The 72,089-nt window shown below is 45.1% G+C and overlaps 1 pseudogene; it reads left to right on the top strand.

Moving 5' to 3' along the window:
* Nucleotides 1-13,586: 13,586 nt before the first annotated feature.
* Nucleotides 13,587-52,239, top strand: LOC115100346 (annotated as a pseudogene).
* Nucleotides 52,240-72,089: the final 19,850 nt, after the last annotated feature.

Below are 72,089 nucleotides of genomic sequence, written 5' to 3'. Positions count from 1 at the left end.
GGTTCATGTAGCCTGGTTTGGCTTCTGTTGGAAACAGGATGCTGGGCTTGATGGACCCTTGGTCTGACCCAGCATGGCAATTTCTTATGTTCTTATGATACAAATGTGGAATACAAATTCCATAATTATAATTATGTCTCACTCTAGGGATAGTGAGCCATTGGACTGCTGCTGTGTTGAGGTTGCCTACGCTGGGGTAGATTTAATAATTCTATGCGCACGCGTACTTTTCTCGCACCAGGCGCGAACAAAAGTATGCCGGATTTTATAAGATACGCGCGTAGCTGTGCGTATCTTATAAAATCCGGGGTCGGCGCGCGCAAGGTGGTGCACATTTGTGCAACTTGCGCGTGCCGAGCCCTGCGCGCGCTGCCCGTTCCCTCTGAGGCCGCTCCAAAATCGGGCAGGCTGCCACGCGCCGTGTTCTGGTCAGGGGGCTGGTCTGGGGGCAGCGGCCACGCCCCTGGAATGCCCCCAGGCCGAAACCATGCCCGTGGCACCGCCCCCGGATGACATGCCATCCGCGTCACACCTCCGAACACGCCCACCCCAAGAAAGACCCGGGACCTTCGCGCGTCCTGGGGCTTTGCCCGCGCCGGAAGCCTATGCAATATTGGCTCGGTGCGTGCAGGGGGGTTTTAAAAGGGTTATGTACGTACCTTATGCGCATAACACTTTTAAAATCCGGCCCTTTGTGTAGAAACATACCAGGCCCCAGCAGGCAGTAGCGGATATGCCAACAGATTTGGGACTTGAGGCAGGCAGCTTCACCTGTACCAGTCACCTCCCCCTCAGGTTGAGCCTTTTGCAGGACTTGAAGGAGGGAGGTGGAGGACAAGACTGTTGGGGAACTGTAGAGTCAAATTCCAGGCAGGGATCAGGGCTGGAAGAGGTCAGAGTCAGAGTCCACGCAGAGGTCAGAGCTGGCAGAGATAATAAAGCGTCAAGTCGCTCCAAGTCAGTAACAGAAGATCAGTCCAAGGGTGGCTGACTGGAGGGAAAGGTAGGGGGTAGGACCGAAGTACTAGGCAGGGTGGCGAGCAGGTGGACTGGACAAGTTATGGAGAGACAGGACACATCAATGGAAGGATGGATAAGGTAGGAACACAATGAGGGAATGACATCTAGTGCTGGATGATCTATTGTTTAGGTATCAATGAGCTATAGAGTTGGCCCGAAATAACATGGGCCAGTGATATCATCATAGTGTGCTGCTAAGGTTTTCCCACTATGAGCCCTTTATATAAATTGTGATTGCACACGCCTAAGGAGACACACTGCCAACAATGGCATGCAGCAATGCAGGGTTCCAGGGCTTCATGGGTCGCAACTGAGTGAGGAGGTGGTAAGGAGGCACTGGCTGCTGCATGGCTATCAAGTCCAGTGGAACATTACAGTACCACACTTCCCAGGCTCCTAAGCTTGGATTTATGGGAAAGAGGTGATGAAATCTCTTGGTAAACTGTGGAGCCTGAACATTGCGGTCTGGCCTCCATGTTCTTTCTTCTGGGCCATACCCCTTCCAGGATATTATATTGGATGCTAAATGAATATGTGGAAGATTGTACTATCTGTCGTGCACTTCACATCGGGATCTGCGGGTACCATCAAGGGCATAGGGGTTTTTCTCAATTTCCAAGTGAGTGCCAATCGTTTTAAAAGAGACACATGAAATGAGTTGTATAATCATAAGGTGGGGGTAATTTCAATTGATATATGACCAGCCCTGGTGTGAATTTCCTTGAGGGTGACTTCGGCCTAAGATTCTTGGTGCAGAGCCAGACTTAAGAACATAAGAACATAAGAAAATGCCATACTGAGTCAGACCAAGGGTCCATCAAGCCCAGCATCCTGTTTCCAATCCAGGCCATAAGAACCTGGCAAGTACCCAAAAACTAAGTCTATTCCATGTTACCATTGCTAATGTCAGTGGCTATTCTCTAAGTGAACTTAATAGCAGGTAATGGACTTCTCCTCCAAGAACTTATCCAATCCTTTTTTAAACACAGCTATACTAACTGCACTGACCACATCCTCTGGTAACAAATTCCAGAGTTTAATTGTACGTTGAGTAAAAAAGAACTTTCTCTAATTAGTTTTAAATGTGCCCCTTGCTAACTTCATGGAGTGCCCCCTAGTCTTTCTGCTATCTGAAAGAATAAATAACTGATTCACATCTACCCGTTCTAGACCTCTCATGATTTTAAACATCTCTATCATATCCCCCCTCAGTCGTCTCTTCTCCAAGCTGAAAAGTCCTAACCTCTTTAGTCTTTCCTCATAGGGGAGCTGTTCCATTCCCCTTATCATTTTGGTAGCCTTTCTCTGTACCTTCTCCATCGCAATTATATCTTTTTTGAGATGCGGCGACCAGAATTGTACACAGTATTCAAGGTGCGGTCTCACCATGGAGCAATACAGAGGCATTATGACATTTTCCGTTTTATTCACCATTCCCTTTCTAATAATTCCCAACATTCTGTTTGCTTTTTTGACTGCCGCAGCACACTGAACCGATGATTTCAATGTGTTATCCATTATGACACCTAGATCTCTTTCTTGGGTTGTAGCACCTAATATGGAAGTCAACATTGTGTAATTATAGCATGGGTTATTTTTCCCTATATGCATCACCTTGCACTTATCCACATTAAATTTCATCTGCCATTTGGATGCCCAATTTTCCAGTCTCAGAAGGTCTTCCTGCAATTTATCACAATCTGCTTGTGATTTAACTACTCTGAACAATTTTGTGTCATCTGCAAATTTGATTATCTCACTCGTCGTATTTCTTTCCAGAACATTTATAAATATATTGAAAAGTAAGGGTCCCAATACAGATCCCTGAGGCACTCCACTGTCCACTCCCTTCCACTGAGAAAATTAATCCTACTCTCTGTTTCCTGTCTTTTAGCCAGTTTGTAATCCACGAAAGGACATCGCCACCTATCCCATGACTTTTTACTTTTCCTAGAAGCCTCTCATGAGGAACTTTGACAAACGTCTTCTGAAAATCCAAGTTTACTATATCTACCGGTTCACCTTTATCCACATGTTTATTAACTCCTTCAAAAAAGTGAAGCAGATTTGTGAGGCAAGACTTGCCCTGGGTAAAGCCATGCTGACTTTGTTCCATTAAACCATGTCTTTCTATATGTTCTGTGATTTTGATGTTTAGAACACTTTCCACTATTTTTCCTGGCACTGAAGTCAGGCTAACCGGTCTGTAGTTTCCCAGATCACCCCTGGAGCCCTTTTTAAATATTGGGGTTACATTTGCTATCCTCCAGTCTTCAGGTACAATGGATGATTTTAATGATAAGTTACAAATTTTTACTAATAGGTCTGAAATTTCATTTTTTAGTTCCTTCAGAACTCTGGGGTGTATACCATCCGGTCCGGGTGATTTACTACTCTTCAGTTTGTCAATCAGGCCTACCACATCTTCTAGGTTCACCGTGATTTGATTCAGTCCATCTGAATCATTACCCATGAAAACCTTCTCCATTACGGGTACCTCCCCAACATCCTCTTCAATAAACACCGAAGCAAAGAAATCATTTAATCTTTCCGCGATGGCCTTATCGTCTCTAAGTGCCCCTTTGACCCCTCGATTATCTAACGGTCCAACTGACTCCCTCACAGGCTTTCTGCTTCGGATATATTTTAAAATGTTTTTACTGTGAGTTTTTGCCTCTACAGCCAACTTCTTTTCAAATTCTCTCTTAGCCTGTCTTATCAATGTCTTACATTTAACTTGCCAATGTTTATGCTTTATCCTATTTTCTTCTGTTGGATCCTTCTTCCAATTTTTGAATGAAGATCTTTTGGCTAAAATAGCTTCTTTCATCTCCCCTTTTAACCATGCCGGTAATCGTTTTGCCTTCTTTCCACCTTTCTTAATGTGTGGAATACATCTGGACTGTGCTTCTACAATGGTATTTTTTAACAATGACCACACCTCTTGGACATTTTTTACTTTTGTAGCTGCTCCTTTCAGTTTTTTTCTAACAATTTTTCTCATTTTATCAAAGTTTCCCTTTTGAAAGTTTAGCACGAGACCTGTGGATTTGCACACTGTTCCTCTTCCAGTCATTAAATCAAATTTGATCATATTATGATCACTATTGCCAAGCGGCCCCACCACCGTTACCTCTCTCACCATGTCCTGTGCTCCACTGAGAATTAGATCTAAAATTGCTCCCTCTCTCGTCGGTTCCTGAACCAATTGCTCCATAAAGCTATCATTTATTCCATCCAGGAACATTATCTCTCTAGTGTGACCCGATGATACATTTATCCAGTCATTACTGGAGTAATTGAAGTCTCCCATTATTACCGCACTACCAATTTGGTTAGCTTCCCTAATTTCTCTTAGCATTTCACTGTCCGTCTCACCATCTTGACCAGGTGGACGGTAGTACACCCCTATCACCATAGTCCTCCCAGACACACAAGGGAATTCTACCCATAAAGATTCAATTTTGTATTTAGTCTCATGCAGGATGTTTATCCTGTTGGACTCTATGCCATCCCGGACATAAAGCGCCACGCCTCCTCCCGAGTGCTCTTCTCTGTCATTGCGATATAATTTGTACCCCGGTATAGCACTGTCCCATTGGTTATCCTCTTTCCACCATGTCTCTGAGATGCCAATTAAGTCTATGTCATCATTCACTGCTATACATTCTAATTCTCCCATCTTACTTCTTAGACTTCTGGCATTAGCATACAAACATTTCAAAGTTTGTTTTTTGTTTGTATTTTCATTCTGCTTTTTAATTGATAGGGATAAGTTTGAATTTTTTAGCTCAGGTGAGTTTTTAGTTACAGGCACTTGGACTGCTTTTCTAATTATTGGAACCTCACTGTCGGGATGCCCTAATTCTAACGCATCATTAGTATCCTTTAAGGATACCTCTCTCCGAACCAAGTAAGACTGTCGGCTTTCCCCTTTGTTCTAGTTTAAAAGCTGCTCTATCTCCTTTTTAAAGGTTAGCGCCAGCAGTCTGGTTCCACCCTGGTTAAGGTGGAGCCCATCTCTTCGGAAGAGACTCCCCCTTCCCCAAAAGGTTCCCCAGTTCCTAACAAAACTGAATCCCTCTTCCTTGCACCATCGTCTCATCCACGCATTGAGACTCCAGAGCTCTGCCTGCCTCTGGTGACATGCGTGTGGAACAGGGAGCATTTCAGAGAATGCTACCCTGGAGGTTCTGGATTTAAGCTTTCTACCTAAGAGCCTAAATTTGGCTTCCTGGTTTGAACAATGGGCTTGACGACACTTTTTGTCAGCCTCCCTTTTATACTTCTCCACAGCTTTACTCAGGAGTACATGAGTCTTGGCCCATACCTCGCAGAAAGCTTGAGAGGTTTGTTCCACTGTGGAATTTCATGTGGAAAATTGTACAGGCAAGGGGACCTGGAGAAAGCTAGGGAGAAAGGTGAAGTTCCCAAAGACTCACTTGTGTGGTTATTATAACAGAGCTCTTCCCAGGGTGGTAGAGAGGCCCAATCATCTTTTCATTCATTGACATATACACAAAGAAATGCTTTTACAATTTGGTTGTCTTTCAGTTTGCCCATTGGATTGGGGAGGGTAAACGGACAAGAAGTCCAAGGTTATATTCAATTTCTTGCACAGGTTTTGCCAGAATTTAAAAGTGAACTGGATGCCTCTATCACTCAAAATATGCTCTGGTAGAACATACAGGTGAAAAAAGTTCTCAAACAAGTGACAAGCCAGTGAAGTTGTTGTGGACATGAAGTGAGCCATCTTAGAGAAATGGTCTACAGTGACCCAAATAGTTGTCGCACCTTGGGGGAAGATCTGTGATTACATCCATTGAAATGTGAGACCTTGGTTTGTCAGGAATTGGAAGAGACTGGAGAAGTCCCCAAAGGCATGAATGAGCTGGCTTGTTACAGTGCAGTTCACATAGCACCATAGGTCCTGGGTCAGTTGCAGCCACCAGAATATCATGACATCAGATTCAAGGCTCTGTGAATACCTGGGTGTTCAGTGAGTTTGCAATTGTGAGTCCATTGAATAACCTTTTCCCTCAGTCATCTGAAGATCACTGTTTTGTCACTGGTACAGTGAAGACAGTGGTGGTGGTAATTTTAGCAGGGTCAACAATGGGTTGCAGATCTCCCAGGGTGCCTGTTATAATTTCAGCTGCTATGCAGTCTCATCGTACCCTGACCATGATGCCTCTCCACCAACAGATGTTTCCTCGGAGCTTCATTCCATGCTATCCATGTCAACTTCTCACTACTCATCCTGTGGTGCAGCCTCCATGCCACCAGATGTCCTTAGTATGGCTGCTCTCCAGTCTTGCCAAGTTCTACCTCCTTGCACCACACCCAAGCCTCAGTCCTACACAACCTTCTCTGTTCCCTGCCTTCGCATCACGTCTGCTTTGCCTCATGGCCTCTGGGTCTTCTGACCTTAGCCTTGCCTTGTTTTGCCTCATGGTCTCCAGGCCTTCTGACCTTAGCCTTGTCTTGGATTGTGGCCTCCAGGCTATTGTGCTGGCGGAGGACCCTTGGCCCAAGGTGGGTTTGATGCTACCCATAGGGTAGCATCAAACCCACCCATGGGTCCCCATCATCGGGAGGTGGAGCTGACTAGGAGACGGAGGCCAACTGGAGCTTCGCCAATACCAGCCCTTGTTCCCCGCAGGTTGAGCCCTTGGGTGCCGGGGCCGGTTGGTCCAGCGAGACAAGGAAGGGACCAAGGTTACAGGTCAGGATCAGGAACCAGGAACGATGGGCAACGAGCACACGAACAAATTGGGAGACCTGTTGCCAAGGCAAGGAACTAGTGGCGGGGCCTTGCCTTAAATAGCAGGGCCCAATGATGTCATCATCTGGGGCTGCAGGCTAGTTTCCCGCCATGGTCCCTTTAAAGGTATGAGAGGCGCACGCGTGCCTAAGCCAAGGCTCACAGGAGGCCGGACAACGGCGTCTCCCTGCGACCCATGTGGGGAGACCCGCCGGGTGCTGAGGGGGTCCGCGGAGGAGTCAGGAACAGCTGAGGAGGCAGTAAGTGCTCGGAGGTGCAGGCAGCAGAGACACATGAAAGGAATTATGAATTCCTAATGTTGGTGGTAACCTGAGCTGGATTGTAACCAACCTGATACGCTGGGTAATAGAGAATGGGCCAATAAACCTTGGTGCAAACCTCTGTGAAGGAAGATTAAGTAGAATGTAAAGAGCTTGGAAAGCATCTGCTGTAGTCTGAGCTGTAGTCTGAGCTGCCGGCAAGGTCATTGACAGTGGATTTGGCAATGGTAGCCAAGGTTGTCTGCTGTACACAATGGAGAAAGGAGAAACTCCGGTGGCTGCTGCAATGTGGGAGTTGAGGGAAAATTCTGCCCAGGGTAATAATTCCGCCCTGATCATTCATGTAAGCGCGTAGGAAGTTCTTAAGTGAGTGGTTTGTGCACTCAGCCTGGCCATTGCCCTGAGGGTGGTAAGCTCTAGTCAAATTAATGGTAATTCCAAACTTCTTACATAGAGAGCGCCAGTAACGGCAACAAACTGGGGACCCCTGTCCGAGACAATATCCGTGGGCAGACCATGAAGGCGAAAGACATGCTGAAAGAAGAGATGTGCTAGTTCCGGGGCTGATGGTAAGGCAGGCAGAGGACAAAATGAGCCATTTTGGAGAATCGGTCTATGATGACCCAGATGACCGTATTCCCCTTGGACAGTGGGAGGTCCACCACAATGTCTGTGGATAAGAGTCAAGTCCGGGCTTGTAAGTAAGCAAGAGCCTAAGAAAGGCCAAGTCCAAAGTAGTCAGCTGGAGGAGGGTCAGGTTCAAGCTGAAGTCAGGGCAGGTGGCTGGAGACAAGGTCAGGTCCAAGCAAGGGTCTAAACCAGGGAATTTGTCCAGAGCGTGGTCAGGAACAAGCGGAGGTCAAAGCCAAGGAATCCGTCCAAAGGGTTGGTCAGGAAGCTGGAACTGGAGCACAAGGACTGGAACAGGAACACAGGACTGGAACTAGGTCAGGTACAGAAACAGGAACACGAACGAGCAGCAACTCAGCACACAACAGGAAGCGTGGAGACCTGTTGCCAAGGCAAAGATCGAATTGTGGAGCCTGCCTTAAATAGTAAGGCTTGGAGACGTCATCAAGCGGGGCCGTGGGAAGGTTTCCCACTGCAGCCCATTTAAAGACAGAGAAGGTGCGCATGCGCCTAATGTGGACAGACTGGAATTAGGTGATGGCGGCATCTCCCCTCGACACACATGGGGATACCCGACTGGGACCAGAGGAGTCCATGGAGCTGCCGGAGGAACCTGGGAACGTAGCAGGAGCGCAAGCTCGTAGGTGACTGCCTACCGCTGCCAAAGAGGAAGGGCCAGATCCATAACCTGGGCGTTGAGGGTGAGTAGGGCCTGCCGCAGCCAGGAAACATAACACATTGCATAACATACAACATAAGGGCAGTCTGGTAATCACATGAGCATGCTGGAGACCTGCTGATGCTAGGCTTACCATTGAAGTAATTCCATTGAGAAATTTTCCTAGCAATACTATCTGCTTCAACAGAGTAGGGGGACAGGAAATGAAACCCGAATGACTAAGAAAGAGCCCAGACTATGGTCTGTGAATCAAATTCAAAATTAAGATTGCTGGGCAGACTAGATGGGCCATATGGTATTTTTCTGCCATCAATTCTATGTTTCTGTGTTTCTATGTTTCTATTACATTCAGGTATTATTCCCCCTTCTGATGATGTCTATTCATAAATTCCATTAGAAAAACCCACTTTTTGAGCCCAAAATATGATACATTCCTTCCTCTTTGGTCCTTAATGGGAAACTAATGAATGTTATAAATAAATAAAAAATGTATTTCATTTGAAGCAAACAAAATGAATTTAGGGAGTATAGAAATCAAATGAACAAACCAAGATCACATTTTTTTTCAGTGTATACCCCTATCAAGCAATGGTGGCTGAGCTGGTACTGGGGATGATGAGAGTGAGGACTTTTAAATACTGAGAACTTTAATACATTAAGGCATCTAGACTAAAGAAACAATGGAAGATATACATAGACTGGTATTTAGGCTCTGAGGTCTCTTTCATTTACTTTTTTGAAAGACTGAAGTCTTGTGTGGGATAATGCCAAGTTACTAATAATATGTTTCTCTCTTTAATTACGGTATGTTTCTGGACATAATCAGTTTTTGGCAGAACTGTTGTATAATGTGAAATGAAGCTCTGAGCTTATTGTGATGCCCTGTGTTCCTGCCCGAAGTAAGGCAAGTGTTGTAATTTCTCATTAAAAATTCAGTAAACATAAAGCTAAAAACAACACATAGAACATTCTCCTGAGTCTCTCCCCATAATAGCCCTTGTGATATTCTTCCGTTGCCTCCCAGACAATGGCAAGTACCAATTTGAAATTCTATTTTGATCTACTTAAACCACATCTATTTGGGAGTCTGAAGGCTGTAATTACCCCATCTGATGATTTACCTTACAGTCCAGAGAAAAGAATAAAGGACACATCTTAATCCTCCTTTGAGATGTACTGAAAATAAGATTATACTTGAGGGAATAAACAGAACACTGGTCAATATTATTACATCCAAAAGGAGGAGGTGACAGAAAGCAGAATTGTTAGCATAACTAGGAATTTTTTCAGGTAATGTGGCATTAAACATAAGAACATAAGAAGCTGCCATACTGGATCAGACCGCGGGTCCATCAAGCCCAGCATCCTGTTTCCAACAGTGGACAATCCAAGTCACAAGTACCTGGCAAGTACCAAACATTAAATAGATCCTATGTTACTAATACCAGTAATAAGCAGTGGCTATTCCCTAAGTCAACTTCATTAATAGCAGTTTATAGACTTCTCCTCCAGGAATTTATCCAAACCTTTTTTAAACCTAGCTGTACTAACTGCACTAACTACATCCTTCTGGCAACAAATTCCAGAGCTTAATTGTGCATTGAATGAAAAATAATTTTCTCCAATTTGTTTTAAATGTGCTATTTGCTAACTTCATGGAGTGCCCCCTAGTCCTTGTATTATCTAAAAGAGTAAATAACTGATTCACATTTACCCATTCAAGTCCTTTCATGATTTTATAGACTACTAACATATCCCCCCCTCAGCTGTCTCCTCTCTAAACTGAACAGCCCTAACCTTTTTAGCTTTTCCTCAGAGGGGAGCCATTCCATAACCTTTATCATTTTGGTCGCACTTCTCTGTACATTTTCCAGTGCAGCTATATGTTGCACTTGGGGGTGGACCCTTGTCCTGGAGCAGTGGAGAATGGCTTCCTGGTAGGGACCAGGAAGTACCTGCCCCCAGGGAGTGGAGCACTAGAGGAGACAGAGGCTAGGATGAGCTTCACCACTGGAAGCCCGAAGGGACCCTGGCCGCTTGGACTTAGGTGGGCCTCGCAGGGTCTCCTGGAAATATGATAGACAGGTGTGCCCACAGACAGGAGAGGAGCGCGATCAAGTTCGAGACTGGAGGTCAGATGGAGCAAGGAGGACCAGAACAGCGTAGGCGATGACAAGGCTAGGAACAGAGCCAGAATCTTGAGACAAGGTCAATCAGGCAGAGGTCAGAATCAGAGGGTCAGTCTGAGGAGTGGTCAACAAGCAGGGGTCAGGTTCTGGAGGTCAGATGAGGTCACAGGCTGGCTGAGGTCAGAAGGCAGGCAGCAGGCAGAGTAGTCAAGGAGCAAGCTGAGGTCAGAAGGCAGGCAGCAGGCAGGAGGGTAAAGGAGCAAGCCGAGGTCAGTACCAGTGAGACAGTCTGGAAGTACTACCTGGGGAGACGACAGACGAACACAGGAACAAGAGGACACTGGAACGGAAGGATGTAGGAACAAGGCTGGAACATAAGGATCCTGGATTGAGACTGGAACAAGGCTCAGAATGCAGTGACAATCTAGCACAAAACTAACCCGATTGCCAAGGCAAGGAAGTGCAGGTAGGTACTTCCTTATATCAGGGAATCAATCAGGGAGCGCCACAGAGCTAGGACCCACCCCTGGCCCTACAAGAGGCCGGGCGGTCTGCACGCGCACCCGTAGGGATGCGGCCAACGCCATCAAGGATGCCGAACTCAGACATGAGGCCTGGTGGGCAGTGGAAGGCCCAGCGACCGCTGCTGTGTGACGCAGAGGCCTGGAAGAGCTCGCAGCTGCTGCTAGAGAGGCCGACCTGGGACCTGCCGTGGAACCAGAGAGGTGAGCAGGCCCGTGCACGGGCCAGACGCAGACGGGGTACGTAACAGTACCTCCCATTCTAGGTCTCCCTCTACACTGCCGTGGCTTGTCAGGGTGAGTCCTATGAAAGGTTTTCAGGAGTTCCTTATCAAGGATATTGTGGGAAGGTTCCCACGAATTCTCCTCGGCCCTATAACCCTCCCAGGCTAGGAGGTACTTCCATTTCTCTCGACGCCGACGGACGTCGAGGACCTCTCTTACCTGAAGGGATGAATCAGGTTTTGTAGAGACCCATGGAGGAGAGGGAACTCTACGTGAGGGCTAGGAGAGGACTAATGGCTTCAATAGAGACACATGAAATGTGTTATGGATACCCATCGCATAAAGTAGCTGGAGTTGATACGATACAGCTCCTACTCTTCAGATTACAGGAAATGGCCCAATGTATTTAGGAGCCAAGCGGTGAGAGGGAAGTCTCAGGCGTATGTGTTGAGTGCTTAGCCACACCTTCTGGCCAGGGCGGAAGAGTGGAACAGGACGTCTATGGGCATCCGAAGTACGCTTGGAGCATTCTGCGGCCTGGGAAAGGTGCTCTTTTATTTGGTTCCACACTTGACGAATGGTGTGAGCCATGGATTGCGCCGCTGGAGAAGAAACAGTCAGAGGAACTGGAAGAGGCAGCTGAGGTTGCCGTCCAAATACTACGGAGAAAGGAGATACATCGGTGGCCGCAGCGACATGGGTATTGTGCGACAGCTCAACCCAGGGAAGAAGATCAGACCGGTTACCCTGTTGATCATTTACATAGGAGTGGAGGAATGTCTTCAAAGTGCGATTGGTCCGTTCAGCTTGACCACTGGCCTGTGGATGATAGGCCGATATGAAATTTAGGGCAATATTAAACTTCTTACATAGGGAATGCCAATATTTGGTGGCAAACTGTGGTCCCCGGTCAGATATATTCTCCTTGGGGAGTCCATGGAGGCAAAAAATGTTTTTCAAAAAGAACTTGGCTAATTCTGGGGCCAACGGAAGGCCCGTCAAGGGGATAAAGTGACCCATCTTCGAAAAACGGTCAATGATGACCCAAATTATGATATTGTTCTGGGATTGAGGCAAGTCTGTAATAAAGTCCATTGAGATGCTGAACCATGGCTCAGTAGGTGCTGGAAGTGGTTGGAGTAAGCCCCAAGGCTTCCCAGTAGGCGGTTTCTGTTGGGCACAGATGGGACATGAGTCCACATAGTTTCAGGAGTCTTGCACTATGTTGAGCCACCAATAGTGTCTTTGTAACATCTCTAGGGTCCTGGTGCAACCCGGGTGTCCTGCCAATTTGGAATCATGAGCTCATTTCAGAACTCGTTCACGTAATCTACGTGGAATGACGGTTTTTCCAGTAGGAACTGTAGTGTTCACAGCAAGGGATACGCAGGCGGGATCTATGATGAAGCTAGGGACTTCAGGAATATCTTCAGTTTCAAATGATCTTCACAGTGCGTCAGCACGGAGGTTCTTGGAACCTGGGCGGAAACATAGAACAAAGTTGAACCGTTCAAAGAAGAGTGCCCATCGGGCTTGTCGGGGATTCAGGAGTTAAGCCTCTTTAAGGTGCTCAAGGTTCTTATGGTCAGTGAAGATGGTAAACTTGTGTTGTGCCCCTTCCAACCAGGGGCACCACTCTTGGAGTGCCAACTTGACTGTGAGGAGTTCTCGGTCACCAACGGTTTAACGGTGTTCTGTAGGAGAGAACTTATGTGAGTAGAAAGAGCAAGGTATCAATTTACCCTTGGGAGAAAACTGGCTCAAGACAGCTCCTGCGCCAATTGCAGAGGCATCAACTTCAATGACAAATGGAAGTCTTGGGCCCAGATGCTGAAGGCAAGGGCCAGAACAGAAAGCCTCCTTAATCGTCTAAAAGGCAGCTTGTGCTTTAGGTGTCCATACCCCTTTCCTGGTCATGGCGGTAAGTGGGGCAACTATAGTATAATAATTGGCAATGAAGCTCTGGTAATAATTGGTAAAGCCAAGGAAACATTGTAGGGCCCGTAGACCTACTGGCTGGGGCCAGTCGCGGATCCCTTGGACTTTCTCTGGATCCATAGAGAAACCTCAATCGGATATGATATACCCTAAGAAAGGTAAGCAATTACGCTCGAAAAGGCATTTTTCCAACTTGGCATACAGATGATTCTCTCTCAGACGTTGAAGGATGATCCGAACATGATCTCGATGAGATTCAAGGTCTTTGGAAAAGATTAGGATGTCGTCGAGATATTCAACTACGAAGGAGTACAAGAGGTCTCGGAGAATTTCGTTCATAAGGCGTTGAAAGACCGCTGGGGCATTGCATAGCTCAAAGGGCATCACAGTATATTCGTAATGACCATCCCTCGTGTTGAATGTGGTTTTCCAGATATCTTCAGGTTGGATGTGTACCAGATTGTACGTACCTCTCAGATCCAACTTGGTGAAGATCCGTGCCCCTTCAAGGTGGTTGAACAGCTCACTGATGGGGCAGGGGATATCGGTCTTTGCGGGTTATGGCATTGAGCCCTCTGTAGTCAATACAAGGGCATAGACTGCCATCTTTTTTTTAACGAAGAAGAACCCCGCTCCAGCAGGGGAATCAGGTCGAATGAACCCTTTCTCTAGGTTCTCTTTAATATACTCAGACATAGCTTGGGTCTCGGGTTGAGGCAGTGGGTAAGTTCTGTCTTTGGGAGGTGTTGTGCCCAGCAGAAGTTCAATAGGGCAATTGAACTTGTGTAAGGGAGGCAAGGTATCCGCTTTCTGCTTCAAGAAGACATCTTTGAAGTCAGAGTACTGCGGAGGCAAACCAGGTAAGGTAACAGACTTCAGAACAGGAACTACTGGAGATACTGAATGTAAACAGGTCTTCTGGCATTTGGAGCCCCACTGCACCAACTGCAGGGAATGCCAATTGAACTGGGGTTTGTGGGCCTGGAGCCAGGGCACCCCTAGCATAACTGGATGTGTTCATCATTTTAATACATAGAAGGATATCTCCTCCTCATGGAGAGTGCCCATGGTAAGACGAACTGCCACCGGAAGGTGCCCTGGAAGGTGTTCTCCTTGGATGGAGGCGATGCGAAGGCTCACCTCTAATGGCTGAAGAGGAATGTTCAGTGCTTGACAATGTCATCCATAATGAAGCTGCCACTTGCTCCAGTATCGACAAGAGCAGTGGTGGTGAAGGTGTGGGCCTTGATGCCCAGAGAAACGGGAAGCAAGGGTTGAGGGCCAGTAACAGTAGCACCTAAGCTCAGGATCCCCACCGGGCTCAGGCGTTGCAGTTTCCCGGATAAACCGGGCAGAACTGCAGATGATGTCCAGAAGTGCCACAGTAAAGACAAAGGCTCTCCTTCTGCCGACGGAGATCTTCGGTCGGCGACAATCGCCCATGGTTCACCTCCATAGGTTCCACCACGGAAAAGGGTGGTGGTGCTGAAGTCTTAGCTGGAGGGCTAGGAACACGCATGGGACGTGGTGTAGGAGAGCAGGGAGCCTTTACTTCTAGGCGCTTTTGCCGGCGGCAATGGTCAATCTTCCCGGCAAGGGAAATCAGGTCCTCTAGAGACGTGGGAGTCTCACGGATGGAGAGCTCATGTTTGAGAGCACAGGAGAGTCCATCTAGGAAGATGGCTTGCAGACAATCTTCTTGCCACCCAAACTCAGTGGCCAGAGTCCTAAACTCCACCGTATACTCGGAGAGGGTCCATGATCCTTGGCGAAGGTGGAGTAGGTCATGGCTGGCTACAGCCTGGTGGTCTGGGTCTCCGAAGGTCTGCTTGAAGAGAGCGATTAATTTAGATAACTTAGAAAGTATGGGATCAGAGCGTTCCCATAAGGGAGAGGCCCATGCAAGAGCCTTCCCTTCCAGGTGAGATAGGAGAAGGTCACCTTGGTGATTTCCTTCAGGAACGACGAGGGTTGCAGTGCAAATTGCATGAAGCACTGATTAAGGAAGCCGCGACAGAAGCGTGGATCCCCATTGTATCGAGGAGGTGCAGGAAGTGCCAACGATGCTTTGGGATTGGCCAAAGCTGTATCTCGTAGCTGGGAACGAAGCTCTTCCACCGAACAAGCCAGCGATTCCAAAGCTTGGTGATATTGTTTGACTGTGGCGGCCAAATCTGGTAGGGCCCTGGAGGTGGGAGACTCCGCCGAGTCCATGGCCTTAGCAACCTGTTGCACTCGGGGGGAGGGGGACCCTTGTCCTGGAGCAGTAGAGAATGGCTCCCTGGTAGGGACCAGGAAGTACCTGCCCCCAGGGGGCGGAGCACTGGTGGAGACAGAGGCTAGGATGAACTTCACCACTGGAAGCCCACAGTCCCCCTCGGGTGGAGCCCATAGGGTCCCGGGCCACTTGGACTTAGGTGGACCTCGCAGGGTCTCCTGGAGATGTGATAGACAGGCATGCCCACAGACAAGAAAGGAGCGCAATCAAGTTCAAGACTGGAGGTCAGATGGAGCAAGGAGGACCAGAACAGAGTAAGTGATGACAAGGCTAGGAACAGAGCCAGAATGTTGAGACGAGGTCAATCAGGCAGAGGTCAGAATCCGAGAGTCAGTCTGAGGAGTGGTCAACAAGCAGAGGTCAGTTCCGGAGGTCAGACGAGGTCACAGGCAGGCCGAGATCAGAAGGCAGGCAGCAGGCAGAGTAGTCAACTGAGGTCAGACGGCAGGCAGGAGGTCAAGGAGCAAGCCGAGGTCAGTACCAGTGAGACAGTCCGGAGGTACTACCTGTGGAGACGACAGACGAACACAGGAACAAGAGGACACTGGAATGGAAGGATGCAGGAACAAGGCTGGAGCAGAAGGATCCTGGATCAAGACTGGAACAAGACTGGAATAAGGCTCAGAACGCAGTGACAATCTATTTTATTTATTTAAAAACGTTTTTATACCATCGTTTAGTAATACACCATCACAACAATTAGGCATGTATATCAGTTTGGTTTGTACATTTATCTAGGAGGGGTGCCAATCAGTTTTTCGGTTACATGTTTCAAAAATCTATTCTGTATGGAAAGTGGATTGGAACTTCCATTTATATGATTCATTGGATAATCATATACGTTTTATACTGTCTCTCTTAAATTAATAATTATGATAAAAATTGTAAAGAAAGCAATTACGCTATTAGGTGACTTTCAGCTATGAGTAGGTGTTCTTACTCATTAACGTCATTGTGAAAAGCTTTTTTGAAGAACCAAGTATTCAGACTCTTTTTGAAGCGTTTTAAATCTTTCATCAATCTTATTTTGAGTGGCATTGTATTCCATAATATTGGACCCGCTAAGGATAGAGCTCTCTCTCTAACTTGGGTCAGTTTTGCTGTTTTGACCGAGGGTATGGTTAGTAGAGCTTTATTGGCTGATCTGAGATTTCTCTGGGGGACATGTAATCGCAGTGCGGTGTTTAGCCAGTCAGCATTTTCGTCATTGATTAGTTTATCAATTGTGCATAGCGTTTTAAATTGCACTCTTTGTTCTATTGGCAGCCAGTGTAATTCGGCAAGTGATATGACCCCTTCTGTTTTTATCAGTAAGTATTCTGGCAGCCGAGTTCTGTAGTATTTGTAGTGGTCTGAGTGTTGGATAAGGTAATCCTAGGAAAAGTGTGTTACAATAGTCCGTGCTAGCGAAAATTAGTGCTTGTAGTACTGTTCGAAAGTGTGCTTGAGTTAATAAGGGTTTTAGTCTCCTAAGGACCATTAATTTGACGTAGCCTTCTCTAACTTTTAGTGATATGTGTTGCTTAAGGCTGAGTTCCGTGTCAATTATTACTCCTAGGTTACGAGCTTTCTCCTTTAATTCCACTGTCTTGTCATTTTTAAGTTTGATAGGATTCTGAATTATTTAAATGTTTTTTCGTTCAAAATGTATAAATTCAGTTTTTTCAATATTAATTACTAGTTCCATTTGGTTTAGTAGTTGTCTTATATCTAGGTACAGCATTGCTAAGTTTAATGTCTTTTCAACTGTTTCTTCTACCGGTAGAATTAGCTGAATGTCATCAGCATATATGTAATGTATGATACCTAGTCCCACCAGTAGGTGGCAAAGGGGCAGCATGTAGATGTTAAATAGTGTCGCAGAAAGTGCTGAACCCTGGGGGACCCCTGTCTTTAGTTCGATTTTGTCTGATATTGTGTTTTTTATCTGTACCTGAAAGGATCTGTTATGCAGGTAAGATTTGAACCATTCAATTGGTTTGTTTTGTAATCCTATTTCTTCTAACCTTTTTAGTAGTATGTCATGGTTTACTGTGTCAAATGCTGCTGACAGATCTAGTAATATCATGATGTAGTGTTTTCCGCTGTTGAATCCGCATAGTACATTATCTGTTAGATTAGTAATGTTTCGGTACTATAGTGTTTTCTGAAGGCATGTTGCGAGGGGTAGAGTATGTTATTGTTGTCAAGATGTTCTGCTAGTTGCTTTTGTACCGCTTTTTCTATTAATTTATAGGGATGTGAATCGTTTTTTGACGATTTAAAATATCGTCCGATATATTTTAAATCATCAAAAATCGTTAGAGGCGATATTTAATAGGAATTCCCCCGATTTATCATCAAAAATCGTAAATCAGGGGAAGGGGGAGGGGAAGGGGGAGGGCGGGAAAACCGGCACACTAAAACAACCCTAAAACCCACCCCAACCCTTTAAAATAAATCCCCCACCCTCCCGAACCCCCCCAAAATGCCTTAAATTACCTGGGGTCCAGTGGGGGGGGGGGGGGTGTCCCGGTGTGATCTTTTACTCTCGGGCCTCCGGTACGTTGTAGAAATGGCGCCGGCGCTACCTTTGCCCTGTCAGGGCAAAGGTAGCGCCGGCGCCATTTTGTTTTTTGTCCCCCGACGTCAGGAGCATAGGAGATCGCTCCCGGACCCCTGCTGGACCCCCAGGGACTTTTGGCCAGCTTGGGGGGGCCTCCTGACGCCATTTTTTACGGCAAAACGATTCGAGTGCAGGAGGTCGTTCCCGGACCCCCGCTGGACTTTTGGCAAGTCTTGTGGGGGTCAGGAGGCCCCCCCAAGCTGGCCAAAAGTCCCTGGGGTCCAGCGGGGGTCCGGGAGCGATCTCCTACGCTCCTGACGTTGGGGGACAAAAAACAAAATGGCGCCGGCGCTACCTTTGCCCTGTCAGGGGCAAAGGTAGCGCCGGCGCCATTTCTACAACGCACCGGAGGCCCGAGAGTAAAAGATCACACCGGGACCCCCCTTCTGGACCCCAGGTAATTTAAGGCATTTTGGGGGGTTCGGGAGGGTGGGGGATTTATTTTAAAGGGTCGGGGTGGGTTTTAGGGATGTTTTAGTGTGCCGGTTTTCCCGCCCTCCCCCGATTTACGATTTACACGATATTTAAAAAAACAAAACCACGACGATCCGATTCCCTCCCCCCCCCCCCCCAGCCGAAATCGATCGTTAAGACGATCGATCACATGATTCACATCTCTATTAATTTAGCAAGCATAGGTAAGTTTGAAACAGGTCTATAGTTACGTAGGATATTTGGGTCACTGTTTTTCTTTTTCAGTATTGGTTTTATTATTGCGCCTTTAAGTGAGTCTGGCATTACTCCTTCGCTAAGTGATAGGTTAATTATTTTGGCTATTGTGTTGGAAGTTATATCAGCTAGTTTTTTTTATATCCATGGTGGGGATGGTGTCAATTTTATGTGGGGCGGGATTCAGATTTTTTTATCATGGATTCCACCGATCTGGGATACCTCATCAAATGTGGACCATTGTGTCACGTCTCGTTTGAGCATTTTGATTTCCAGTTTTGTTAGTATCGGAATCTTCGCTTTAAGGTTTGTGATTTTGTCTGAGAAATAGTGTACTATATCGTTGCATTTATTCTCTTGTGGGGTTTGGGGAGCCTCTGTTTTATCATTAGTCAGATTTTTCACTATGTTAAATAGCGTTCTTGGGTTGTTTGCGAATTTTTCCATTTTTGAACTAAAAAATAGTTGTTTTGTGTCAAGAATTACTTTTTTATAATAGGCTAGTTGTTTTCTAAATTTGGTTAAGTTTTCTGCTGATTTGTCTTTTTTCCACTTTTTTTCTTTTTTTCTCAGATTTTGTTTGATTTCTTTTAACTTCTCATTAAACCATGGGTTTTTTTGTTTGGGCTCAAGGATTTGCATTGTTCTTGTGGGGTTTATTTCATCTGCCAATATATTTGTGTTAGTCAGCCATTCTGTTGTTGCGAATGTTATGAATCCTCCTGTAGCGGTGCTATGGGAGGCTCCTCACCTCTTCCTGGAGGCTGCTCCGAAGCCGGGGTCTCACCTACAAACTATACAGGATTTGCTCCAGGGCCTGGGAGGCTTCAATGTCCTTGGGGCCTGCCTGAGGCTTGCTTGCGTCTGCATGGACTTCCTGGTTTGGGCCACGCCCTTCTCCCTAGGGGCCGGCCCGCAGCACTTCTCCTCAGTTATAGGGCCAGCTAGGTGTGGCCCATCCAAACTCCTCCCAGGGAGTTGCCTGTCTTCAGCCCTATAAAAGGACTTCAACTTTCAGTCAGCTTTGCCTTCGCAATGAGCCAGTTGTCTGAGCCAGTCATCTGAGGAGCTTCTCCTTCCTCTTGGACTCCATGTTCCTGCTCTTGCTTGGTGTTCCAGTACTCCAAGGGATCCCTCTTCGTTTTGTCTCTGATGTCCTGATGTCCCTGACGTCCTCCGTCTCTGCCCTCCGGATGTTCCTGAAGGCCTGATGTCCTTGATGGCTAGAGTTCCCTATGTTCCTAATCTTCCTGATGTCTGTTCCTGCAACGTTCCAGCTCCCTGAGTCCTCCAGGTGACCATCCTGAGGGTAAATCCGTTCCGTCCGGTTCTTGTTTCCGGTCACTGGAGCCTCTGCCAGCTGGATTCCTTTCCTGTGCTTGTCCCGCTCTCTGCGTGGTCCGTGACCAGTCTTCTTAGGCTGTGTAGGGCGTGCAGTGGGACAGGGTGGTCCGCGACCAGCCCATTGGGTCCGCTCGTGAAGGTGGGCTGTGTAGGGCGCCCTGAGAGACAGTGCCAATGTCTACCTTCTCAGCCCTCGACTGTGATGTCTTCGCATCAGCCCTCATCTGTGAAACCCTCGTCTCAGCCTTCAAGCTTCAGCCCTTGTCCGCCTTAGTCTCTTGTCCAGCTGCCACCTGTCCTACTCCCTGCAGCAGGTCCGAAAGGGCTGGGAGTAGTCGGAGGACCACTCAGAGACCAACCTTGCATGGTTGGCCCCATCCAGGCATGCAGGTCGGCAGGGGTCTGGTCAGCTTCAACCCTAAACGAGGTCTGTCTTACCGCAAAAGGCACACATCATCACCCCCAGCGCTCCCAGCCAGTGGAGCGCAACAGCGGATACACAGTCTTTGTGGTCAAAGTGTGTTAGTGTTTCTTCTAGTTTATTTTTTAGTATTTCAGTGTTAAACTGTGGACAATATTTAATTCTAGAGGTTCTTTTTTCTGTATTTCTTTCAGCTTTATACATTTAATAGTGGACTGAATTAAGAAATGGTCTGACCATGGAATTTGACTATATTTAGTGTTCATGTGTTCCAGGAAGCTGTGGTTGATGTATGCATGTATGTAAGGTCAAGTGCGTGTCCTGCCAAGGCAAGCTAGTGCAGGCATGGACTTCCTTATATCAGGGAGCACTGCGGAGCTAGGACCCACCCCTGGCCCTACAAGAGGTCGGCAGTCCACGTGCATGCACATTGGGCCATGGCCAACGCCATGGAGGACGCCGAACTCTTACGTGAGGCCTGGTGCGCAGTGGAAGGCCCGGCGACTGCCACTGCAGGACGCCAAGGCCTGGAAGAGCTCGCAGCTGCTGCTAGGGAGGCCGACCCGGGAACTGCTGTGGAACCAAAGAGGTGAGCAGACCCGTGTGTGGGCCAGACGTGGATGGGGTGCGTAACACTATATCTTTTTTGAGATGCGGTGACCAGAATTGTACCAGGTATTCAAGGTACAGTTTCACCATGGAACGATAGACATTATTTATTTATTTATTTTAATTTTTTCTATACCGGCATTCGTGAAAATATCACATCAAGCCGGTTTACAATAAACAATGGGTGATAACCGGAACAGAGAACGAAATAATATGAACTATAAATAATATAGATGCAGTTACAATAAACAGGGAGACGTACAACTAGGAGCAAGAAGAAGACAAGATAGAAACTTTAACAAAGTGTATAAACCTGTAGAATGGAGGAATTTCCAAAAATGGATGTTTGAGAATTACAATGAATTGTTCCGTACAAGTATGTAGTTTAACAATAAAGGCGAAATCATAAGTAATGAAGATTCTGGATGATAATAATGCTTAGGGGTAGGATACCAGGATGGTTATAATAATAAAATATGTTGATTGGAGGTTGAAAATCGGATAGAATAGTTTTTAATCTGCGTCTGGGAAGGCTTGTTTGAAAAGCCATGTTTTAAGTCTTTTTCTGAAAGTCAGTAAGCAGGGTTCCTGTCTAAGTTCCGTTGGTATGGAGTTCCAAAGCATGGGTCCTGCTGTGGAGAAAGCCCTATCTCTGTAAGTTATGTGGAGGGAAGTTTTGGAAGGCGGTACTTGTAGTGACTCTTTGTAGTACTCTCTTATGGGTCTGGAGGAAGTATGTTTTATGAAAGGGATTTGTAGGTTGAGAGGGGCGATTTGTTGGATGGATTTGTAGATTATGGTGATTGACTTATAAAGAATTCTGAAATGAATTGGTAGCCAGTGTAATTCTTTAAGGATTGGGGAAATGTGCTCTCTTCTCTTTGTATTAGTTAGGATTCTGGCTGCAGTATTTTGAACCATTTGTAGTGGTTTGGTGTGTGCTGATGGGGTACCTAATAATAAAGAATTGCAATAGTCTAACTTGGAGAAGATTATTGCTTGTAGGATAGTCCTGTAGTCATGGTTGTGGAACAGTGGTCTTATTCTTTTTAGAACATGCAGTTTATGAAAGCAGTCTTTAGTAGTTTGGTTTATGAAAGCTTTTAAATTAAGTCTATTATCGATGATTGCGCCCAAATCTCTTACTTTGTTGTTTGTAAATTAGTTTGAGGAATTGTGGGTGTGTGGCAGATCTCAGAGGATATGAGAAGGAGTTCCGTTTTTGAGGAATTTAGGATTAAATTCATACTGGAAAGGAGGGAGTTGATTTCTTGTAGACAATAATCCCAAAGCTCGAGGGTTTTTTTAATGGATTCTTTGATTGGTATTACAATTTGGATATCGTCGGCATACAGGTAGTGTTTAAGGTTCAAATTGGTTAAAAGCTGGCAGAGAGGGAGGAGGTAGATGTTAAAGAGGGTAGGTGAGAGGGATGAACCCTGGGGAACTCCTTGTGATGAAGGGTAGCGTTTAGATTCTTTGCTGTGTATTTTTACCTTGAAGCCTCTATTTTTTAAGAATGAGTGGTATGATATCCTTTGTTTTATTCACCATTCCCTTCCAAATAATTCCTAACATTCTGTCTGCTTTTTTGACCTTTGCAGTAAACCAAGCTGATTTCAATGTCTTATCCACTATGACACCTAGATCTTTTTCCTGTGTGTTATCTCCTAATATGGAACTTAGCATCATGTATCTACAGCATGGGTAAATGTTTCATATGTATTTCACCTTGGCAGATTAAATTTAATATTGACAAATGCATTTGGATTCCCAATCTTCTAGGCACACAAGGTCCTCCTGCAAGTCATCAAAATCCGCTTGTGATTTAACTACTCTGGATAATTTTGTGACATCTGAAAATTTGATCACCTTACTCGTCATATTTCTTTCCAGATCATTTATAAATATTTTAAAAAGCACAGGTCCAAGTACAGATCCCTGAGGCCCTTCACTTTTTTCCCCTGAGAAAACTCAGCATTTAATCCTACATCCTATTTCTTGTCAGTTTGCAATCCACAAACGAACATTGTCTTAAACTCCATGAATTTTTAGGTTTCTTAGAGGCCTCTCATGAGGACTTTATCAAATACCTTCTGAAAATCCAAATACACTACATCTACTATTTCACTTTTATCCACATGTTTATTAATCCCTTCGAAAAATGCAGCAGATTTGTGAGGCAAGACTTCCCTTTGGTAAATCCATTCTAGCTGTTTCCCTTTAAACCATGTCTATCTATATGTTCTGCAATTTTCTTATTTAGAATAGTTTCCATGATTTTTCTTAGCACTGAAGTCAAGTTCATTGGTCTATAGTTTTCCGATCACTCCTGGAGCACGTTTTAAATATCGGGGTTACATTAGCCACCCTCCAGTCTTCAGATACACTGGACAATTTTCATGAATAGTTTACAAAATTACTAGTAATAGGTCTGAAATTTCATTTTTACTTTCTTTCAGAACCTTGGTGTTGCGATCCCCCCTGCTGCTGCGCTACAGGAGGTCTCTTACCTTCCTCCAGAGGCCGCTCTGATGCCAGGGCCTTGCTTGTGTTCCATCCGGGACTTACTCCAGGGCCTGAGAGGCCTAGCTGTGCCTGTGGCTCGCATGCCTCTGTGTTTGGACTTCCTGTTTGGCGACGCCCTTCCCTAGGGGCTGGCCCGCAGCTCTCTACCCTAGTTATAGGACCAGCGGTGGGCGGTCCTGGCAAGCTCCTCCCAGGGAGTTGCCTTCTACCTCCAGTATTTAAGGACTGTCTGTTCATTTGCACGGGGCCTTCGGATTGTGCATTACAGTTGTCTGTAACCTAGCTGATCCAGGTCCTCCATGTTTCCTGATGTCTGCTTTGACGTGTTTCCTGATGTCTGTTCCGGATGTGCCATGATGTCTGTTCCAGTCCGCGCCTGCAGATTGTGCATTACAGTTGTCTGTAACCTAGCTGATCCAGGTCCTCCATGTTTCCTGATGTCTGCCTTGACGTGTGCCTAGTTGTTTGTTCCTGTGCCTGCCAGCCGTAAGGACTTCGGATGTGAGTATCCCAGCATCGGAGTTCCTGTTCGCCTGGGTCTTCCCCGCACCCTCCTTCTCAGCGTGGTCCGCGACCAGCCTTCCTGGGCTGTGTAGGGCGCGTCTGGGACAGGGTGGTCCGCGACTCAGTCCCACGGGTGGGCTGAGTACGGCGCCCTGATGGACAGTGCAATGTTTCCGTCCAGCCTTGTGTACAGTGTCTGCTTCAGCCCTTGCCCGGATGTCTTTCTCTGCCAGCCGAGGGGGCTTCGGATGTGAGTATCCCAGCATCGGAGTTCCTGCTCGCCTGGATCTTTCCAGTGTCTCGCTTCAGCCCTTGTCCTGATGTCTCCGTCTTGCTTCAGCCTGCTTCTGCCCCGTCTGATGTCTTCTGTTTAAGGACTCTGTCTGCCCTCGCCTCTGTCCGGCCTGCTGCCCATTGCCGTTCCCTGCGGCAGGTCCGAAAGGGCCGGGAACAGTCGGAGGACCGTTCATTAGTCAACTTCCCCGTGTTGGCTACCATGGGCATGCAGGTCCGGCTGAGGGTCGGACTCCCTGCTTCTGTTCCTGCCTGCCTGGCTCACCATGCCTGCTCAGCTCACCTCCCACGGTGTGGCTTCGGGCTCCTCCTGGGGTCCTGCCGTGGCCCAAGGGCTCACCACCCGCCCGAGACGACCGCGCGTGCTCGTAACACTTGGGGTGTATGCCATCTGGTACAGGTGATTTGCTACTCTTCAGTTTATCAATCTGGCCTTCTCCATCTTTCAGGTTCACTGTGATTTGGTTCAGTTCTTCTGAATAATCACCCTTGAAAACTAACTCCGGAATGGGTGTCTCTCCAACATCCTCATTAGTAAATACCAAAGTAAAGAATTCATTTAGTGTTACCGCAATGGCCTTATCTTCCTTATGTGCCCCTTTCACCCATATATCATAACGGAAATTCTCATAATAGTACCGGAGCATTCTACCCCGCCAACATCCTGCAACTCTCCAGACACCTCAGGATATTCCACAGCACCTCAAGTCAGAGATCTGGGAGTACTACTAGACAACAGACTCAGCCTCAATAAATTCATAAATAACACTACAAAAGAATGCTTCTTTAAATTACATGTGCTAAAGAAACTAAAGCCCCTTCTACTCTACAGGGATTTCCGCACAGTACTCCAAGCCATCATCCTTACCAAATTAGACTACTGTAATTCACTCCTGCAAGGCCTTCCAGCATACACTACCAAACCACTCCAGATGGTTCTGAATGCTACTGCAAGGATCCTTACCAATGCCAAAAAAAGGGACCATATCACCCCAATCCTCCAGCATCTCCACTGGCTTCCCATCAAATATAGGATTCAGTTCAAGACTTGCACGATGATTCACAAGGCACTACATAACATCTCCCCCCTCAACTTAACTTTCCAGCTTCAACTACAATCTTCTAACAAACCAACCAGAAGGGCATACCAGAATAGAATGATCACCCAACCTGCTAAATCTACCCTGAGGAAACGTGCTCTATCCACAGCAGGCCCGTCTCTCTGGAACTCACTACCACCGGACCTCCGCCTTGAACCGTGCCATACTACTTTCAAAGTGAAACTCAAGACTTGGCTTTTTCATCAAGCTTTCCCAGAGAGCTAAAAGCAAGAAGAACAAACTTTCAGCCTTGTCTTACAGCATTATTGTAATGTTCATATTGTGTCAGTTATATGTTTCAAGTTGTTTTCTAAGTTGTTCTCTAAGTTGATCTTAGCTGTTTCATAATAGATTTTACCTTGATTATTATCCGTTCATTATATTCGATATGTTCCATGTAAACCGCCTCCCGGCGATAGTTATTTCTGTTAAATGTGAACCGGAGTGATATGTATTGTATACAGGAACTTCCGGTATATAAAAACCAAAAATAAATAAATAAAATAAATAAATATCATCTAACAGCCCAACTTATTCATTCATAGGCTTCCAGCTTCAGATATATTTTAAAAAGTTTTTATTCTGAGTTTTTGCCTCTATGGCCAACTTCTTTTCAAATTCTCTTTTAGCCTGTCTTATCAATGATTTATATTTAACTACCAATGTTTATGCTTTTTCCTATTATCTTCAGATGGATCCTTCTTCCAATTTTTGAAGGAAATTCTTTTGGCTAAAATTCTCTTTTACCTCACCTTTTAACCATGCTGGCAATTGTTTGGCCTTCCTTCCACCTTTCTTAATACATGGAATACATCTGGATTGGGCTTCTAAGAGGTTAGGATACTTCAGCTTGGAGAAGAGACAGCTGAGGGGAGATATGATAGAGGTCTATAAAATAATGAATGGAACGGAATGAGTAAACATTAATCAGTTTACTCTTTCAAAAAATACAAAGACTAGGGGACACACAAAGTTAATAGATGATACATTTAAAGCTAATAGGAGAAGTTTTTTTTATTCAATCAATAATTAAGCTCTGGAATTTGTTGCCTTCTATGTCGATACAATAAGGACATAAATAGTGCTAAGAAATCCTATTACGCTATTAAAATTTCTAAGGCCAATGGTAACCCTAATATTTTGTTTAATATTGTGAAATCCCTAACCACGCTTCATGTGGGAAATATGCGCTTGCCAGCAAGCCATTTCATCAGGGTTTAAACACTAACTTCCCTTCTCCCTGACATTTGCCTGAATAAAAGCATCACTTGTACTTAAGTCTCTGCCCAGGAAAGGATACCTGACTTCATGTATTTCTCTGGCTTATAATTAATCCTGTTAGCCTGAAAGAAGGGCTGGGTTTTCCCTAGTCAGAGGCAGGACAAAGTCAGGAGGTATAGATTTCAGCAGCCAATGAGATGATCCGTGCACACCCCCTGAGCCAAAGCCAATAGTGTAGGGACTCGTCTGTTGCTATGGGGAAAGTAGCCAATCATGTAATGACACATCATCTGCCTTTGTATGAATGTACAATAAAAGGAAGAGCCTCGTGAGGGCTCAGCCCTTCTCTTCCTGCCTGCGATGAAAGCTGTCTCAAGTGTGTTCTTTGCCTCCATACTCTACATCTGGTGAGCCCGACAGTGATGATAAACTCCATGCTCATTTCGGCTGGTCATAGCTTAAGGTACGTACCGTTCAACAGATTTGCAATCGTAATATTTAAAAAAAAGTACTTCTTAATATTTTTAGAGTATTTCTTAGCAAGTTTGTTCCCCACACTCGTGAGCATGGGCAATGATTTGACTGTACAGCAGAGGCTACATGCCAGAGAGCTGCAGCAAATCATCAATAATCATTATTTCATCACCAGAAGAAGAAAAATAGCGCAAGTCAGCCTGGGGGACTTAGAAAAATTAATAAGTGAAATAGCTTGCCGTTGCCCTTGGTATTCACAGGCGGGAACTCTGAATATCCAACATTGGATTTTAATCGGCAATTGTCTTCATACGGCTCCCAGAGCTCCCATAAAGCAAAGATTAATCTGGCAAAAATGTACAGAGGCCATCGAACACATAGAAAAAAAAAGTTTAAAGACAGCAGTTTCAAACCATGTGCTTTTAGAAGCAGGCAGACTCAATCAGAATACCCTTCCCCCATCTTATGCTCAGTCTCCCTCAGAGACAGCAAATTCTTTGTATCAGCTCTCCATACCCACACCCAAGCCCATTCACACCTCTTTAGAAAAGCAACCCTTGAGAACAATTGAGCCACGACCTGGCCTGGGTGGGGCGATTAGCATTGAATTTCAGCAGAAAGAAAACCTTACAGAAACAGAATTGTTGGAAGGACTTCAAGCCTTCCCCATCACAGAAAAGAACCATGAACAAAGGGGGACAGACAATGAAATAGAACATCTGGGGACACACACTCACATGGCTCCTGTGGCTTCCTCTGCGTCCACCTCAGAGAAAAGGCCCCAGGAAACTGAAAACACTGAGGTCAGAAAAACTAGCCTTCCTCCATCTTGCCTGCAACCCCCTTCCCCCACCAACCACTCCCTGTACCCTCATTTGCCATTGCCTGAGACAGTCATTGATTCTGCATCATCAATTTGTCCAGGTAAATTACCATCTCAAACCACTGCTCCCGGTAACAATTTATGTGCCGCGGTCAGCATGGGATTTCACCTAGAACATGGAAATCTCACAAGAGAGGAATTATTGAAAGGGATTCAAGCCTCTCCTATTACAAAAGGGATTAAAGAGCTGGGTGTGGCAGCAAATGCCATGAGCAGTGGCTATGCCCACAGGTATTCAAAGAAATCAGCGTATAAGACCTTGGGCCAAGCAGCTGCACTCCTGTGTTACAAGCAAAGAAAATATCATTATGAAAAAAAGGATTTAATTAGACTCCTGCATTACAAGCAAAGAAAATATCAATATGAAAAAAAGGATTTAATTAGACTCCTGCGTTACAAGCAAAGAAAATATCACTATGAAAAAAAAAATGGTTTCTCTTAACAAACAGGACGGATTTGGAAAAAAAAAATGGTTTCTATTAGTCTTTGATATTCAGTTACAAAAAATCTGCATACTTTGAGAGTATTTTCCCCCACAAAGTGTATGCAGAGCTTATGTTAAAAACTGTACTGAAATTTGAACAATTACTGTGTAAATTACATGTGAAAGTTTCCCTTTTGCAAAGTTTATTTGGCTCACATTTAAAATGACTCCATTTCTCTGAGATTTAAGTTTATAGTTTGAATTGCTAGCGTACAGAACTTATATTTTTACTGTGATTCTCCCTTTCAGGACAAAAGTAAATTAAAATAGTATCTGTCTGCAAGGAATCAGCAAGTCCTTGCCAAGCCATTGTCTATGGTTGATGTTAAATTGTTAAACAATGCTATCTTTAAGTTCCTATTGACTGAAGGATTAATTCCTTGGGTGCAGTTCTTTTCTTTTGAGAAACACTGCTCCTCCCCCCCTTTTCTGTAACTCTTGCTTGCCACTCATGGGGGAGGGAGGGAGAACTTTTGAAAAGAAAAAAAACTGGACTTAGTACTGCAGTTTCTCTCTCTAGTTTATATATGTTATAACTCAGACAGATTAATAGTAGTTACAGTCACTTTAGCATGCAGTAGACAGAGCTGAGCAAACAGCGTGTTTAATTTCCTATTCTAATAATTATATGAAGAAATTCTATTCTGATATTCCACATTGACAGTAAGCTCAGAGTATTATTGATTGCAACCTGGAACAAAAATTGCAATCTATAAAGTAATGATGGGGTCTCCACTAGGAGGCGCTATGTTATTCTACAAGTTATATTATATTATTGTTTTAATAATTCTGTTGTATACTAGTTTTTATTTTTCAGATCTGCGGTCCTCATGTCTTAAGGACACTTCAGTTTTATTTTCTTTTTCACAAATTTATACAGAATTCTGAACCTTAAAATTTTTACTGATAGAGGTTGCTACATATAAAGCAATCCCTCCCAAACCTTTTCTTGCAAATCCAAATTGATTTTATTAAATTGAATAATAGAATTGATTTCTTCAAGGTTAAAAAAGTAAAAAATTCACTTTAATCCTTACCTTAGTAATTTTTTGCTGTATGCCAGTTTTTAATATTTTCCAGATTGACACTGCCATGAGGAGATGTGAAGGTGAACACTTTGCAGTTTATTTTAACATTTTTCTAACACCTTTTGACTTTTGATCCTTGATCTAATTTTGTTTTGATAACTTTTTGATAAGATTTTTAGCTCATATTATGTGTTATCTGTTGTCTGTCTTGATGCCAAGAAGACTATGAATGAATATTTGCAGAATGAATGAATATATGTCAGTCTTGTGTAACATATGTTTAATGTAATGTCTAATATACTTGTCATTTGATCCTGCTTACTGCAAATGACTTTTCCTTTAAATGATTAATTTACACTTATTGCTATTTTACTGAATGAAAATTGATCACTGCATAAAAACTTTCTTGATAATGGGGTTACGTTCTGAAAACTAAAAATGGCTCTGCTTACTGCAGCCATTCCTTTGCATGAATTTTGTCAATAATTGAACATTAAATACTTATTTGGCATCCCCTACAACACCACAGGGCAAGCCATTGTGGAGAGAGCAAATCATACCCTTAAGAGCTCTGGACCAAACAAAAAGAAAAAGGGGGGATTGCCCCTGGATTTTCCCCCTGAACAAAGTATTGTTTACTTTAAATCATCTAAACATATCAGGTTCACATAAGAACACAGCCATGAATAATCATTATGGGACTAGGGTTAGTCACCCACAGCCATCAGTTTTGTATAGAATATTTAATGTCTGGTACGGTCCCGTTCCCTTAAAATGGGGAACGAGGATATGTTTCTCTGCTTGCTTCCACAGGTATCAAGCCGTGGAAAGATGGAAAGGTGTCCAGGTCTACAGGACCCGATCACCAACTTCTCCCTGAGCCTCCACAGCCCTCAGAAGGACAGAGACCGGACTCCTTGCAAAAAGCAGCACCACATGACCTGGGGACAGATCAAGGCCCTATCCAACCAATCTGCACAACTCTTAGAACAGCAAGGCCTTGACAAAACTCCAGAGAACTTATTAGCCGCTTTTTCTTGCCTGAATGCCAACTCATTAACAATTGTGTTCTGCATCCTCCTCCTTTGCCTTATTTCTCCAGCTATGGCGATTTCAGAACAAGGACTCTGACAGAACAACATATACATCCTCGATGCACAGAACTTTTCACACCTGTTGAATCGAACAGACTGTTGGATCTGCACACACATGCCAACCCAAGCCTGCGGAGAATGACTGATGCATGCTGTACCATTTAACCTTACAGTATGGACTAATTATCCTTTACAGAGAGGTGTTTTCATTAACTCTCCAGTTAATAATACCATACTACACATTGGTAGCCGTATTCAAGAGACTGCCGCTCTTTGTTGGGACTATGATACAGGGGATGGAAAGGGAATTCAGATGGGAAATATCCATATTGTAACCGAACATTTGTATTAATCACTGAACACTTACATAATTATACCACATATATGTATGCAATTGGCAGATTTCAGGATGTGCAGTGGGAGACCCAAGCAGGTGCAGAAAGTATAGAGGGGACGAGGGATTTACCCTTTGTAGTTATATAGCCCAAATGATAACCAATGACATGTCCACTAATCTGTTAGGAAACATATGGATGTTATGTGGGCGTAGAGCATATATGTACATTTCCCCAAGATGGAGAGACAGATGCACTTTAGGCTACATCCTCCCCTCATACTATGCAGTCAAAAATTTACCCAAAGCAAGGCTCCGTAACAAAAGGGAGGCGATAAATAATCCCATAGAAAAGTATACAGAAACTCAGATAGCTAGAAGCCTGTTTCCCCCAATGGGGACAGCTATGAATTACAGAGACTTACACATCCTAGCTAACTGGATGACTGCCATATTTAATCAGACAGTCCATGTATTAAAACTACTTACAACAAAAGTCTCTCAGATTAGAGAAGTAGCATTACAGAACAGCTATACCTTAGAAACCATTTTAGCCTTAAAGGGTGGTGTTTGTGCATTAATTGGATCTCATTGCTGTGTGTACATATCAGACTATAAAGCAAACCTCACACATACCATAGAGCAGATAGAAACCATGGTTGCTGATGCACCATTTTCAGACAGAATACCAACTTCTCCATGGGACTGGCTATGGTCCTGGCTCCCTGATATTTCTGGTCTCAAAGGGGTGATTTCTATTATAATTACTGTAATTATCTTAATTATTTGCCTGTGATGCTGTATTCAGTGCATACCCAACCCTCATATCCATATTGAAACCTTGCTCTCAGCCCGGATACAAAGATGTCTTGTAAGATGCCTAATAGGGAATCCTGAGCCATGCAGTGTTGGCACACCACCTGCACCAGCTCTGGGTGATATGGAGATTCAGGAGCTCATCGGCAGCTGGCACACCACGTCGAATCAGCTTTCTTCTCTCCATAATCCCCCTTCCCCTATTTCCAGCCCATACCAAGACATAACAGATTTCAGTAAGGATCTAAAGCTTTACTGAGCTACCTAAACAAAAACAGAAAGGGTGAGATGTGGGAAATATGCGCTTGCCAGCAAGCCATTTCATCAGGGTTTAAACACTAACTTCCCTTCTCCCTGACATTTGCCTGAATAAAAGCATCACTTGTGCTTAAGTCTCTGCCCAGGAAAGGATACCTGACTTCATGTATTTCTCTGGCTTATAATTAATCCTGTTAGCCTGAAAGAAGGGCTGGGTTTTCCCTAGTCAGAGGCAGGACAAAGTCAGGAGGTATAGATTTCAGCAGCCAATGAGATGATCCGTGCACACCCCCTGAGCCAAAGCCAATAGTGTAGGGACTCGTCTGTTGCTATGGGGAAAGTAGCCAATCATGTAATGACACATCATCTGCCTTTGTATGAATGTACAATAAAAGGAAGAGCCTCGTGAGGGCTCAGCCCTTCTCTTCCTGCCTGCGATGAAAGCTGCCTCAAGTGTGTTCCTTGCCTCCATACTCTACAGCTTCACAAGGAAAATTATATTACCCATGATTCTTTATCTTGTAATAAAATTGCATCTTATTTCAAATCAAAAGTCACTAATATATCTAATGAATTCGCACAGTTACCTTTCCCCACTTATAATAACTCTGGATCCTGTTCTAAATGGTCAGAATTTACTCCCATCTCAGAAAACACTATCCTAAATATTATAAGTAAGCAAACTCCCTCTAAGTCACCTGTTAATCGATGTTCTGGTGCCTTTTTTAAAGCCCTTAGTTCTCATGCTAGTAACTTCCTTAGGGCCTCATTTACCAATATCGCATTGGTAACGCATTAAGGGGCGTTTCCCATGCAAATGAGGCTTTTTTCGTGCAGTGGGGAAACTTCGCGTGACGCGATGTTTTTGCAATTTGCGAATACATTTACCGCAAATCACGAAAACATCGCAGCACACGAAGTTTCCCCACTGCACGATAAAACACCCAAAGCATCATCGCAGTGTCCAGACAGCCTATGAGAGAGAGAGAGAGAGAGAGAGAGAGAGAGAGAGAGAGAGAGAGAGAGAGAGCAAATTGCTATAATGTCTCTTCCCTAGACAGCTATTTGTATCCCTATGAAAGGCTCACCTAGTAACTCGAGGTGGGGATTAGGTATGAGTGTAGGGGGTTGGGGGCCACTTTCACATTCAACATGAGACGTACGAACAGAACAGTGGTCTCTTGTGAAGATTTGATGGCCTTCGGAGTGAGGAAACTCACTCCAAGATGAGATTTGGGCAATGTTCTCTCAAACTAGCTAGTTTGAGAGAACATTGCCCAAATCTCATCTTGGAGTGAGTTTCCTCACTCCGAAGGCCATCAAATCTTCACAAGAGACCACTGTTCTGTTCGTACGTCTCATGTTGAATGTGAAAGTGGCCCCCAAACCCCTACACTCATACCTAATCCCCACCTCGAGTTACTAGGTGAGCCTCTCATAGGGATACAAATAGCTGTCTAGGGAAGAGACATTATAGCAAGGTTCTCTCTCTCTCTCTCTCTCTCTCTCTCTCTCTCTCCCCCCCCACGATAAACCTTTACCGGCCTCTAGCGCACAACGTATCACGAATGAAAGGGTTGTAGCTATTGGCCTCGTTAGGAGCCACGCTAACACTGCAGCTGTTTTGCCGCACACAATAACTTTACATATGCTCCGCCCCCTGAATACTAAATTAAAATTTGCATTCACAAATCGCGTTAACGGCTGTTAGCGCGATTTGCGAACTTATCTCCTGTGGTACTCCTTGGAAAATGACCCCCTTAGTCTTTTAGTTAATCAGTCTCTAGAAACAGGACAATTTCCGCAATGTTTAAAAAAACCTTCGATCTTACCGATCTTTAAAAATAAATCGAAAAACCCAACCAACCTCAGACTACTTGCTTCTCTTACCTCTCTAGCAAAACTTATAGTCAGTAGTCCTGCATCAACTATCTGACTACTTATCAGATCATGATATTCTTCACCCAAATCAACATGGGTTCCAGAAAGGACATTTCACTGAAACTCTCCTGTTGGCTTCTTTTGATTCTTTATTCCGTGCTTTTGATTCCTATACAGATCACATTATCGTCTTTTTGGATATTTCCGCGGCCTTTGACATGGTTGATCATCAAATTCTTATTGCTGGCCTTGAATCTATAGGTATTTCAAACACAGTTTTACAGTGGTTATCTTCTTTCCTCACTGGACATACTCAAGAAGTTAACATTGATAATCATTCCTCTGATCCATATATGATTTCCTCAGGCGTTCCACAAGGTTCATCATTGTCTCCCATCCTCTTTAATATCTATTTGTTACCACTCTGTCACATTCTTTCCTCTTTAAATCTACAGTTTAAAATTTATGCAGATGATTTACAATTTATGGTCCCTTATAATTCATCCTGGTCAGCTACTCTCTCTTTGGTTTCCTTATACTTAAAGACTATCAACACTTGGCTTTCACACAATCGCTTAAAACTAAATCCAGCTAAAACAGAAATTATGCATCTTACTTCTATTTCGGAATCCTCTATCGGTCCCCCTTCTTATTTTCTGTTTAATGGTACATCTATTCCAATCTCTAGTTATGCAAAAAATCTAGGAGTAATTATCAATATAGACTTATCTATGAAACAACATAGTTCATCAGTGACAAAATTCCTTCTACAAATTACAACTTCTAAAACGTCTTCGACCACTACTCTTCCTCCGTGATTTTCGAACTGTTCTTCAATCTCTAATCTTTTCAGGTCTCGATTACTGCAACTCTCTCTATTTAGGTCTTCCTGATAATACTATCCACTCATTACAACTAGTCCAGAATGCTACAGCACGCATTTTATCAGGTACTTCTATCAGAAATCATATCTCTCCAGTTCTACAGGCTTATCACTGGTTACCAATGAAATTCAGAATACAATATAAAATCCTTACCATTATCCACTCTCTTATTTACAATTCCTCTTCTACTTGGCTCTGCTCTTTATTCCGCATTTATAAACCCACCAGACACCTGAGATCCTTAACAAAAAAACTTTTGGACATTCCTTCACCTTGACTAGCTAGATTAGACATTACAAGGAAAAGGGCCTTTTCAGTAACAGGCCCCACCCTTTGGAATGCATTACCCGACTCTCTGCGATTACTATCAAACTGAATACAATTCAAGAAATCCTTAAAAACATATTTGTTTCAGAATGCCTTCAAAATTGCATCTACCAAACACTAATTTCTTCATATATACAACTTTGAAATTCCCCTCCCATTAATCCTCATGTATACTTTGAAAAATACCTTCCCTAAACTCCTTTTCCCCTGACATTTGCAGTGGCTACAAGATGACACTTGATTATTGTTTTGATATGTTTGATTTAATCATTGATTATTGTTTTTGATATGTTTAGTTTTTTGATAAATTATACATTTTTATTTTATTATGAGATTTATGTACATTTTAAGTTATTACTTTATTTTATTTTATGATTTATATTTATGTAAACCGTTTTGACTAAACTTTGTTTGTAAAAGCGGTATAAAAACACTTTTAAATAAATAAATGTGATGAAAGCTATTAGTATAGCTGCATTTTATAAAGATTTAGACAAGTTCCTGGAGGAAAAGTCCATAAGCCATTAAGATGGAGTTTTAGAAATCCACTTCTTAGCCTTGGGATAAGCAGCATGGAATCTATCTACACCTAGGAATTCTGTTAGGTATTTGTGACCTGGATTGGCCTCTGTTGGAAACAGGATACTGGGCTTGATAGACCTTTGGCCTGACCTAGTATGGCAAATCTTATGTAGTTATACAAGTTTTTCTTTTCCTCATTTTATCAAAATTTCTCTTTTAAAATTTTAATGCTCGAGTTGTAGATTTACTTATTGCCCCCCTACCAGTCATTAATTCAAATTTGATCATGTTATGATCACTATTGGCCCCACCACCATTACCTCTCTCACCGAATCCTGTGTTCCACTAAGAAATAAATCTAAAATAGCTCCTTTTCAAATCGGCTTTTCAACCAATTGCTCCTTAAAGCATTTCTTTGTTCCATCCAGGAGCTTTATCTCTCTAGCTTGTACTGTTGTTACATTTACTCAGTCAATATTGGGCTAAGTGAATTCTCCCATTATTACTGTACTGCCAAATTTGTTAGTTTCTCTTAGCATTTCATCATTTATCGTATCATTTTGGCCAAATGGATGGTAATATACTCCTATCACTATTCTCTTCCCCAACACACATGGTATTTCTATCCATAAAAATTCTACTGTGTATTTCGTCTCTTTCAGGATCTTCATCCTATTGTACTCTATGCCATCCTGGACATAAAGCGCCCCCCTCCCCCCCCCCCCCCCCACCAACAACTTGATCCTCCCTATCATTGTGATATAATTTGTGCTCTGGTATAGTACTAATTATCCTCTTTCCACCATGTCTCTAAGATGCCAAGTAAGTCTATCTCATCATTCACTGCTATACACTCTAACTCTCCCATCATATGTCTTAGACTTCTGGCATTAGCATACAAAGATTTCAAATAATTTGTTTGCATTAATAACCTGCTTTTTAGTTGACAGAGATAATTTGGAATCTTTTAGCTCAGGTGAGTTTTTAATTATAGGCATTTGGACTATTTTTCATATTATTGGAACCACTCTGTTGGGATACCCGACCTCTAATACTTCATTAGTATCCTTCAAAGATACCTTCCTCCAAACTATGTGCTGCTGAGTAACTTGGCTTTCCTTCTTGATCTAGTTGAAAAGCTGCTCTATCTCCTTTTTAAAGGTTAGTGCCAGCAGCCTGGTTCCACTCTGATTAAGGGGGAGCCCATCCCTTCAGAAAAGACTCACTCTTCCCCAAAAGGTTGTCCATTTCCTTACAAAGACTCTTTCCATGCTATGTTCTGTAAATATATCAAACTACTTATCCAGCCCAGCTGTCAAAGATAAGATTAAGTTTTAATAATGTAACAGAGACAACTTATTCAAGTTCCAAAGAGGAACAAACTTGTCACTTGATAATGACATCATTGTTTTTCTAATAACCAAAGCAACCAAAAAACTGATGTCATTAGGCTTGCAAAATGACATTATCTACATAAACATAGAACTTATTAATTCTTCTTATTCCTATATTAACAAGCCGTTAAGCCCGTCACAACGGGCTACATTACATTTTTGTTTTCGGTCCATTTTCGCAGCACCCTCCTACACTTTTTCTCCCTCATTCCCCCTTCCCCTCAGTCACTCACCCCCTTCCCCTCAGTCTTACTCACTCTCTGTCTCCCACTGCCTCCTTCCCCTCACTCTCACCTCCCTCCCCTTCCCTCAGTCACTCCCACCTCTCTCCCCTTCCCTCAGTCACTCCCCATCCTCTCTCAATCCCATCCCCTCTCCCTCAGCCCTCCTCCACTCCCTTTTTCTCTGCTCCAAAACTTCTTGCCCTTCCACTTACTCACATCCCTGTCTCTCACCTCTCCCTCATTCTCCCTCTCCCCTCACTCTTCCCCACCCCCTACCTCCCTCCCTCTCAGTCCCTCTCCCTCCCTCACTCAGTCCCTCCCTCCCCCAGTCCCTCCCTCCCACTCAGTCCCTCCCCCTCACTCAATCCCTCCCTCCCACTCAGTCCTTCCCTCCCACTCAGTCCCTCCCTTTCACTCCCTCCCTCCCTCTCACTCAGTCCCTCCCTCCCTCCCTCTCTCTCTCCTCCCTCCCTCTCTCTCCTCCCTCCCTCGCTACTGGCCGCCGCTGCCGCCGCTCCTCGTCGTCATTCGCTGCCGCTGCCACCCGACGCCGCCGCCGCTGCCACCCGACGCCATGTTTTTTTTTTTTTTTTGATGCTGGCTAAGACTGACGTCCTTTCTCGCACATGCGCAGTAGAGCTGCATTCTACTGCGCATTTGCGGGCCGTCGGTCATGGCCCATTTATAAGGTAGATGATGATGGTAATATTAGAAATCACATGCAAGCCATGGATACTCTATTATCACACCTCACACATTTCACTGGCACAGAAAACCCCTCATGGGATGTCTTTGGTTCGGGAAGAATGCTAGGACTTTGGGGCCAGAGGTTACTAAGGATACTTATAACAATAATAGTATTCCTTCTTATTTTATGTGTATCCGTAATTTGCATTTTTATGTTATGTAAAAGAAGTATTCCTAAAATAATGGACCCAAAAAACAAATCGGTAGCCGATCCAGTTAGCTGTATAGCAATGACGACAATAGGAATCGGATAAAACAAGCCCTTTATTGAAACGCCCGACTCTGGCCGAGTTTCGCTCTTTGCACAGAGCTGCCTCAGGGGCAATTAATGAAACCAGGACTTGGGATTGTCAATGTAGAAAGTAGCACATTAGTTGTCAGCATGGATGAGTTCATGCGAAAACAATTTGATTTTTCTTATCCACATAACAGAGCTACAAAATAGCAACTGTAATGTCAAACACATTCGATGTGTGTAAGAGCCGAACTGACGAGCAATGTCACAAATTGTCAAGCCAGCCAAGGCTTGACAATTTGTGACATTGCTCGTCAGTTCGGCTCTTACACACATCGAATGTGTTTGACATTACAGTTGCTATTTTGTAGCTCTGTTATGTGGATAAGAAAAATCAAATTGTTTTCGCATGAACTCATCCATGCTGACAACTAATGTGCTACTTTCTACATTGACAATCCCAAGTCCTGGTTTCATTAATTGCCCCTGAGGCAGCTCTGTGCAAAGAGCGAAACTCGGCCAGAGTCGGGCGTTTCAATAAAGGGCTTGTTTTATCCGATTCCTATTGTCGTCATTCCTAAAATAATGGTCTCAGCCACACTTACAGTGCCCCAGAATGTATCCTCAGATGAAGAATTTAATAGGTTCTGCACTATGGGTGAAAGTATAATAGACATTTAAGACAAGCACTGCCCCTGGACTAAAGGAGGGACTGTAATAATAAAATTTATTAGAGGCATCAGCTTAGTGGAAATTTACCAGAAGGGTTCCAGGAGGCACTGCTAGGTCTTGAAACCTTCTCTGAAACTGTCTCACACTTAGATAACAGAAAGACAAATGTATCTCTTTGTAGTTTTAGGCACCACAATGAAGAGTTATAAAAAATGCGTCTTCAAGGTTAGTTAGTTTTCTCAGGACATTTAGGAATATTAATGTCAGCAAATGTTTTTTTACACCTTGTGATCTTAAATCAAAGGAGGGTTTTACTAATCTCTAGGGCAAAATTGTATTTAAATAAAGTCAATTGGATGTCTGATTAAGTCAGTCTCTCAAACTTTGGAGCTGACTTCCTTATGCGCATAAGAAATAAAGGCTTTTGCTTATGAGAAATACACTGTCTATGTTGTCCTTGTGTCCTTGGTAAACTTTTACATTGCAGATGCCTCTAATAAATTTTATTATTACACTGCTCTATATTGCGCTGGCGCCCAGGGCGGAAAAAGAGATGCCTCTCATCCTCGACTATTAAAATAACCAGCAGCCGCACGTCCCCCCTCCGAGAAATTCAGGAGGCGCCCTTTCCCTTTGAGCATTGCTGCAGCTGCTGGCTTGAACAAGCATAAAAAAAAATGAACGTTTTAGGCATGGCTGCGGGGGATAAATGTTGTTAGACATGCGGCCTCTCATGGATGTAGGACTATGCTGTCCCTTAAAGGCGCCAAACAGGTAACCTGAACAACCTGACATCGGCAGCCAAAGTCAGGAGCCTTTAAGAAAAACCTAGCATTATGCGTCCATTCCTGCGGCCCCTGGAGGATGTAGGACTATGTTGTCCCTTAAAGGCGCCAAACAGGTTTCCGAATGACATCGGCAGTCCAAGTCAGGCACCTTTAAGAAATACCCATGCATCCTTCCTACGGCCTCATCCCCTTGCACTATATGCCTCCCACATGGATGTCCGTAACCTCAGCTTCTTTTGGCGATTGCTCAAAGAACACCTTGGCCTTGGGCTTTAAACGTCCAAGTTCGTATTAAAGCCGGGCTTCCCAAACATTTAGCCAATGTGATCCCATTTATCACTTTTAAATTCACATGACCCCCATGGGACAACCAAACCCAATTGGAGGGGATGTAGTTTGCCTCCAACAATCCCTCCACTCACCATTCTTGCACTCCAACTGATCCCCTCTCTCAACCTATTCCCCTCCAGAGGGCCTCCTGACCTCTGTCTTTCCACCTGTCAACCTCGGCCCCCAGCACTGCCCCTGTTATGGATGCCAGGGCAGGAACCTCAGGGACGTCTCCCCGTGATGACATCAGAAACCCTGGACTCTTCAGAGCCTGACCTAATCAACTTGGCAACGAGTTCCTTCCTTGTTAAATCCTTCGGATCTACCAATGTCTGTTCCTGGTTCCGGTTCTTCCTGGCGTGAGACACTTTCGGATACCCGCTCCTCAGGGGCCCTGCTTCTGTCTCCTGACTGTGTCGCGCACCCCCCCCCCCCCCCTTGGGGCAGTGCATTGTGTACTGTGACTGTGACGTGCTTCCCCGCTCCTCGGGGCAGCACTTTCTCTCCATCACTGCCAGAGACCCCCTGGGATTCCCTGCTCCTCGGGTAAGCCTACATCCTTCCACAGTTGCTCTCCGTGGTTCAGCCCCTGGGGCTGGCTCAGCCCCTCCTTACTCAGCCTGCATCCTCGTGCCTCAGGTCCTGCCTGGCTCCTCACCACTAGGGGGATGTACTCTGGCCATTGTACCTACATTCCTCTCTCTACATTCTCTGGGTTCTGTCACCTGCAGCTGCTGACCTTGCCTCTCGACAGTGAGGCCCCGTGGGGCTCCTCCCCCGGGGGGGGGGGGGGTTACCATCTCTCACTGCGGGCCAAGGGCCCACTAACCCATGAGTTCTAACACCCAGTTGATCATATGTCACCCCCTTCCTCTCTTTTCTCATATCCCTCCCCAGTTGATACTCTCACCCCTAGCTCCTCTCTTGCATCCCCTTTTCTCACCTTCCACAGCCAATCACTCCCTGAGCCAACCCTCAAACCCTTCCTGTATCTGATCCCTCCCTGCAAACAGCCCCCATCCAAACATCCCCTTGAATAGGACCAGCAACATTTTCCTTTGGGCCTCAGGCGATAAGTGGATGACAGCTAGTGGAAAGAGAAAGCAGGCTGATGACAGGGGCAACATTTTTCTGTTAGGTAAGCTCAGTGATGATGGGATAGGATAGAGAACAAGTGAAAACCTGCACAGACCTGTGCACACTCTGCCCACTCTTCCCCAATGCCTGATGTAGATCTGCAACTGGCAGCAGCATTATAGTAATGAAAGTCAGCATAGGATCTCTGAGCCAGTAAAAGTTCACAGGCCCTGCAGTGGCCCCACTCCTTCCTCATACATGGCTTCCTGTTAACGTAGAAATTCAAGCAAGGGCGGGACCATTGCAGGACTTGAGAGTGCATGCTAGCTCAAAGATCCCATGCTGATTTCCACTACTTCAGATGCTGGTGATGTCTGGAGAGGGCTGCCCTTTCAGGAATTTGTGACCCCAGCTGAAGGTTTCTGACCCCTTTTGGGGTCCCGACCCACAGTGTGGGAAGCTCTGGATTAAAGAAATTACATTCATTAAACCACAGAAACACTCAGCTGCAGAAACGGTATTTATTAACCATAAAGAAGTCAGAAAATCAACATAATATAATAAAATAATTGAAGATCCTTCAACACCAATATAAAACAATTAGGGAAAGAGGGTTTATTTGTAAGACTTCATGCAAAATACTCCTCAATGACCCTACTGCGAACCTCTGAGCCTTGCGCTGTGTTGTCCACTTCTGCAGCCGGTTGTTCAGGTGGATCTGGGGGCAATTTTTCTGGGACCTCCACTTCCGGGCCAAAGCACAAGGCGAGGTTATGTAGCATGCAGCAGGCCATAATAATGCATGCAACCTTTTCCGCACTGTACTGGAGGGCACCACCAGACCGATCCAAGCATCTGAATTGCCCTTTCAGCATGTCAAATATCCATTCGATGACAGATTGAGTGCTTGTATGTGCGTCATTGTATCGTCTTTCTGCCGCGGTGTGTGGGGCCTGGAGCGGAGTCAGCAACCATGGCTTACAGCCATACCCAGCATCACCTATAACAGAGGTAATAAATATTGCATCTTTGACACTGACAAAACAAACACCAGGAAACACATATCTACACAATACAGTGGACTCTCCAGTTAAAACCCGCTTGACATACGAACAACTTGAGTTACAACCCAAATTTTAGTTTTGAGTTACAACCAAAAGTCCTGAGTTACAACCTGAATGCCGGCATTCAGCTGGCTACAGCAAGGTATCAGGATGGGAGGAATGAGTATGCTGGGAGGGGGAAATGAGTGGGGGCCAGAGATGTGCTCTGAGGGGTTGGGGAGGGGAAAATCCTCCCTTCATCCCTTCCTGCAAGCCTGTCAACTAGAATGGTGAGTACAGTATGAAATTTTAGTTTCTGGTAGGCTAGGCACATTTTTAAGTTTTTGGTGAGTACAAAATTATCTTATGGAAAAAATACTCTTGACTTACAGCCAGCCCTTTGGAATGAATTGTGAGTTCATAAGTAAAGGCTCCACTGTAGTAAACACTTTAGGATAAGGCAATTTACTTCTACTTGTGCATTACCCCGTGCCACCTGGTTCTCTATGAAGACTACAACCATCACTGTGATTCCCTTCCGGAAAATCGTTTCCAAGCGAGGAACGAGCAAGGATGTAGGAATCATGGCAGCTCCCCGGAAACCTCGAAACTACATTCAGGATCCGTTGATGGACATCACACACCACCTGCACATTCATCGAATGGATTGACTTCCGATTGCGGAATGCACTCTCCTGTTCCTCGCTGGGGGTAAGTGCAATATGGGTGCAGTCTATTGCTCCCAATACATTGGGCATCCCAGCTATGTCGAAGAATCCATGCCGGATCTCCTGCAGTTGCACAGGGTCCCACCAGGAAATAAATATACTTGCGAATGCGTTTCATCATAGCCCTCAAGACTTGTCCAAAGTGCCGCGAGACTGAGGACTGATTCATCCCGCAAACCAGTCCAACTGTATTCTGGAAATTTCCCGTGGCAGGGTTAATCGCTATTGCCCGTGTAGTTGCCCTAATTCTTGCTCACAGACGCAAGAAAAAGGTCAACATGACGAAGAAATAAACAGTATCCATTACAGAAACAAAACTCTGCGGAAGCCAACAGCACAATAACACCAGTGTAAAGCAGATGCAAAGTTTTGATCGCTAAAAAACTCGCTACAGACGCACCAAATTTCAGCGCACGATATGGCATTGGGCATGAATACCTAATTGGCGCATTTAACTAACATTAACTAACATTTGCATGGCACTGGCATCATCCCGTTCGCGCAGATTTTCTGCATGCATTAAGGACGCATTAAATCACTTATTGCATACGCGTTCAACTGCGCGTTCACGGCTGCGCTAACACGAATGCCCCGTATTTTTTTTACTTGAAGGCATAGAAGATTATGGCCTATGGTGTCGAAGGCGGTTATTAGGTCAATCAATACTAGGCATAATGATTCGTTGGAGATGAAGCCACGCAGTATAGGGTCAATTATTGATTGAAGAAGGGTTTCTGTTGAGCGATTCTTCCTGAAGCCAAATTGGTTAAGGTATAGGACTTTTTTCTCCAAGATGAGATTCGAGTTGGAAGAGTGCTGCTTTTTCAAGGATTTTTGCAAGAAAGTTTAAATTGGAGTTAGGGCGGTAGTTATCCCAGTCGTCAGTTTTTCTAGATTAGTTTTTTTAATATTGGTTTAATTACAGCCTGTTTTAGCTTATGACGCACATAGCCTTCGGTGAGACAGAGACTGACCATAGTTGTAATTGAAGGGATTATTGTTTGGTTTACTTGTTTTAATGAGGATCCTGGAATCAGGTCAAGAGGGTGAGATGCTGGTTTAAGTTTTTATATAATTTTGCTTATTTCTTATGGCCTGAGGTGGTGTTGGTGCTACCTGAGGGGGAAACCCCCATGGGACCCCACCATCAGGAGGCAAGGCCAAACGGGAAGTGGAGGCCAACTGGAGCTTCGCCAATACCAGCCCTCATTCCCCGCAGGTTGAGCCCTTGGGTACCGGGGCCAACTGGACTTAGGTGGGCCTCCACGTGGTTGAACCCAAAGAGAGAGTGTCCAAAGCAGGATGCCAGGAAGCAGCGGAAATGCAGGGTCCCAAAAGGGAGAAACAGGATCCAAAGTCCGGATAGACTGAAGCTGAGGTAATGCGGTTGGAAACAAGGTTAAGTTCGGACTGCAAGTCAGGCAGATAGCTGAAGACAAGGTCAGGTTCAAGCAGAGGTCAGGGCAGGCAGCTTGAGACAAGGTCAGGTTCAAGCAGAAGTCAGGGAACGCGGCTGGAGACAAGGCCAGGTTCAAGCAGAAGTCAAAGCCAAGGAGGTCCATCCGAAGGGAAGGAGGAACTGGGGCTAGAGCAGGTACTGGAGCAGGAACAGGAGCTGGAACAGGATCAGGAACTGGAACAAGCAGCAATGAAGCACACGACAAGAAGCATGGAGACCTGTTGCCAAGGCAAAGTCTATGCGGCAGGGCCTGCCTTATATATGACTATCCACTAAGACCCCTCCTTCATTTTCAAGATTTCAGGTCTGTCTTACAAACGATCATTTTTTCAAAAATCGATTACTGCAATGCTCTTCTTCAAGGCCTTCCAGACAACTCCATTAAACCTCTCCAGTTGCTTCAGAATGCAACTGCAAGGATACTCACAAAGTCTAACAAAAGGGACCACATAACACCGATCCTTAAGAAGCTCCATTGGCTCCCAGTCAAATTCAGAATCCTCTACAAGCTTTTAGTAATCACCCACAAAGCCATTCTTAACATCTCTCCGCTGGACCTATTGACCCCCCCTGCAACTTCATACTTCAACCCGTCCTCTGAGATTAGCGCAAAGAGGGACTCTTAGAACACCTACATTCAAAACCTCCTTTAGTAAAAGAGCCTTTTCCACCGCAGGCCCCAAACAGTGGAACCTGCTCCCACCGGACCTTAGGCTGGAACAATGCCCAATTACATTCAAGAAGAGACTTAAGACGCTACTATTCAGACAAGCCTTCCCATAACACTCATCCTTGCCTCATCCTCCATGGACCTTCTCTTCCTAAGCTCAGATGCCTAAGCACTTTTTCTTCCGCTGCCTAAGCTATTTAATATATGTATATTAGTTTCATTAAATCTATGGTAACCCTCCGCTACCCTCCCCCCCACCTTCCAACCCCCCTACAATCCCTCATTCCTACCCCCTCCCTCGGAATACCTTGTTACCCCAAAAAGCCAACTCTTATCAGTTCTTACCAGTTTAGACACGTTACTCCCCATGCTTAAGCTGTATCCAAGTTTTTCTCTCCCCCTGTTCTATGTAAGACAACACCTTTGTCACTGTTTTTTTTATGGTTGCAATGTAAACCGGAGTGATAATTAACTCTGTTATTTGAACTTCGGTATAGAAAAGTTATAAATAAATAAATAAATATATGGAGACTGGTTGACGTCATCATCCAGGGCAACAGGAGGCTTTCCCACCGCAGCTCCTTTAAAGTCCAGGGAGGCACATGCGCACCTAAGGGGAACAGGCTGAAGACTAGGAAATGCGTCTCCCCACAACGCAGGTGGGGGAGACCCGACTGGAGGAGACTGAAGCAGCGCTGGAGGGGCCTGGGAGCACGGACAGAGCATGAGCGCGTAAGCGGCTGCCTACTGTTGCCAGAGAGGCCAGGTCCGGGGCCCCGGCATCGGGGGTGAGTGAAGCTGGCTGCAAGGCCTGCTGTGACTGGGAAGTGCAACAGTCCCCCCCCCCCCCATGCCCCCCTCTTGGAGGTCTGGGCTTACCCAGATGGGTTTGATGGAATTGCTGAAGGAGCCCTTTGTCAAGAATGTTGATAGCTGGTTCCCAGGAGTTTTCTTTGGGACCATACCCCTCCCATGATAGGAGGTACTCCCAACAGCGGCCTCTCCTCAGGATATCCAGGACTTCTTGTACTCTGTAGAGGATGTCCGTTTCCAAAACAACTCGAAAGGGAACCGGAGCCTTACAGGATGTCCAAAAACATACCAGGGGTTTGAGCAAAGAGACGTGGAAGGAGTTGTGCACTCCCAGTGTGGGAGGAAGATGGAGCTAGTAGGGCACAGGGCCAATGCGTCGAGCAACTGGAAATGGGCCAATGTACCTGGAAGCGAAACGCTGGGAGGGAAGCTTCAAACGAATATGACGGGTACTCAGCCATACTCTGTCACCTGTTTGGAACTCAGGAGCGGGTCTACTAAGGATGTTTGAGGTTTTCTTAGCACGCGTGGCTGCTTGTTGTAATCTTTGATTGGTACGCGTCCACAAGGCCTAAAGAGCATCCATGGTTGCCTGAGTTGCTGGAGAAGGCACGGTAAGAGGAATCGGAGGGGGCCATGGCTATCTTCCATATACCAGAAACGAGAAGCTCCCATAGCTGCAGTGATGTGGGAATTATAAGAGAACTCAGCCCATGGGAGTTGAGCCCAGTTGTCTTGCTGGTCGTTGGAGTAGGAAAGAAAAAAGCACTTCAGGGAGTAATTCATCCGCTCGGCTTGGCCAGTGGCCTGGGGATGATAAGCAGTAGTTAGACTGATGGCGATCCCAAACGTTTTACACAATGAGCGCCAGTAGCGGGTGACAAATTGTCCTCTGTCTGAGGCGATATTTTCAGGCAATCCATGGATTCCTCCACATCCAAAGATGTGGAGGAAAAACAAGCATGTGAGTTCTGGCACAGAGGGGGAAACTAGGAAGCAGGACAAAATGAGCCATCTTGGAGAACCAGTCCATGACCACCCAGATGTCAATGTTCCCATCGGACATCGGAAGGTCCACCACAAAGTCGTTGGACAAGTGAGTACAGGGTTCTTTTGGGGGCAGACAATGACTGCAATAGCCCCCAAGGTCAGCCCATGGGTGAATTTTGCTGAGCCCACGTGGGGCAGGAATCCACAGAGATGTGAGTGTCAGAAGACATGGTTGGCCACCAGTAATAACACTGAAGGAGGGACATAGTCTGTGCGCGTCGAAGATGACCAGCAACTTGGGAGTCATGTGCCCATTGTAGCACCTTCTCACGAAGCCTGCGGGGTACCACAGTCTTTCTTACAGCACGGTTATGGTGGCAGACAAGGAAATGCAGGCTGGGTCGATGATGTGCTGAGGTTCTTCTTGGGAATCCTCAGGTTCAAATGAGTGGGATAAGGCGTCAGCATGTAAATCTTTCTTGGCTGGGCTGTAACATAAGTTGAAATCAAACCAGGTAAAGAATAATGCCCAGCCGGCCTGGTGAGAATTAAAGCGCTGGGCATGTCAAAGATGCTCCAGGTTTTTATGATCTGTGAACATCGTGAACCGATGTTGGGCACCCTCCAGCCAGGGGTGCCATTCTTCGAGGGCGAGTTTGATTGTGAGGAGTTCGCGATCACTGATATTATAGTTTTCCTCTGCAGGGGAAAACTTGTGCGAGTAAAAGGAGCATGGATGTAGAACACCTTTAGGAGAATGCTGACATCGTCGGGAGGCGAGGCCAAACGGGAAGCGGAGGCCAACTGGAGCTTCCCCAATACCAGCTCTTGTTCCCCACAGGTTGAGCCTTTGGGTACCGGGGCTGGCTGGACTTAGGTGGGCCTCCGTATGATTGATCCCTGAGAGAGTGTCCAAAGCAGGATGCTAGGAAGCGAAGATGCAGGGTCCCAAAAGGAGAGATAGGATCCAAAGTCCAGACAGACTGAAGCAGAGGCAATGCGGTTGGAGACAAGGTTGAATCTGGACTGCAAGTCAGGCAGATAGGTGAAGACAAGGCCAGGTCCAAGCAAGAGTCAGGGCAGGTGGCTGGAGTCGAGGTCAGGTTCAAGCAGAAGTCAGGGCAGGCGGCTGGAGACAAGGTCAGGTTCAAACAGAACTCAAAGCCAGGGAGGTCAGTCCGAAGGGAAGGAGTAACTGGGGCTGGAGCAGGATCAGGAACAAGCAGCAATGAAGCACATGACAGGAAGCATGGAGACCTATTGCCAAGGCAAAGTCTAGGCGGCAGGGCCTGCCTTATATATGGAGACTGGTTGACATCATCCAGGGCTGCGGGAGGCTTTCCCGCCGTGGCCCCTTTAAAGTCCTGGGAGGCACACGTGCGCGCCTAAGGCGAACAGGCTGAAGATTAGGAAGTGACAGCGTCTCCCAGCGACGCACATGCAGAGAGCTGACCAGGACCAGAGGAGCCCACAGCAGCGCTGGAGGGGCCTGGGAGCACAGACGGAGCACAAGCGTGTAGGCAGCTGCCTACTGCTGCCAGAGAGGACAGGCTAGGTCTAAGGCCCCGGCGTCAGGGGTGAGCGAAGCCAGCTGCAGGCCTGCCGCAGCTGAGAAGCGCAACATGAGAATGTTTGGATCAAATTTGGAGAATGGATCAAAGTCTGTCCATATATCGTTAGGATTAATTTTATCATATTTGTAAGTAGAAGTGGATGTAGAGAATTGTTTGTTTCAGAATTTTTTCAGATGTGCAGTTGAAAATTCATTGCATGATTTTTTAGAGAAGGTTGGTTGATTATATGAAGGTTCTTTGATTAAATTCTTTATTGTATCAAATAGAAGTTTTGAGTTGAAGATTATTCCATGGATTCGTTTTGCATAGTAATACCACCCAAATTATACCACCCAATAATTAAAACTAATAAGGATAAAATAAATCTTCTGCTTTCCATACCTGGGAACCTTTGATTCCAATCACCCTGAGATTGTCATGGTTAGTTAGAGGTGCACAAACTTTCTCCTCTATCATATACACATACACACATACATTCATTCTCACACACTCTCATATGCTTGCTCACACACATGCTCATTGACTTTCACTATTACAGAACTGCAATTTTAAAATGAGGGAGTGTAAGGGAGTCTCCTCCCAGAAGTCTTCAAAGGATGGAAGAGATCTTCCTCCCATCGCTCCTGCCTAGATACTCCCCTTTCCTCTGTTACTGGTCATGTTTATTTAGGGAATTTGTATGCTGCTAATTCTTCGCTCTAAGCAGCTCACAATAAAAACATAAAATAAAACAAACAAAATAGAAATAAAAATACAAAACCATTCTAAAATATAACAGGCCAGTGCAGTAGGGCCTCTCAGCAGCTCAATCAGTAATCTTCAGTGTAGGGCCCAAGGGCATTCATGTGCTGAACAGGCTCTGTGGCATCCCATCCCCTTGCATAGCTTTCCAGGATAACAGGAAGCCTGTGCAGAAGGAAGGAACAGGGTGCTGCAGATCTTGTCAGAGTTGAAGACTTTGCATGCCTTGTACCAAAGTTTCTTGATGAGTTGCTGTGGGGCTGGGCTGCTCTACAAGGGGCTAATAGTGCTGCAGCAGGCACATATGGAGGCATAAAAGCTGGGACTATGCTCTGGCACCTGTGAAAATGTGATGATGGAGGCAATTGCCTACTCCTCAAACTGGGCCTATACACACACACACACACACACAGCATACTCATTTACTTACACTATCACTCTCTCATACTCACACTCATGCGCTCTCTTACATACACACATGCATACTGACTCACTCTTCTCCCCCTCTAGAATGCAAAAGCATCAGTAGCAGCCACCTGTGAATAATAAAATGTTTTTACTTACATTGATAGTCAGGGGAATCCAGACAGGAACCAAGAGAATAGGGTATGAGTGGACTTTTAAGGGAGAATGTGTCCCTTGGTATGGGAAGGGACAGGCTGGAAGGCACCAATGCAGGCTTTATTACTTTTTTGCCATGTCCTGAGGATGAGAAGAGCCAGCAGCAGAGGAGAGCAGTGAAAGTCATTGAGCCAGTGGTGAGGCAATGGTGGAGGGTCTGTTAGCTTCCACCCGTTGGAAGAGGGAGAGTCAAATTCTGTGTGAGGGGAGGTAGTAAGGATATGAAAAGATTAGTGGAGCAGGTGCCAAGAGGCCATCACCACAGGGAAAATGAGAAGAGGCCAGAGTGAGCAGATAACCTCTGTGGGGGAAAGAGAAGGCTGAGCTCCTGCTCTGTAAGAAGAGCTGCTAGGGACCTGGTGCTGAACTCAGTGGCTCTGCAGGCATGGGGCAGCTGAGACCAACACCAGCCCTGTGACTGGCTGGTGTTGGTCTCAGCTGCCCCATGCCTGGCTGGTGTTGGTCTATGCTGCCCCATGTGACTGGCTGGTGGTCTATGCTTGAATGCCAGATAGGGCAATCCACCCATTTAAAGTAACTAGCTTCCAAAATTCTCCTTCTGTAATAAAAAATTTGAAGAGTTAGTAAAATCCCAACAATATGAAACCAGATATTTGAGGATTAGTCCCATACTTTTGGCTAGGCTAGGCATGCATCTAGGCTAAAAATGGAATCTGGAGTGATAGGTGACTCGAGGATGGATTTGACTCTTGTTCCTGCCTCTAGTTTATGGCTTTGACAGCAATGATCCATTGCTTGACAAGTATGTAGTGTGGTTATTTTTTGAGATTTGCTATTAAGGCCTTCATCTTTCATTCTGCTATAAATATAAATATAGCAGAATGAACAGCCACGGCCAGAAAAGGGGTGGGGGGATAGTGTGCAGCTGGCCATACCGCGACGGTGCATTTTCACCTGCTGTGGTTGTGGCCGCAGTATACACTATCGCCACCATAGCGCCCCTGCAAAAGTTGTAGTTATTTCTGGTGCTACTGCTGGCGATAATTTGTAAAACATTACCACCCGCAGCACAACCGAGCCCAAAATTTTTTAAAGCCAGCCCAAACCCCGCCCTTTTCCCTCATTTAAATTTTATCGCCGTGATAACTGCCCATTGCGTTTTGAAAAATGACCCTGTAAGTTAGAGATTTAATTTTATAGTTGATGTCATAGGTTGATGGGGTTCTTTGGGTAGCTTTGGGAGTAGCAGCACTGAGAGATTGCATAGGGTTGATTTTATTCTAAAATAGACATAGTTTATTGTACTGCCATTATTTGTATATTTGTAATTTTTAAAATATTTTTGTAACTCGTTTTGTATGCTTATGCAAAAAGAAAGAGAATAAATGAAATTAAGTTCACATCTTGATACATGAAATTTGATTTCCAAAAATGTAAATTTAACTGATTATAGTTTTAATAATAATTTGCAGTTAGAGTTCAAAACAATTTTGAGAAGAATATTAGGATATCTTAAAGCTAATTGAAATGCATTATACTGAATGAGTTTATCAGGTTTTGAAGAATTAAATACTACAGTTAAATCATCAGTCTAGACCTTTCCTCTAATAACAACTTAAAATCTTCTCCCATACAATAATTCTTGTATGGTATGTGTTATAGGAGAGCCTATTAACCCAAATGTTATTGGTTCCTAGTCTGTTAATAAAAAAAGGACTGTTGTACTATAAAATGTTGGCTAAATTATTAATGCATTATCCTTCATTTCCAGAGGACTGAAAACATCTCCTAAATCTGATGACCTTGTGGCCTCAGTTTCATCTATAATATCACAAATGCACATTAATGAGTATAAGGACAATCTGAGCAGCAGAGAAGAGAAGCTATCCTCCAAAAGGTATGAATCCTTGCCTTCCACAAGAGGGTTGTGTAAGGTCAAGACCAAAAGCTCCCTTGTAGACATCAACATGTCAGATGTGAAAGATTCAATTGCAAAATGACTAAGCATTTCTGGAAATTCAATGGATGAAGAGGCTGCCAATAGCCGAGGACCCAGATGCTCCAGTCCCCTAGCAGTGATTATTGAAAATGCAGCAGGAGAAATCAATCAGGCTGCCTTTGGTAAAACTGTAATCAAACAAGTTCAGCTAGTTCGGTACTCAGCTAGACAGAGATGGTCCTCGCTTTTCAAAGAGAACCCTACATTTGATGAGGATGTCTATGCACCCGATGGCTTTCTTAGGACCATGCATACTATGCCAGACTTTCAATATTCTTTGATGGAAGCTAAGAAGGCCAGGTACATCAGACACAGAGGTAACCCAGCTTCAGAGAAAGAGCTCACTTTGCAGGAGATATTTGGAAGAGGGGAAGATACAGATCCTAACGGAGCTTCAGAAAACAGAGGAAAAGATGATGAAATGTAAACTATTATGAAATAGTGTACTATGGACTACTTTAAGGTAGCAAAAATAACCTGAGAATATCACATTGGGTTTTAATAGCTAATCTGACTATCACAGTGTTCAAGCTAGTCACAGTCATATCATATTCTTATCACAAGTTAAATTAACTGAGAGACTAATTTTGAACCATTTTAAGGTAGAAATCTTTGCTAAAATGAAGACATAGCATTATAGATTTATATTTTTAGCCATGGACTATTTATTTTTAGGCATTCTTGTACAAAGCAGAGCACAGATATCATGTCCATCTGTGGCTGTGACCTCATATCACAGGGAAAACAACAGAGGCAAAGAGGTCTGGAGGATTAAACCAACATTCTATGGTAGTCCCACATCCCAATTTTCAAAGGTACTGATGCTAATGTATTTGCTGTCAGGATGAGGGCAGTAACAGTGGAAACTATGTTTTGCAATAACTCAAAGCAAGCAGAGCTAGGACCTCATGGGATACAGGAAAAGATGGCAGCAATATCTCAGCAGCAGCGACAATACAGTTGTGCTGCAGGGAACAGGACAAAGCATCAGAATGCAGGATCAGAGAGCCATGTAAGCAAAGAAAGTGAGATAACATGAAAGAGGAGATAGAGGGGAGTTGGACATCCAGATTTCAGGATGAAACAATGCTCTGACTACAATAAACCCACTCACACACATGTACTTTTAATGGGACTACATTTTTTATTCTTGTTATTTACTATGGGTCTCAATTAAGAAATTAGTAGCTGGAAAGGTCTAAAAAAAAGAAATCAGCATATTCAATACAAAAATATTAAATATACAAAGCAGCATGGGAGGGGTAGCTCAGAATGTAATTTCCATAATGGAAAACTTAACTTTCTAAATCACATTGCACATGCAACATTTTTGGCACTATGCAGCAGAAGAGACCATGCTGCCTTGAATAATTCACATTTCTAGGTAGTGTTGTGTTTCTGCAGCAGATGGTATTGCACGAAGAGAAGGATTAACCCCTTATGCTTCATCCTACTTAATATTTCAATAAAGAATTTTTAATATTAATTTTTCAACATTGCAATGCTGTTTTTAATAGTGACAATAAAATTGCATGTTCCACAGAGAAACTTGCGTTCAGCAAATAAGGGTCTCTTAACTTTACCAAATGTCCAGTTGGCTCATCTGAACCAGGTGAGGGATAGAGCATTGTCTTTAGCAGGCCCGGGAATTTGGAATTCGCTTCCAGGAGCCTTGAGGTTAGAGCCAAATCTAAAAAAGTTTAAACGAGAGCTTAAGACCTGGTTTTTTAGAAAAGCTTATTCGAGTCAATCTTAAGTCATCTTAGACCACCTGCAATGAATTTTAAGGTACTAGATTTGTATTCACTTTTAGTTCTTATTTGAAAAGTTATTTTAGACAGTACTGACTTTTAGTTTTTACTTGAAAAGTTATTTTAGACTGTAACAAAATGCGTTTTAACTAATTTTAATTAGGATAGGATCTTTAATGTACTATCTGAAGGATTCTATGATTTGAATTTATGTTTGATTTTAGGTATTTTATAGTTTTAGTTAGGAAATTTTGCTAGTTTGTTATGTATTGTTTAGAAGTTTACAATGTATTTTAGGTATTAGGAAAATGTTATTTTAACCAGTTGTGAACCATTTCGATGGACCCTGAGCGACAGTATACAAAAAAATGCTAAATAAAATAAATAAATAAATAAATATTGATTTCTTAATGTTCACCTCTAAATATATGAATGTATTTAGCTATTAAATTAAATGTAATTTATATTGGGACCTTCTTTTTCTGTACTAATATAATAGCCATTATTGTGCATTAATCAATCATATTCTTGATTTGGTCCTTCAGTTATATTGTATTTATATTTATAAATTTAAATTAGTTTAGTAGATTACTTGAGTGAGAGTATACTTTGAGAACAGAAAAAATGACCTGAGTCCTCATTTATTTATGTGATATATACTTTGAATATTGCTGTCTTTCTTTTTGGGGTCCCTGCAGTTTTTTTGTTATTTTACCTTTCATACCCTAAAATTTTAACTTTTGATCTGGCTTTTGTTTTTTTCTGTTTCAAATATTTAATTCCCTCTCATTTTAGAGCACCGCCTTCCTTCATTGCCCACCAAGCCTCCCGCATGGATTTATACAAATGGCTGTGGAAAATGGGTTGGTGGGGCTGGTGTACTATACGGAATCAGCAAGGCAGTGCTGACTTCGAAAATGGCTTATTTTGGGAAGGCTGGGAGAGTTCGGCGGCCTGCTCCAGTAATTTTCATTGACATGCATGCTAGGCCCGATGTCATTTTTGATTAATTTTATTTTCTCTTTTTTATATATTTAAGTTGGCGGGAGGGAGGCTTCCCCGGGCAATTATGGGGTGACTTCAAGTTTTTTGGGAGGCTGTCAGATTCGGAGAATGAGACCCTTGGTATGGTTATTGTGGTTTGTCTCCAGCTTCTGATAGCTGTTAAGTTTTTCCTTAGTACTACCTATCGTGAACGCATGGGGACATGGCAACTATTTCTGTCTTATTAACTGATCCAGCAAAGTGGAGGGAGGGAGCAAATTGCTGCGCAACCTTGATAGCCTGGGGGATCTATTATGCTCAGTGCTCATATTTCTATGTCTGGTTTTAATGACACATTTATGTTGGCATGTTAAATGTTTTTATTGTACGAGGATAGAATGGCGCAACGATATGCATTAATGTTCCAGTTCTATTGTTTTAGCAGTTGCAGTACGAGTTGGGGGGGAGTAGAATGTTGGGGGTTGTAGCGGGAGGGGTGGATGAAGCCAGAGGGTGGGCGGGAGGGATTCGGGAAGGGCAGTGGTCTCGGTCTTCGGCGAAGACCTTAGAGATGGTACATGAGGGGGTACGGGGGGGGGGGGGGGGGGGGAGAAGCAAGGGAAGAGAGAGGGTTGGGAGGTTTCAAGGGGAATTAGACAGGTCCACTTATTGATTCAAATATGGTTCTCAAAGGTCTCAAAGAGATTAAAGTGGGGAAGTCGTAGTCGGACAGCTGGAGATCTCGGCTGGGAGGGTCTCTGCTGTCACATGGATTTCATACTAAATATTTTGATCTTTTCTGAAGTAAGTAATCTCTAATTCATGTACTAATATAGTTACTTGGAATGTTTGCGGTGTCAATTCGCCTATTAAGCGTACCAAAATATTAGCTCTTTTAAAAAGAAAACAGGCTGCTGTAGCATTTTTACAGGAGACACACCTGACTGATTCTGAACATCAGAAATTGGGACGCCTTTGGGGTGGGGAAATCTTTTATGCTTCGGCGACCACTAAGTCGGCAGGCGTGGCTATTTTGATACAGCGAGCGGTTCCATTTACGGTGCATGCGGAAATTAAAGATCCTCATGGCCATTATATCATTTTGATTGCGGATCTATATCATATGAAAGTAGTCCTCTTTAATCTTTATGCTCCCAATACATATAACCCATCTTTCTATAGGGAGATACATCAACATTTGCTTCCATACTTAGGAGACCTTATCATAATTGGAGGGGATTTTAATACCATACGTGATCCAGCTTTAGACAGGTCCCCCTTGGCTCCCAGGCCTGCGGGGTTTGGGCAAGGTCTGTCCTTTTTGGAGAACTCCTTACACTTGATGGACATGTGGAGGGTGTTGCATCCCAGAGAAAAAGACTTTACACACCTTTCTAGAGTGCATGGGACATTATCTCGAATCGACTATTTTTTAACAAGTGTACATGGTTGTTCGAAAATTAGAGGGGTAGAGATTGGAGATATAGTGGTCTCGGATCATGCCTTGGTGAAGTTGGAAATTGAGCTGGATTTGAATACGTCACGCTTACTGTCTTGGAAGTCTCCCTTCTATCTTGCCTTGGATGAGGCTTTTCGGGAGTATCTCCATAAATGCTGGCAGGACTATGCTGACTTTAATGGCCAGCAGCGGGCCTCACCGGTTCTATTTTGGTATACTGCTAAAGCAGTTCTTAGGGGAGACATCATTTCGTATATGGCTCATTGGAAAAAAGTGATGAACCGTAGGCTCTTAGCTTTGACAGCCCAATTGGGTAGGGCAAGGAAGAGGCTGATGGGGACTAATACTAGTGATAGCTCCCCTATACAAGGGGAGCTAAATACTCTTTTGCACCAAAGAGCGCGGAAAAGTGTTCTTTACTACCAATATAAGCTGTTTCAACATAGTAATAAGTCGGGTAAGTTATTAGCAAATTTAGTGCGCTCAGCTCGGGGTTCGCGACATGTTCTGGCATTGAGATCCGCTAACGGCCAGGTATTGACTGATAGCGCGGCGTTTCCAAGACTTTTATAGTTCCCTATATAGGGCCGAAAGTGGGACTATGGAGGCGTGTGATCAATTTTGTTCCAAATATCAGCTCCCTCATTTGACACGGGAACAGAGGGAACAGTTAAATAGGCCCATAACCTCGGAGGAGGTTCGCTTGATAATCCAGCAGGCCAAGCGCCTAAAAGCGCCAGGGCCAGATGGGTATAGTGCGGAATTTTATAAATATATGATAGATAAGGTAGCAGACCCGCTAGTGCAGGCATTTTCAGGGATGTTAGCGGATGGATCTTTCCCAGCCCACACTAATCGGGCACATATTGTTCTTATTCCGAAACCGGGGAAGGACCTGTTACAACCAGAATCGTATCGGCCTATATCTTTGTTAAATTTTGATCAAAAACTGCTTGCCAAGATTCTGGCTGATCGACTAGCGGAGGTTCTCCCTTCCCTTATTCGGGCAGATCAAGTTGGATTTGTTAAAAAACGCTATGCCCTGACAAATATTCGGAACATTTTGGCAGCTATGTCAATGTCTCAACAAATGGAGACTCCTTTTTTGGCCATTAGTTTTGATGCGGAAAAGGCCTTCGACCGGGTGGAATGGACATATCTATTTCAGATCTTATGTACGATGGGTTTTGAGGGGTTGTTTTATAAAGGAATTGAACTCCTGTATTCGGCCCCGGAAGCTGTTATTTTGGTGAATGGAGACCATTCGGAGGCATTCCCGATTTCCCACGGTACTCGACAGGGTTGCCCTTTATCCCCGTTGTTGTATATCCTCTAGTTGGAACCTTTGCTTTTAGCAATCCAATTAACAAAGGAAATTCGGGGTATTAGATTTCACTCGACTCTTTTTAAGTACGCTGCGTTTGCAGATGACCTTTTGGTTTTCCTGACGGATCCCGTGCACTCCCTCAGAGCGCTTCTGCGCCTGGTTTGGGCGTTTGGTGTTTTCTCGGGGCTGCGTTTAAACATGCATAAATCCAAGGCCCTCGCTATCCCGAGAACGTTGCAGGAGGCATGGGGAGCGGACTTTCCCTTGCAGTGGGCTGTGGACTCATTTACCTACCTGGGAATTATTATTCCAAGGGACCTATCATGTCTCTATTCCCTTAATGTTTATCCGCTCCTGTGGGCTATGGAGGATAGGCTGCTTAGTTGGGCCCCTCTGCCGTTGTCATTGAGTGGTAGAATCCAACTATTTAAGATGGGTATTTTGCCAAAGTGGCTATATTTGTTTCAGAATTTGCCTCTTATTTTGAGGCAGGCAGAGGTGCGACGACTGGATAGGATTCAGCGGAGATTTTACTGGTGGCGGGGGGGGGGGGGGGGGGGGGCCCGTATCCCGTTGGCCTGGTTGCGGGTGCCTTGGGGGAAAGGGGGATTGGGGGTGCCAGATCTGGCAATCTACAATCTGGCCAGTAATTTGCGCTTAATCAGAGACTGGATATTAGATACCTCCTCCTTTTTAAATCTTCTGGCGGATAAGGCTCTGACTCACCCACTGGCTCCCTCCTTTGTGTTGCAAGCTGCTTCTCCGTCTCTCAATACTTTTTTAGTGCAAAATGCTCTTATCCATCCTCTTCGTGTATCATGGAGGAAATTGATGACTCTTCTGAAGCTGGATCATGTGTGCGCCTACCTTTTACCAATTCAAGGGAACCCTGCCTTTACGCCGGGCTCGCAAACACTCGCATTTCGTAAATGGGTAAAGGCTGGTATTGCAAAGCTGGGCCACGTGTTTAATCCTGAGGGCCAAGTTCTCTTGATGACGGAGCTGAAAGAACTATATGGTAACATTGATATCGGGGTCTTCCCTTATCTACAACTCCAGCACTATATTGCTTCCATACCTCTTACTTCGCGGCAGGTCACTTCCCTTACTGCGATAGCGGACATCCTGCTTCTAAAACAGGAGAACACTCCATTGCTCGCCACCTACTATCATATGATTAGACAAGCCATTTCCCCTGATACCTGTTTTATTTTGGTGGAAAGGTGGAATCGGGATGGGGTGTTCCTGGTCACTGAAGCCATTATAGCAGCTTGTTTTCTGCGGATCTCCCAACTCTCAGTCATTATGTATTATCGCGAAATGCAGTACAAATTTATCCGCCGCGGTTATATTTTCGCTCAGGATGCCTATAATTCAAAAATTGCACCAACGCCGCAGTGCCTACGATGTGGCGAGATGTCCGGCTCAATCTCTCATGCATTTTGGGCATGCCAGCCAATTCAGACCTTTTGGCGTAAGGTACTCAATTATGTGGAATTGGTGTTAGGGTGGATATTCCCTTCTCCTATTATTGGCTTCTGTTTGATTGTATTTCGCCTCGACGTGTGAGAGTTTGGGGTTCTCACCTCTTCATACAAAAAGCCTGCTTGGTAGCTAAGAAAATTATTCTACTCAATTGGAGAACCACGGATCGGCCTTCTTATTGGGCCTGGCGTAATCATTTACACCAAATGATGCAAATGGAGGCTTCCATTATGCACAACCGCCGAGTCAAAAGAAGAAGTTTCTTGCGGTTTGGGGCCTGTATGTGCAGCGGCTTCCTCACCGGACCCGCAGTCTCATCTTAAACGAGTGACTAGGTGCGGGGATAACTTCCCCTGAAGAAAGATGGCAAGCATTGCTGAAAGACCTTGAGGCACTTGTGACCTTGGACCTGGGGGGGGGGGGGGGGGGGGGGCAGGGGAGATAAGGGGTTGGGAGTAACACACAGTTGTGTATTGGGTTTGTAATGGGGAGTATATCAGAGTCAAATATTCTCTGTACTGTCTTGGTTTATATTTGAAATAAAAATTGTTTTACAAAAAAAAAAATGCTTTGCTCTGATATGTTGGCATTCTGGACTCCTTGCCAACCTGTCTGACCCACTCTATGACAGGGCTGTGAGGTCACTTATGACTCACAGGAAAGGAATGGTTGCTATGGATACTCCCACATGACCTTCTCCTATTGCAAAAGGCTGTTAAGAAAGCACTGTGAACCAAACGAATGAAACTAATATGATATGTTTCATTCGTGGGGGATCGTCATTCGTTTCACGGTCCCTCGAATGAAACGAATAGGGACCATTTCGTTGCGGATGTGACATTCATTGTAAATGAATGCACATCCCTAGTAAATGTGAATTGGTTATTTACTCTTTCGGAGACTAGAAGGACTAGGGAGCACTCCATGAAGTTAGCAAGTAGCACATTTAAAACTAATTGGAGAAAGTTCTTTCACTCAACGCACAATTAAGCTCTGGAATTTTTTGCCAGAGGATGTGGTTAGTGCAGTTAATGTAGCTGGGTTTAAAAAAGATTTGGATAAGTTCTTGGAGAAGTCCAGTAACTGCTATTACTACAACAGTAGCATGGGATCTACTTAATGTTTTGGTAATTGTCAGGTACTTGTAGCCTGGATTGGCCACTGTTGGAAACAGGATGCTGGGCTTGATGGACCAGTATGGCAATTTCTTATGTTAAGTGTGCTGCTATGATGGCATGCATTTCATGAAGACATGTGGGGCAAATGCTATTCCAAACAGCAGAATGTGATACACGAGGTATTGGTTTCCTTAGGTCTAGGGCCTTGAACTAAATCATCAGTTCAAGATGGTTTCTCTGGATGAGGTCCCCCTGTTTTCTTTGGAATCAGGAAATACTTGCAGTAAAATCTATGCCATCTTTGCTCTGGTGGAACAGGCTCAATTGCTTTGGCCATCAAAAAGGAGGAGACTCCTTGAGAATCACTTTCTGATGTGGGAACTGACCCCAAGACAGGGTCTTGGGGCCGATTTGGTGTAAGACCCAATATTTATTTATTTAGAATATTTAATAGTATTCCTTCCATCATTCAGGGAGGGGTACAAGATAACATTCACAATAGTTAAAACACATATTACTGTTGCGTTGGTGGTGGACCCTTGGCCCAAGCTGGGGTTTATGCTTCCTTTAGGGCAAGCCCCACGGGTCCCCACCGTCGGGAAGTGAAGCAGACCGTGAGATGGAGGCAGACTAGAGCTTTGCCAGTACTAGCCCTCATTCCCCGAAGGTTGAGCCTTTGGATGCCAGGGCCAGCTGGTCTTATGTGGGACTCTGTCAGACGATTCCCAGTGGAAGATGTAGCAGGTAGCCAGGGGCTAGCAGAGGATTTGAAGGAACCGAGGCAGGGGTACAGAGACCCGGGCAGCAAGGATGGGTCAGAAGCAAGAGTAACTTGACGCCCAGGCAGTAGAAAGCCGAAACCTAGCAAGGCCAAATCCAAGGAGATACCAGAGGCGAGGTCAGGAACAGGCTGGAGTCAGGACAGGCAGCAGAACTAGTTGAAGTACAGAGGAGTAAGGGTCGAGGCCGGTAATCAGTCCAAAGCGTAGTCCAATGAAGCAAGGGTCAAAGCCAGTAATCATTCCTGAGCGTGGTCCAATGTAGCAGGGGTCAAAGCCATTAATCAGTCCAAGGCAAAGCTAGGTAGGAACCCGGAATGGAGTCAGGAACAGGAACCAGCAACGAAGTCAGAAACAGGAACCAGCAACGAAGTCAAGAAGGAGCAACGAAGCACACAACTAGCGTGGAAACCTGTTGCCAAGGCAAGGAATGAGCGGTGGGTCCTGCCTTAAGTAGCAGGGCATGATGATGTCATCATCCAGGGCCGCGGGTTAGTTTACCGCAACAGCCCCTTTAAAGACCGGCATGGTTCACACAGCTAGGAAGAGGCAGGATGCTGGACGGCGGCATCACCCTGCGGCACATGTGGGGAGACCCGCCGGGAGCCGGAGGGATCCGGAGAGGAGCCAGAAATACCTGAGGAGGCAACGGGAGTGCGGGAGCGCAGGCAGCTGCCCACCACCGCCAGTGAAGACGGGCCAGGTCTAGGAGCCGGGTGCCAGAAGTGAGTAGGCTCGGTTACGGGCCTGTCATGGCCAGGCCATGCAACAGAAACTCGCCTTTACGCCCCCCTCTTGGAGGCCTGGGTTTGCCCGGATAGGCACGATGAAACTGGAGAGGAGTCCTTTGTCCAAGATGTTGCTTGCTGGCTCCCAGGAGTTCTCCTCGGGATCGTAGCCTTCCCAAGAGAGAAGGTACTCCCTATGGCGGCCTCTTCTCCAGGCATCAAGAACCTCTCGGACGTGGTAGACCGTATCGGCCTCTGAAACAACCTGGGAAGGTTTAGGAATCTTGTGTGAAGGCCAAGAGAGTACCAGTTGTTTAAGCAGAGAAACATGGAATACATTATGTATTCCCAAGTTCGGTGGTACACGGAGCTGGTACTTCACTGGTCCAATGTGTCGGGTGACTGCAAAGGGCCCAATGTATCTGGGAGCGAACCTTTGTGAAGGGAGTTTGAGCCAGATATAGCAGGTACTCAGCCAAAACTTCTGGCCTGGCTGGAACTCTGGAGCCGGTTGGCGACGAGCATCAGTGGACCTTTTAGCTCATGCAGCGGTCTGGCAGAGACTGAGATTGGTACGAGTCCTAAGGGGTTGGAGGGCGTCTGCTGTGGACTTGGCTGCGGGTGAGGGTACCGAGAGAGGAATCGGCAAAGGAAGCCGGGGTATACAAGCGAAAAGGGAGAGACTCCAGTGGCTGCTGCAATGTGGAAGTTATGGGAGAATTCGGCCCAAGGAAGTAATTCTGCCCAGTTGTCTTGTTGGTCATTAGAATATGCGCGGAGGAAACATTTGAGGGAGCGGTTCATCCGTTCAGCTTGGCCGTTGGCTTGAGGGTGGTACGCGGTAGTCAAGCTGATGATGATCCCGAACTTCTTACATAGGGAGCATCAGTAGCGGGCAATGAATTGAGGGCCTCTATCAGAGGCAATGTCCATGGGTAGGCCGTGCAGGCGAAACATATGCAGAAAAAAAGAGGTGTGCTAGCTCGGGGGCTGACAATAAGGCAAGCAAAGGAACAAAATGAGCTATTTTAGAGAATTGGTCCATGATGACCCAGATGACCGTATTCCCCCTTGATGCTGGAAAGTCCACCACAAATTCTGTGGACAAGTGAGTCCAAGGCTCTTTGGGTACTGGCAGAGGTCGGAGTAGCCTCCAAGGTTGACCAACTGGTGGCTTCTGTTGGGCGCATGTTGGACAGGAGTCCACATAGGCAGGACTTGGTGGGCTACCAGTAGTAGCGTTGGAGGAGTGACAGAGTCCGGGCACGTCCCAGATGGCCAGCGAGCTTGGAATTGTGTGCCCTGCGCAAGACCTTCTCTTGGAGCCAGTGAGGTACATAGACTTCCTGGCTGGAACTATCACGGTAGCAGTCAGACAGATGTGAGCAGGATCTATGATGTGACATGGCTCATCTTGAGTGTCTTCAGGCTCGAAAGAGTGGGATAAGGCATCCACTTGGAGGTACTTCTCCACTGGACAGTAGTGGAGATCGAAGTTGAATTGGGAAAAGAATAATGCCCAGCGGGTCTGGCGAGTGTTGAGACACTGGGCATAAGAACATGCCATACTGGGTCAGACCAAGGTCCATCAAGCCCAGCATCCTGTTTCCAACAGTAGCTAATCCAGGCCATAAGAACCTGGCAAGTACCCAAAAACTAAGTCTATACCATGCTACTGTTGCTAGTAATAGCAGTGGCTATTTTCTAAGTCAACTTAAATAATAGCAGGTAATGGACTTCTCCTCCAAGAACTTATCCAATCCATTTTTAAACACAGCTACACTAATTGCAACAAATTCCAGAGCTTAATTGTGTGTTGAGTGAAAAATAACTTTCTCTGATTAGTTTTAAATGTGCCACATGCTAACTTCATGGAGTGCCCCCTTGTCTTTCTATTAACCGAAAGAGTAAATAACTGATTCACATTAACCCGTTCTAGACCTCTCATGATTTTAAACACCTCTATCATATCCACCCCTTAGCCGTCTCTTCTCCAAGCTGAAAAGTCTTAACCTCTTTAGTCTTTCCTCACAGGGGAGCTGTTCCATTCCCTTTATCATTTTGGTCGCCCTTCTCTGTACCTTCTCCATCGCAGCTATATCTTTTTTGAGATGCGGCGACCAGAATTGTACACAGTATTCAAGGTGTGGTCTCACCATGGAGCGAGACAGAGGCATTATGGCATTCTCCGTTTTATTCACCATTCCCTTTCTAATAATTCCCAACATTCTGCTGCAGCACACTGCTGATTATTTCAATGTGTTATCCACTATGACATCTAGATATCTTTTTTGGGTTGTAGCTCCTAATATGGAACATAACATTGTGTAACTATAACATGGGTTATTTTTCCCTATATGCATCACCTTGCACGTATCCACATTAAATTTCATCTGCCATTTGGATGCCCAATTTTCCAATCTTAGAAGGTCATCCTGCAATTTATCATAATCTGCTTGTGATTTATCTACTCTGAACAATTTTGTATCATCTGCAAATTTGAATACCTCACTTGTTGTATTTCTTTCAAGATCATTTATAAATGTATTGAAAAGTATGGGTCCCAATACAGATCCGAGGCCCTCCACTGCTTACTCCCTTCCACTGAGAAAATTGTCCATTTAATCCTACTATGTTTCCTTTTAGCCAGTTTGTAATCCACGACAGGAAATCGCCAGCTATCCCATGACTTTTTACTTTTCCTAGAAGCCTCTCATGAGGAACTTTGTCAAACATCTTCTGAAAATCCAAGTATACTACATCTACCGGTTCACCTTTATCTATCTTCTGCCGGCGACTGCGAGGACCCGACGACCGGACCGAGGCTGGCCTGCGCGATCGGCGCCGCAGACCCACCGGGGTAAGGCCACAAATTTAACACTCACCCTCGGGGGTCCAAACCGTCAACCGCGAGGCTTCCTGCTCCTTCTCTTCGGCAAAGCTCGCCTCCAGCCAGTCCCTCCATGGACCAGCCTATCAGCGCCGCCGCTCCCAGCTCACTGACGGCCAATCAGGCGAGGCCCGCGAGGCCTTTAAATCCTCTTCTTCTCCGGCGCTTCCTCCTCTTCTGCCGGCGACCGCGAGGTCCTGACGACCGGACCAAGGCTGGCCTGTGCGATCGGCGCCGCAGACCCACCGGGGTAAGGCCACAAATTTAACACTCACCCTCGGGGGTCCACACCGTCGACCGCGAGGCTTCCTGCTCCTTCTCTCCGGCAAAGCCCGCCTCCTGCCAGTCCCTCCAGGGACCAGCCTATCAGCGCCGCCGCTCCCAGCTCACCGACGGCCAATCAGGCGAGGCCCGCGAGGCCTTTAAATCCTCTTCTTCTCCGGCGCTTCCTCCTCTTCTGCCGGCGACCGCGAGGACCCGATGACCGGACCGAGGCTGGCCTGCGCGATCGGCGCCGCAGACCCACCGGGGTAAGGCCACAAATTTAACACTCACCCTCGGGGGTCCACAATGTCGACCACGAGGCTTCCTGCTCCTTCTCTCCGGCAAAGCCCGCCTCCAGCCAGTCCCTCCAGGGACCAGCCTATCAGCACCGCCGCTCCCAGCTCACCGACGGCCAATCAGGCGAGGCCCGCGAGGCCTTTAAATCCTCTTCTTCTCCGGCGCCGCGCGAACCTGTGCCTGTGGCTGCGGACCCCTCTTACACACTGCACAGGATCCAAGACAACTGGTGCTTCATCCACTGCCAGAAGCCACTGGCAGACCTACCTGACCGACCAAGGCCTACCAAGGCCAGGGGCCCGCACCGTCCACAGTATGTGACTACCACCATTGCTCATCATAACTATTATCTCGTTATCTACCACGGCTGAGTCTATTCACTACTGTCTATTGCCATCACTGTCTCCATTACTGTCTATTGCCACTACCATTTCCAGTATTACTATTACCACTACTGTCTATTGCCACTAACCGCCATTAATTACTGTTGATGACTATTCACTACTGGCTACTGCCAATTGCTGCTGTTTATTTGCCATTGCCTACTGTTTATTACTGATAGCATTCTCTGTGTAACCTGTTTATTTGCCATTGCCTACTGTTTATTACTGATAGCACTCTTTGTGTAACCTTACGCATCCCCTACCTGACTCCCCCCTTCCTCGCCCTCTAGTGAACCCGCCCCGCTCACCACCATGGAATCATTCCCTATACGGCGTGTTCACACTCCCTTCCACAGACGCCTTCCCCCTAACATTCTCTACCCCCCAGCACCTCGCAAATCCCTAATCCCCATTCTAATCTCTCCCCTGACTCAGTTTCTCGGCCTCACCACCCTTTCCATTATACTCTTCAATGCTCAATCCCTATCCAAAAAGACCCATCCTTAATGACATTCTCATCGACTGCAAGCCCGACATCTGTGCCGTCATGGAAACTTGGCTTAAAGACTCCGATACGGCCCTCATTAACCAACTCCCCACCTCTTCATACGAAATCTTCTCAATCCACAGACCCAAAAGAAGAGGTGGAGGCCTCTTGTTAGCGGCCAAGAAATCACTAAACCTCAAACCAATCCCCATAGCCACCCCGCCAAGGTTGGAAATAGGCCTTTTCAGATCTGCCACCTTACAAATCTGTTTGTTATATGCCCCTTCCACTTACCTAGAAGCTAATCCCTCTCCCCTAATTGAATTCATCGTAGATTGGATAAAACCTGACATCCCCTCCGTCATCCTTGGAGATTTCAACCTCCATGTTGACTCCCTCCCTCTATCTACCTCATGCGAATCCCTACTACAATCCATACAGGCCTTAGGATTCCGGCAAATCATAACATCCCCACTCACAAGGCTGGACACACTTTAGACTTAATGTTTATCAATTCTGACATCCAAGCCTCCAACCATTCTACGTCCACCCCCATTCCATGGTCTGACCACTTCCTGATAGAGGGCCTGTTCACCATCAACAGCCCTCCTCCTAGCAACAGCAATATCAGTAAAACCATAACATTCAGAAAATCCGCCTCTAGCACCGACCTGGCAGATGCATTAACCACCTCACTACCCAAGTTAAACTGCTCAGATCCGGATACAGCACTTGCATCCTGGAACAACATCACAGGAGACATCGCCAACAAACTCTGTCCAGTCTCCAACAAAGTTATAAAGAACTCCTCAAAACCATCTAACCCATGGTTCACTCCAGAACTAAAAAGCCTAAAAACTACCTTAAGGCAAAAGGAGAGACAATGGCGCAAAGACCAGACCACTCGAAACTCCGCCATTTTCAAATCTGCTCTCCACAGCTACAGAATCTCCACCCAAAAACATAAACGAGATTATTACGCCAAAAAAATCCATGATCTCAGATTCAACCCCAAAACACTCTTTTCATATGTCTCAAGTCTCACCACTCCCATCCCTCCTACCACACTCGACTATGAGGCCTCCGCCAAATGCGAGGAACTAGCCAAATACTACTACAACAAAATTGCTACCCTCCTACTGAGATTCTCCCCATCTCTGAACAGTCCCGTACCCACCCTACCTGCTCCTACCACTCCCTGCCACCCTACCTACCACTGCCACCCTACCTGCTCCTACCACTCCTTGCCAACCCTGAATGCCAGCTCTGGACTTTACCTCCACAGTAGAAATCCAAGCTATCCTCAAAAAGCTCAAACCCTCATCCCATCCTGAAGACCTATTGCCCTCAAAAGCACTACTTGCCGTTCCTGACGCTATAGTCAGAGCCACAGCGGACATCATTAACTGCTCTATTGCACATGGGTCCGTCCCAGATGCACTCAAGCACACAGCAGTCAGACCCCTCCTCAAGAAACCCTCACTTGACCCTAAAGACCCCTCCAATTTCCGCCCAATCTCCAACCTCCCCTTCATTGCCAAACTACTGGAAAGAGTTGTCAACGCACAACTCATGGCCTATCTCGAAGACCATCTGATTCTTCACCCATCACAATTTGGATTCCGAAAACACTTTAACACTGAATCTTTACTTCTATCCCTTTCTGACCATCTCCTCCGAGGTATGGGTCAAGGCCACAGCTACCTCCTTGCACTCCTCGACATTTCTTCAGCCTTCGACACCATTAGCCACCATCATCTTCTAACCCGTCTAGAAAACATTGGCATCATAGGTCTGGCTCTTTCCTGGTTCATATCTTTCCTCTCTAACAGAAAGTTCTCCATTAAAATTGGGAACTCCACATCTACCCCTCAACCCCTCCAGCAAGGAGTCCCCCAAGGCTCCTCACTGTCTCCCACCCTCTTCAACATTTACATCACTCCCCTATGCCACCTCCTCTCTAACCTCAAACTTAAGTTCTACCTCTACGCCGATGATGTGCAGATCATCATCCCCATACAGAACTCTCTCGCAGACGCCCTAGAACATTGGGAAAAATGCCTCACGGCCATCAACTCTCTCCTTACTAATCTCCATCTTGCCATCAACACGAACAAAACTGAGCTGCTACTCATCTCCCCCCACTCATCCGCTTCCCCTCCCCTGCCCAATACTACCAAACTTAACCCTCCTCCAACACAGTCCTTTGTTAAGGACCTTGGAGTGATCCTTGACCATCAATTAAGTATGAAGAACTACGTAAACTCCATACTTAAAGCCTGCTTTTTCAAACTCAATGTACTCAAAAAACTTAGACCTCTCCTACACACCCAGGATTTCCATACAGTTATCCAAGCCACCATCACATCCAAATTGGACTACTGCAATGCTTTACTTATTGGACTCCCCTATTCTACCATTAAACCCCTACAAATGCTACAACACGCTGCAGCAAGACTCATTGCGAACACCCGCAAATATGACCACATCACCCCCATCCTCAGAGACCTACACTGGCTCCCCATAACATCACGCATTATCTATAAAACACTCACCATAATACATAAAGCAATCAACACACACAACTCGAACTGGTTAGACCTCCCTTTCACAGCCCCCAAGTCCAGTCGACCCACCAGAATGGCAAAATCTGGCACCCTACTTGTTCCCCCCTTGAAGAACGCCCATCTCTCCTCCACACGCAGCCGTGCGCTCTCGATTGCAGGTCCCACTCACTGGAACTCACTACCGCCGGACATACGCCTCGAACCGTCTATGAACAATTTCAAGAAGAAATTGAAAACATGGCTGTTCATCCAAGCTTACCCAGAATAAAAGTCATTAATCCCTGCCAAAGTAGACCACAATAGGCCTACCCCCCTTTTTTTCTCATATTGAGGAACTATGTTTTGGTATACTCCATCTCCTCATCTTGAGGACCTTGTTTTAGTTAACCTGTCTTTCTTAGCTGCCTATCGTTACCCCCCCCTCCCAGTTGAATTTCCTGTTAAAATGTAATTTTCCAAACCTTATTTGTTTACTGTAAACAGACATGATGTTCACAACGAATGCCGGTATATAAAAATGTTTAAATAAATAAATAAAATAAATATATGTTTATTAACTCCTTCAAAAAATTGAAGCAGATTTGTGAAGCAAGACTTGCCTTGGGTAAAATCATGCTGATTTTGTTTCAACCATGTCTTTATATATGGTCTGTGATTTTTCCTGACACTGAAGTCAGGCTAACTGGTCTGAAGTTTCCTGGATTGCCCCTGGAGCCCTTTTTAAATATTGGGGTTACATTAGCTACTCTCCAGTTTTCAGGTACAATGGATAATTTTAATGAAAGGTTAAAAATTTTTACTAATAGGTCTGAAATTTCATTTTTTAGTTCCTTTAGAACCCTGGGATGTATACCATCCGGTCCAGGTGATTTACTACTCTTCAGTTTGTCAATCAGGCCTAGGACATCTTCTAGGTTCACCATGATTTGGTTCAGTCCAAATGAATCATTACCCATTAAAAACTTCTCTGATACGGGTATCTCCCCAACATCCTCTTCATTAAACACTGAAGTAAAAAAATTATTTAATCTATCCGCGATGGCCTTATCTTCTCTAATGGCCCCTTTAACCCCTTGATCATCTAACGGTCCAACTGTCTCCCTCACAGACTTTCTGCTTCATATATATTTTAAAAAGATTTTACTGTGAGTTTTGGCCTCTACGGCCAACTTCTTTTCAAATTCTCTCTTAGCCTGTCTTATCAATGTTTTAAATTTAACTTGCCAATGTTTATGCTTTATCCTATTTTCTTCTGTTGGATCCTTCTTCCAATTTTTGAATGAAGATCTTTTGGCTAAAATAGCTTCTTTCACCTCCTGTTTTAACCATGCCAGTGATCGTTTTGCCTTCTTTCTACCTTTCTTAATGTGTGGAATACATCTGGACTGTGCTTCTAGGATGATATTTTTTAGAATGACCACGCCTCTTGTACACTTTTTACCTTTGTAGCTGCTCCTTTCTGTTTTTTTCTAACTATTTTTCTCATTTTTATCAACTTTTGAAAGTTTAGCACGAGAGCTGTGGATTTACTTACTGTCCCTCTTCCAGTCATTAATTACAATTTGATCATATTATGATCACTATTGGCAAGCGGCCCCACCACCGTTACCTCTCTCACCAAATCCTGTGCTCCACTGAGAATTAGATCTAAAATTGCTCCTTCTCTTGTCGGTTCCCGAACCATTTGCTCCATAAAGCTGTCATTTATTCCATCCAGGAACTTTCTCTCTCTAGTATGTCCCAATGATACATTTACCCAGTCAATATTGGGGTAATTGAAATTTCCCATTATTACCGCACTACCAATTTGTTTAGCTTCCCTAATTTCTCTTAGCATTTCACTGTCCGTCTCACCATCTTGACCAGGTGGACGGTAGTATACGCTTATCACTATAGTCTTCTCAACACACAAGGGATTTCTACCCATAAAGATCCGATTGTGTATTTAGTCTTATGCAGGATGTTTATCCTGTTGGACTCTATGCCATCCTGGACATAAAGCGCCACACTGTCTCCCGGGTGCTCCTCTCTGTCATTGCGATATAGTTTATACCCGGTATAGCACTGTCCCATTCACTGCCATACATTCTAATTCTCCCATCTTACTTCTTAAGACTTCTGGCATTAGCATACAAACATTTCAAAGTTTGTTTTTTGTTTGTATTTTCATTCTGCTTTTTAATTGATAGGGATGTTAGAATTTTTTAGCTCAGGTGAGTTTTTAGTTACAGGCACTTGGACTACTTTTCTTATTATTGGAACTTTACTGTCAGGATGCCCTAATTGTAATGCATCATTAGTATCCTTTAAAGATACCTCTCTCTGAACCATGCGCTGCTGAGCAACTGTCAGCTTTCCCCTTTGTTCTAGTTTAAAAGCTGCTCTATCTCCTTTTTACTGAGGGCTAAATGTGATTACAAAGAAAGTTATTTGTAGTGTCCATCTCGTGTATTGAATGCCATCTTCCACTCATCTCCAGGCCAAATCTGGATTAAGTTATAGGCACAGTGGAGGTCCAGCTTAGTGAAGACTCTTGATATTTGAAGATGGCCCAATAACTCAGTGATAAGCGGTAAAGGATAGGTGATCTTTTTTTGTAATCACATTTAGCCCTCAGTAATCGCTGCAGGGGCCTAGGGTGCCATCTTTCTTGGAGTCAAAAAAAGAAGTTGGCAATGGTTGAGGAGGTAGAATGAAACCCCCAGTCGATTTTCTCCTTGATATATTCCATCATTGCTTGGGTCTCTGGGATGAATAGCGGGTATACCCTATCATGAAAATTTTCAGAGTTAGGAAGCAGCTCAATGTCACTGTCATACACCCTATGAGTGGGCAGAGGCTCAACCTCCTTTTTGGAGAAGAAATCTGCATAGTCAAAATATGGTGGAAGTACAACCCCACTAGGGTGGTTCTATTCATTGCCGGCTGGAGTCATGACAATGAGGGCCCTAGCTGGACAGCTGAAGTGAAGCCTAATCAAACTGTGGAGAGTGGAGTTGTAGCCACAGAAAGCCTAGCACAATGGGGTGTAGTGATAAATAACAGGGAGAACCATGTCTTCCAAGTGCAGTATGCCTGTGCATATGCACAGGGGTGCTGTAATGAGAGTGATCCACTTGAGTAGAAGATCCCCATGAATGGATGAAATGACAGTGTGTCCTTCAGGGCACCATGGGAAGCTACAAGTGGTAGACAAGGGCTTTCTTTATGAAGTTCCCCCTTGGAACCAGAGTCAGCCAAGGGCAACATCTGATTGCCCACTGTAATGGTCACTGGAGTATTAGTTGAAGAGCTGGAGTTGGAAAGCCTAGGATCACCCCCACAATAGATCCTAGGCTTGGTAGTTTCCCAGCCTCCGTGAGAATTGTGCAAGCTGGTGCCCGGTCCCGGCGCAGTAGAAATAGAGCCGCAACTGATGTTGGTGAAACCTCTCTTTGGGGTTGAGGCACCCATTACCAAGTTGCATCGGCTCCTCCAGGGGTGCTGGGACCAGGGTTGAGGATGTTAGTGGAGAGAGAATATGCTGAAAACAGGGGGCTAGCATGAATGGTCATCATAGTGGGCAGAACTCCCTGGCCCATGGCTTAATGTGGTAGTCGATTCTCACGGCCAAATCAATAAGGCCATCCAGGGACTCAGGGAGCTGATGGACGGCTAGCTTGTCTTTGATCCGCAAAGACAGCCCTTCCATGAAAATACTATGGAGGCTGTCCCCTTCCCAGTTCAATTCCATAGCCATGGTCCAAAACTCAATTGTG

This window comes from Rhinatrema bivittatum, chromosome 10 (genome assembly GCF_901001135.1).
Source record: "Rhinatrema bivittatum chromosome 10, aRhiBiv1.1, whole genome shotgun sequence".
In the NCBI taxonomy this organism is placed as follows: Eukaryota; Metazoa; Chordata; class Amphibia; order Gymnophiona; family Rhinatrematidae; genus Rhinatrema; species Rhinatrema bivittatum.
The sequence above is the reverse complement of the archived record's forward strand: the minus strand, read 5'-3'. Positions and strand labels throughout refer to the sequence as shown.